The 72089-nt window shown below is 36.1% G+C and overlaps 1 protein-coding gene and 1 long non-coding RNA gene across 3 annotated transcripts; one reads left to right on the top strand and one right to left on the bottom strand.

Moving 5' to 3' along the window:
• The first annotated feature begins 25109 nt into the window (after positions 1–25109).
• On the top strand, positions 25110–47993 carry LOC148873899 (ultraviolet-B receptor UVR8-like). Of its 2 annotated transcripts, XM_088962131.1 has the most exons (12): positions 25110–25730; positions 27411–27597; positions 28092–28238; positions 31463–31544; positions 33027–33182; positions 37385–37558; positions 38976–39047; positions 40377–40448; positions 40632–40750; positions 45255–45340; positions 45437–45510; positions 47713–47993. In XM_088962131.1, exons 1-12 carry the CDS (start codon positions 25640–25642, stop codon positions 47797–47799), a joined length of 1347 nt encoding a protein of 448 aa, XP_088818257.1. In that variant the 5' UTR covers positions 25110–25639; the 3' UTR covers positions 47800–47993. The 2 variants fall into 2 exon arrangements, with proteins under 2 accessions (XP_088818257.1, XP_088818258.1); XM_088962132.1 differs by lacking the exons at positions 45255–45340; positions 45437–45510.
• Positions 47994–48544: 551 nt separating this feature from the next.
• On the bottom strand, positions 48545–54011 carry LOC148873900 (uncharacterized). Its single transcript, XR_016104507.1, has 2 exons — positions 53791–54011; positions 48545–48887 (listed from the first exon to the last, which is right to left on the bottom strand). It is a non-coding gene; the product is annotated as an uncharacterized LOC148873900 (long non-coding RNA).
• Positions 54012–72089: the final 18078 nt, after the last annotated feature.

Below are 72089 nucleotides of genomic sequence, written 5' to 3' on the forward strand. Positions count from 1 at the left end.
GGCTTATAGACAATATACGCCACTCAACTCCTCCCGGACCCAAATCCTGATGTACATAGGTGAGGAGAAGTTCGTGAAGTGGCCAAAAAAGATGAAGAGGAACCCCAAGAGGGGGAACCCCAAAAAGTACTGCAAGTTTCATCGTGGCATCAGCCACTACATCGAGGATTGCTATGAGTTGAAGAACAAAATAGAGTCCCTCATCTGCCACGGGCATTTGTAGCAGTTCGTCGAAGGTGAGGCCAGTGCTTCTTCCTCCCAGCAACAGCAACACTAGCACCAGCTGGTGGTCGGAGTCATCAACGTCATCGTCGGGGGCTCAGCCTCAGGTGGAGCCTCGGCCCGCAAGGCCTACACCAAGCAGTTGAATGTCCAAGGGCCAGCCCCAAAGAGGCCAAAGCAGCATGAGGACCTCTCCTTTACGGACGAGGACCTCAATGGGATCAGAGTCCCCCATGATGACATGCTGGTGATTTCGGCCGTAGTAGCAAACTTCTTAGTCAAGAGGATTCTCGTCAATAGTGACTCCTCGGCAAACATCCTCTTCTATGAAGCTTTACAAAAGATGAAGATAGTGCCAGAGTGCCTCCAGCCCACCGATGTCCCACTGGTCGGCTTCTCCAGTAATGTCGTTAGGCCGAAAGGAAAGATCACCCTACCAATCACGGTAGGAACCGAGCCTCGACAGGTGATGAGGATGATGGAGTTCCTTGTCGTAAGGATTGGCTCCCCTTACAATGCAATCATGGGGAGGCTGACCCTTCACGCACGGAGAGTTTCCATGTCCTCATACCCCTTTGCCCTCAAATTCCCAAGTGGTGTGTTTTTGTGTAATACCCTTAAACTGGACACATAATGAGACTCGTGTTAGTTTAAAATGTTCACAGCCATTGGATAAGTCTGAGGAGATTTATCTTGCTAAGGCTGACACTGATGTGCCACCAAGTGTTGGGGTGGCCTGTCTCAGCTGTCAGGGTAAGACCCAAGGTACATGCAATGTAGGTTTACTTGAAACCCTGAACCGGACCAGATTTCTAGTATTGCCTTGGACCTTGGTGATTAGTGGGCAAAATTGGAAAGTTACACCTAACCCCTAGACTCGATTATGATACTGCACTAGGTGTCAGATTGAGCTGTCTTTGATATGCCAATCAGTGAGATCCTTAGCGGGGGTCAAAACCTGGGTATGTTGGGACAGTCTGAGAATTCATTTGAGTGGGTGATCATAGTGACAGGATCAGTCCATTTGCCGAACAAAGGTATTGATCGGGGATGCACTCTCTCTGATGGAAACCAAGACTGTCGGGAGCTGATTTCAATCGTTGATTTTTTTTTTGCAAAATATATTTATATATGGATATACATATATATATATATATATATATATATATATATATATATATATTAAGGTTTTGAATTGTTTGCAAAAGGTTTTAATTCCCGGGATCCATGTGAGTAGAGAGTGTAGCACTGTTCCTTGTAGCCGAGGTTGAGGTCCTCTCTTGTCGGGGGGTGTATGATCGTTATGGGTTGAGAGGTTAAGTGTAAGACCATTGAGGGTAATACCTAATGGGCTAATCTTGCATCTGCCCACAGTCCCTAGGTTTTTATAAGGTGGCTTGGCCCAGGGACCACTTAGTGTAAGTGTTGGGCTCATAGGAGTCCATGTGCTGGGTTTCAGGGGGTTCATTGTCTTTTTAGTGAATTTGGCCAGGCCTTGTAATAATGGTTGGGCTGAACCCATGTGACTGATGTGTAGATCAATGTTTGGGTCCCACGCCATACAAAGAAGCCCAACTGGGCAACAATTTAGAAGCAGTTTGAGCACTTAGACTTCATGGGCCTAAAAGCCCATTTCAAACTGTCCTAGTTTGACTAGTTAGATAAGTGGCAGATCTGGGATTAAATCAATAGATAGGATAGGGTCTTACCCTATCCACTCAGAGAGTCCAGATCTGAATTCAGATCTAGAAATCTCCTAATGAGATTAGGAGAGAGTTGATCTAATCTGCAAATAAGATAAGGGCTTATCCTTATCTCTTAAAGAGAACTCCTAATCCAAATATAGATTTGGATTAGGAAACTCCTAATGAGATTAAGAGATCTATTTAAGCCTATAAAAGGAGGAGGGGGCAAACCATTCAGTTCATCCTCACATCCCAAGCATCCAGAGATTAGATCTTAGATCACCTAGAGGGAAGACAACTATAGTGTGACTGCACCATCTTCTCCCTGCGATTTCCTCCAGTTGCCGCCATACTGCCTGTTCGATCTCCATTGTAGGAGCGATCAAGAGGTGTCTTGATATCAGTCTTTGGAGAAAGGCTAATCAAAAGTCGTGCTCATTGCCTCCATCGAATTCTTGCTGAAGAATTTGGTTCGTTGGATGGACCCTACTGATTCTGCTCCACCATTCGCTGTGTCATCTTTAGTGGGAGCAGTCTTTAGAGTCTCTCTTTGGGCGTGAACACCTTCATTAGGAGATATTGCATCTTCGTATCAGGTATATCCCTCTCCTACAGTTTTGGTTCAGATCTGGTTCGGTTCTTGGTTAAAGATTGATCCTTGAAAAATGCAGTTTTTCTAAAATAAGGAATGCGATTCCCACATGGGAGAGAGAGAAATTTTAGAAATTTCGCTCTACCTTCTTGTAGGGTTCGGCCATCCATATGATGGATCTCTCATCCCTTAACGCAAAACCTCATCATGGTTCCCCTCGACAAGGATGAGCCCGAGGACCCCTAGAGAGCCTATCTAAAATGGTAAGTTTCCTCAAAACTAATGCCAACGTCTTCGCTTGGTTCACCGCTAACATGTCCGGAATTGACCATTCGATCATTACTCACAGGCTGAGCGTGGACCCGAGCTCTAGGCCGATTCAGTAGAAGAAGAGGAACTTTGCACTAGAGCGATGAAAGGCCATAGGAGAGGAAGTTGACAAGCTACTTGATGTCGGATTCATTCGAGATGTATATTATCCTAACTAGATGTCGAATGTGGTTTTGGTTAAGAAAGCTAATGGGAAATGGCGAATCTGAAGAGAATACCTCATTCATCACTGAGCAGGTACATATTGCTATAAGGTGATGCCCTCCGGGCTTAAAAACGAAGGAGCTACCTACTAGTGTCTCGTTATTATAGTGTTCAAGGACCAGATGGGGAGGAACGTTGAACCCTATGTAGATGATATGATGGTGAAGAGCCTGAAAGCTGAAGCACACACCTCGGACCTAGCTGAGACCTTCGACACTTTGTAGAAGTTTAATATGAAGTTAAATCCCAACAAGTGTGCTTTTGGTATCACCTTGGGCAAGTTCCTAGGCTTCGTCGTCACTCAACAAGGCATTGAGGCCAACCCTGAGAAGATGCAGGCCATACTAGACATGGCACCTCCTCGGTCGGTGAAGGAAACCCAGAAGCTCACTGGCCGAGTGGTGGCACTCAACCGCTTCACATCAGAGACAGCTAACTGATGTCTTCCCTTCTTCTGAGCCATCAAGAAAATGAAAGATTTCTAGTGGACGGAGGAATGTTAGCAAGCTTTTAGCGAACTCGAGGAGTACCTCGCCTCACCTCCCCTCCTGGTCGGATGATAATTCTGAATTTTGATGCCTTAAGGGCATCAACTTAGGGGCATTTTTGGCCTTAGAAAAGTCAAAGTGTGCCCTTTCCCCAGTTAATTTCAATAGTGTGATCTTTGAGGGTCCCTATGCAAATTTTGTGCAAAACTGAGAAGTTTTCATGGCTGAAATGCAGCTTTTGGGAAGCTGGTGTGAAGTCCAGCTGAGAGAGGGGGTATTTCTGTAAAAAACTGAAAGTAGGGGTGCCTCCTATCTACTAAGCCCAGTTTGGCACCCCTCCTACTGTATTAGCATGCTCCCCACGCCTTAGCAAACCTAAGGGCTCCTTTTAACCCATTTATTCACCCTTAGCAAACCCTAGCCACCCCTAGGTGTTTAATCTCCACCCTCCACCTCTTTTAATCTCAACCACTCATTCTAGGACACACTTTTTATAGTTTTTAAACCCTAGGGTGCCACCTAACTACTAACCCTCACCATTCAGCCCCTAGCCACTAGATCTCAGCCATCCATCCCATCTTATATCTTAGCCATCCACTCTAGGGAACCACCCACCTCTTTTAATCTCCACCTTTCAACCCTAGGTGCCTCAATCTCCTCAGTTCATTTTTGGAAACCCAAATCTCAGCCCTACATAATATTGGATGCCCTCTTCTTTTCTCCTCAGCCCTAGGATCACCCCAGAATCATCCTAACCCTCAATTAGAAACCCTAGGGCATGCATAACTTTGCTAAAAGCCAACTACAACCCCCTCTTTCTTTCTATTCCCAGTTGTGTCCACCCTTCTCTATAAAAAGGACCCCAGGGGCCTTGTAGAAGGGGTTTGTCAATTCACCCAATTACAAGGCTAAGGTTTCTTGAGGAGTTCAAGGGTTATAGAAGGAAATGATGCCCAGTTCTTGTCAGGAGGGGTTCTTGCAAACTGTTCCACCAATCTGCAACTACCGCCACAGGATCTGATCAACCACTCTTTTATTTCTTTAATTTCTTTTCTGTTATTTTTATTTCTGCATTCTTTTAGATTTAATTCTTGTTCATTTCTCTATTTTGCATATCTGAATTTGTTTGGTTCAAGGCTAAGGTGTTTCGAGGGATTTGAGGGTTGTAGAAAGGACAGATGCTTGGTTCTTGTTAGGTGGGGTTTCTACAAGCTATCTGGCCGATCTACAGCTACCACCACCGGATCCGGATTCTAGATCATTTTTTTATTTATTTCTTTTATTTTCTTTGTTGATTCCCATACTTTATTAAATTCTGATTTTTATTTATTGTCTTGTTTAAATTTGAAACATTTAATTTCAGCAATAATTGATTTTATTTTCGTATTTTCTGCCATTCCCGATTGCATTCACTTGTCCAGATCTAAGTATATATTAATTTTTCACTTGCTTCCCTATGGATACGACTCGTTCTCACCCATTTACTATGTTAGTAGTTGTTTGATAAACGATACAAATTATAAATATTTAAAGAGGTGTTCTACGGTGTTTAACGACGCACTCCCGGACACACCAAGTTTTTAACACCGTTGTCGAGGAAGCAATGGAGAAAATTTTTTATTTGCTTTATCCGGATCTTTTTCATTATTATTTTTATTTCATTTTTATTACTTGATCCATTATCTCAACTTAATTATTGTTTCTCTTTGATTTTGCAGGATGGAATAGCAAAAGGTGGGGTACCAAAGCGTTGTGGGACTGTGGGAGAGAAGAGAAGAGAAGATTAATGGGATTGCGCTTCAGGTGTAGTCGTCCCATTTTATTTTTAATTTTTATTTTTGAACTCTTTTTTTTTGGTAGAATAGTGATTTTTGATTTCTTAATTAATTTTTTTCTAGATATGATTTATTTTTTTAGTATTATTTCTCTTCCATTTTGTTTCTAGATCTATTTTTCTTTTTTTTTTTATTTTAATTTCTTGTTCGAATTTTTGTCTTATTAGGTTTGTATTTTTCTTTTATTTCAGATAAAAAATAGAAAAAAATATTTTTGTTTACTTTATTTTATTTTATTTATTACCACATAATTTTCTTTTATTTATTTTATTTTCGGTTTAATTTTTAGAATACCAATTTTATTGTTATAATTTATTTTCTGCTTGTTATAATTATTTGTTGTGTTATTTAATTTCCTTTTCATTAGTGCTTTAATTGAATGATTAATTGTTAAAGAGGAAATTGTTTAAATTGTCGAATTTGAGTTTAAATTTTGAATTTGAATTTAAATTTTAATTTTAATTCGAATCTGAATTTGAATTTGAATTTGAATTTAAAATTTTGAAATTTAAATTTAAAATTTAGAATTTCAAAAAAAATAATTAATATTTTTAAAGTTTTGCATTTGCATCCCAACATTTAGGGTTCCACATTCTAGAGCATGCATCATATAGGTTTATTTAATTGCTGATATTATTTTGTTAGTTGTGAATGTGCTAGTTTTCTTTTTATTTTAATTACTTCTTGTGCTTAGTTTATTTTAATCTTTTATGTTATATTGCTGAATTGCATTTTAGAAATAAGTGTTCATGCATTGTAATTAGTTGCATTTGGTTTGTTTATTTTGTTTCTTTTTTGTTAATCCATTTAAGGGCACCCAACTTAAATAAGATAAGGTGGGGATTTCATCACCCTTCATTGGCCAAAAAATGACCACCCTTCACGTGCAGTTCACCATAACCCTAATTTAAAATTTAGATGACAAGATCCTTTCGGAAAGCCTCACACTTGGTTCAAAGGTGTGCTGAATTTTAGGAAAACTTGTCATTACATTCCATAACTGGCGGTTGGTATCTAAGGAAAGAGGTTAAATGGTTATGCCTAAGTGGGTTTTGTGGTTACTTAATTAGGTCCTTGCGAGAGCAAGAGGAGCCTCCCACATCCCCACCTCTTACCTAGCAAACCAAAGGAAGTGGTGTAATTCCAAGTGAACCTAAGAGGATTCACATTGGTTGAACCACTACTTTAGGAAACCCTAGGTCAGTCCAAGGTCATGTGGTTGATTTGCTGGCAGTTTTTTTTTAATTTTAAAAAATTCAAATTTGAATTTAAATTTTGAACTAAAAAATAGAAAATTAAAAAAAAATAAAAACACAAAAAAAGAGAAAAAATCAAATTTGAGTTGAAATTGAAATTAAAATTCAAAATTTAAATTTCAAATTTCAAAAATAAGAAAAGGGTGGGGGGGGGGTCAAAACAAAATAAGAAAAAATGAATTCAATGGCCAAAGTTTGTGGAATGAGAAACTACTTCCAACCTGGGTCGTAGATAGATTGGAACCGTGTGTTTCAACAATTGGACAAGATTAATGGGATGGCCCACAGAATTGACCAAGTCCTTGCATATCGTCGACAAAGTGGCCCATACCCAACCTTGTCATCCTATCCATCATGTTGCATCAGTGCAAGCCTGGCCCATCATGTTAGCTAGTGCCCTGCGGCAGGCCCATGTCAACCAATCAGTCTAAACCAAGTACATGTAGCCAACAGATTTTTTCAACCCAATGCTATCCCATTCTTTAATCCATATAACCCTGGGTGGAAAAATCAGACCAACTTCACTTATATTGCCCAAGTCCAAGAAACCCCCTGTCAGATGTGCACTCTCAATGGTCTGAAGCTTAGACTCGCGAGGAGTACAATGATTATCTTGGGACTCAACCGACTCAACCATGTCAAACCTATACATAATCCCAGCAGTACCATCCATCTAACTTCATGGCTCTGAAGACTCAACTGGCTCAACCATGTCAAACTTATACCAGTCCCAGTAGTAGCATCCATCTAACTCCATGGGTCAGAAATTTCAAATACCACAAGGGCATAGCCAATTCCAGCAGATGTGTCCTAGGCACCAACCGGCCCAAGTTTATCAGGCTTACCCACAACCTCCTTAGACCCGTATAGTAGAAGACCAATTCATGCAGCTGATCCTAAATCAACAACAGTCCATTAATAGATTAGAGAGCCAAATAAGACAGCTAGTCGAAGGCAAGAAGAGGAGAAAAGTAGGACAACTACCAAGTCAACCGGTTGTGAATCCTAGAAATTAGCCACTAGTTTTTACTCCACAACAAGTTCAACCACCTCCTAAGAACCCTCAGCTTGAAAATATCAAGGCTATTACAACCTTAAAGAGTGGGAGGATTTTAGAGGACCCGTGTGAGAAAAAGAGAGTTAGTGACAAGGAGCAAGAAGACCCTAAGTTGAGTGGGGGGAAGAAGAAGGAAAGGAAACTTTAGAAGATGAGCCTATAGTGAACCAACCAATAGTTCCCTTTCTAACTACACTCATAGCTGGGCCATTGTGAAAGAAGAAAGATACTCGCAACAAGGAGAGCAAGGAAATCCATATTAACTTTCCTCTCCTCGACACGATCCAACATGTCCCAGCCTATGCCAAGTTCTTAAAAGAGTTGTGTACTCAAATGATGGAGCCACGATCGGCCCCATAAAGAATGATGCTCTCGGCAGATATTAGTGCAGCTTTCCTAAACCAACTTCACTGAACAATGAAAGACCCTGGTGCTCCTTGCATAAACTGTGTCATCTCTGGAATCACCTTCGATTGGGCCCTATTGGATCTTGGGGTCAATATAAATCTACTTTCGTCCATTTATGACAGGTTCAAGATTGACGAGTTAGAACCTACCCCGGTAATTCTGCAACTCACTGATTGGTCAGTCAAGACCCCTCGAAGTGTTATTGAGGACGTCATCGTTAGGCTAGAGGGTTGTCACTTCCCAGTGGATTTCATCATCTTAGACATGACCCTAATCGAGGAACTGAACCGCATCCCGATAATCCTAAGGTGTCCATTTCTAGCAACGACCAATACAAATATCAACTATAAATTGGGAGAAATGGACATTTCATTAGGGGAGTAGAAAATCTAGTTAAATGTTTTCAGTGCCTCTAAGTATCCAAATCTAGAGGAAGATGAGTGCAAGATAGATGTTGTTGATGATCTTTTAGATGCCCTGTCCCTTGGTTAGCCCAATCTGAGCCCTGTTTGTATGAAGATGAATGTGAGTCGGAGAGTCTAGGAAGAAGTGCGTGAATGTGTCCGGCTGAAGATGTTAAACTTAGTACTGGTTGGGAGGCAACCATCGTAGTTTTTAGCATTTCTGCTCTTAGGATTAGAGTTTTTCTTTTCCTAATTCAAGACCAGGTGGCAGACCTTGAACCCCTCAGAAAAAACCCTATTGATTGTTCCATTTAGCCCTAGTCCCATTTGCATCATTCTAGTCATGCCATTGGGGAAAATGGCATTTAAGTTGGGGGTGAGGAAAGAGAGAAAAAGAAAAACAAATGAGAAGAAAAATTCCATTAAAAGGGACTCCCAAACAAAAAAAAAGTTGAGGAAACTAATAAAAGAATATTGGATTTTGTAGAAATTGGTAACAAGTGATAGGAGTCAAAATTTATCTTATTTGAATATTGTCAAAACCGTTTAGAAATTGGAAAATACTCCCAAGTTTGTCCTTACCACGATGAGAAGAAAAAGATTGAGAAATTAGACAAAACAAAAAGCAGAATAAAAAGTCAATGGATAACCTAGACTTAGTAACCGGGTCTCTTCACCTAAGTCAAGTGTCGAGATTCATGTCAAACGGTAAAGCGAATGCCTAAGACAATCACCTAACACTTAGTAATTGGGTCTCTTCACCTAAGGCAAGTTTCAAGATTCGCGTCAAACGATGAAAGGTAACAATAGAAATAAGTGTGCAATCAAGTTCAGGGGTAGAAATTCACTGTTAAAAATGATAAGAAGAATACATGTCTGATTTTAAAAATCAATCTCAGCTTATCAAGATAGTTTGCAAATGGAAGGGTAAATAAGATTTTTAAGCCAAGTTTCTGTGATATTCAAAGTAATACAGTTTTACCCCTTAAGCCCAATACCGATCTATACAGAATTTGAAAATTCTGGAATCAGGATGCTTGGCTAATTCTATTAGGAATGACCTTGAGATGGGAAGGATCTCTATGCTCAGTGTAATTTTAAGACTGCATTGCTAAGGGACTAGCAATGGTTAAATTTGGGCTGTGATAACTCTGCATTTTGATGCCTTAAGGGCATCAATTCAGGGATGTTTTCGGCCTTAGAAAAGTCAAAGTGTGCCCTTTCCTTAGTTAAATTCAATAGTGTGACCTCTGAGGGTCCCTGTGCAAATTTTGTGCAAAACTGAGAAGTTTTCATGTCTGAAATGCAGCTTTTGGGAAGCTGGGGTGAAGTCCAACTGAGAGAGGGGGTGTTTTTGTAAAAAACTGAAAGCAGGAGGGCGCCTCCTATCTGCTAAACCCAGTTTGGTGCCCCTCCTACTGTATTAGAATGCTCTCTATGCCTTAGCAAACCCTAAGGCGCCTCAAGGTCGAGGATGGGGATTGAGGTCCCTGCCCCGCCCTAGCCCCGATTATGTATATATATATTATTTATATTATATATATTAACTATATATTATTATATTATTTATATTAAATATACCAAAACATATTTAAAAATTATTTATAATTTAAAATATTTATTTATTTTAAGTAAAGTTAATTTTTCACAAAAAAAATGTTATATAAAAAAATTATGGGGATTCGGGTCCCCGCGGGGAATCGGTCCCCGTCGGGGATTGGGGATGGAGGACAGATTTTATCCCCGGTGGGAATCGGGGACGGGGATGGGTTTTTTTTTATAATCGGGATTGGGGATGGGGAATATGATCTCCATCCCGTTGCCATTCCTACAGAAGACAGCTGCTACCGCTGAAGAAAGGCATTCCTGGATGAGTAGGCCCAGATGGACGCTCCTCGGGCATGGGTCTCTTCGCCACATCTTCGGCCAGGTGCTCGACACTAGCCACCTTCTACGATGGCTCCTCCCTCGGTGTGTCTTTGGTCGGCCTCTTCCAACCCATCTCGGTCCCCTTGGCTGGCCTCCTCGGCACCTCTGCTGATTTTTTGGGCCCCTCCGAAGGCCTCTTGGACCCCCTGGCAAGCTCCTAGGACGCCACCACCAGTTGTTTCCCCTTGGTAGAAATGTGCTGACTTCCCCCCTTCGTTGAGATAGGGGGCAACCTCTTCACTAGGTTGCTTCGGCGTCTGTGCCCCTGCTTTCTTCCTAGCCTGCTTCCATGGGCCTTCTTGAGCAGTCATCGTTTGGTATCCATCGGTATCTTTGCAAACAACAGAGGAAAATGGTCAGTACAACCAACTGAAGACATGGAAGGCGTGCAAAGTAACTACAAAACCTCTCCTACCGAGGGGGCAAGGCTAATCCCAACAAACACTAGGGGAACCTCCTCCTCCACCAATGGCTTCTCCTAGACTGTCCCCATCACAAGTAGATGAGCCACAACAACGACCTCCTCGTCTTGAAGTGGAGGGGGACATCTTTCATCAACTACACAGGCCTCCCCCCACTCAGACTTGAACCTCCAACTTTTGAGGCAGGAAACATAGAAGAATTTGTCCTTCCACCCATGGATAGACGAGGGGTTGTGCACTAGCTTCCCTCTCTAGGGGTGGAAGTAGTACATGTTGGCCTCGGAAGCGTACTTCCTCAGCCGAACATGTTACAGAACATTTTTTATGTCTGCTCCACATCTTGAAGCCGAGCCCACACCAACATTTTTATTATGGTCCTAAGGGCGTTGAGGATGAGCTGACTAATAGTGATACCATACCACTCCAGTAACTCAGAGCTAAAGAAGGGAGGGGAAACCTAAGGCCAGACTCTAAAAAATGCTGGTAAATACAGATTTCCCCCTCGTCAGGGGTCCCCGGTCAATCACTTATGTTGAGAACCCTAAGATTGTAGGACCGGGGTTTGTGGAACCTCCTCTTCAAGGATTTGACCTGGTCCACCTCCAAGGAGTTGTCAAACTCTAAGCGTGGGACACTAGCGTCAGCCACCCTTTGGGCAGCGGTCCTTCCTACTGGTCCAATGGCAACCTCTGCAGCATCTTCCCCCTCGGACAGAGGAGACCCTTCAGGATCCCTCGGCGACGCTAACACAGTGCTTTCATGGGGAGAGCCATTGCCTCGGTGGCAACCCTCGGTGCCCCCAAAGGCTACCCTTTCCCTTAGCACCGCTATCTCCTACCAAAGAGGGGCAATGGCCAAGGAACCTAATGAGGAGAGAGGGGAAGGGGTCTGAGGAGAGATCCCTCCTGAGGTATTCGGGAGTTCATGGCACTCAGGGCCGGAGTCTGAGAAAGACATTGTGAATTACCTAGAAGATGGTGAAAAGGTGAAGATGACCCTGTAGTCCTCGGCTTCTACCATACTCAAAAGGGAGCATCTCGCCTCGGCCTACAGTCCTTGGCCTCAACTTACTCTCCTTTGAATCCTCAAAGCCTTCGGCTTGCCTTTAGAACTTGGGGGCGAATTTACCTCGTTGCCCTCAGCTAATTCGGGCGGCAACAGTAGGGATCATAAACAAGGCTCAAAGTATTAGTAATCACCCCTTAGGCTGCATTTGGAAACAATGCAAATGGAGTGTAAATCCCGGTTCAGGGTAAATTTTCACTCTGTTCGCTTTTGCTTGTTTTTAACAACAACATTTATACATTGACAAATGACAAAAAACACATTTTGCAATGCATATTTATATTAATAATAAGATGTAAAAGTATATCAATAAAAATAAGTAAATTTGCATTCAAGTAGACTTTTAATAAAAAAAAAGGCATATGCTTTATTGGAATTCGTATTTTCATCCATTATAATTAAAAATTTGTTTGGTAAGAAGATAAATTTATCGGTGCAAAACTAACCCAACTTTACAATTTTATAAACCGTTTTACACTACATATTTGCATTCACACTTATTTGTACGATATTCATCATACATATCGATACTTTGAACCTAGCTTTATTCATTATTTCATGTCATATACAAACAGTCTAGTTAACCAATTGCTTTTTGAATCACACCAAATATGTACTTTAAACATTTAGTGAGTGGTGGGTAGCAATCATCAATGAATATCAACTTCAAGCCTAGCATGTGCTTACAGTCAAATGGAGGGACCCCCTAATGTCTTAAATGTGAGCGATAAGTCCTATTCAACACCAAGCATAATGATTAAGATTTTCAACTCAGGTTGATCATGACTCGACATTATTCATCTATTTATGTAGTTTGATGGATATCCACCAACAAGAATCCCACTCGTTTGTGTACTATATCTCCAAGGCAAGCTTTATGGTAGATTTCATGAGTGGAATTGGAGCCATTCATTCGAGGGAATTTGATGGGAGATATTTGACCTCACTCACCATCTCACTCAGTGTGAAGGCAATCCTGGTTAAAAAGGTTGCCAAGCTTTTTGTGATTTGAAGAAAAAGGTAAGGAAAAGTAGAAAATTTTATACAAGGTTTGTGAAGGTTTTTTTATTTTTCTCTTCTTTTTCCTTCCTTTTCTTACCTTTTCCTTCAAAGCAAACATAGCCTTAATTTCTTCTCCGCATTAAATATATAGAAATGTCTCATAAAAGAAAAACAGGACTAACCTACTGCTCAAAAGGGTTAGGGAAATGAGAAACCCATGAAGAAACTTCAACCCAACACAGTATTGTTCTACAAAAAATGAAATGCGCCTTTTTTTTTCTCTTAAATTTGTAATCAAGAAAAGTGGAATGTTGGAGATTAGATAAAACAATTAGAGAGGATAATGAAGAGAATAAAAGATCATGGATCCAAAAGTTGGTTTTTCTTTCTTTCCTTTTGCAAGTAACAGTATATCTTAGCTTTTTAAGTAGCAAATTCAAATTCCAAATCATATAATGGAAATGGGAATTTTATCCTGTTTAATTCCCACTATATACCGAGGATATATCAAGCTTTAGATTTGGGAAATTTTGGCCATATTAAAACCCCAGATCCCACATAAATTTAATGAAAATTTGGGCTCATTTTTCAATGAATTTTAATTATTATTTCGTCAATATTCAATATTATTTTACTGTATCCTTCTATTTATAGTATTACTTTTTAATTTTGATATTATATATATGTATATATCAAGAAATTTAGGTAAATCATACTTTAAACTTAGGTTCAAAGTATTTATACTCTTAATATGCAAAAATTGTATATCAATTATCAAGAGTATTGGCCTATATTGATACATTTATTTTACCTTTTGTTTATTTTTTTTTCAAAATCAATTAAAATGGATCGATTTAAGGCCCGATTACCTTCTGAACCGGTGACTGACCCAATATGACCCCTAGAGGAGCGTATCGGTAGGCCATCGGTACAATCTTTGAACCTTGAATAAGATGATGTGGGTCAGACTCAGAATGTCTATCGGATAAGGGATTCTCTGAAACCCTAAACCCTACCATGAATTGGCATTTGCAATATACATAAGCTTACCACTAACAAACAGTTCTCCTAAGGGATCCATCCAGTAACAAACACACGCTCTTGGTCATAATAATATTCATAGGCGACCATATACTCATATACATGCATTTAGATTTGGTGGGGGCTACCATAATAAACACTGCATAAATATATACGACTAATTTAGTGGGCCCATAAGAACTACCTACTACTGTTGTACGAAAGCTTTGAAACCTTGGCCCCTTTTATTTTGGGTGAGTATTGGATAGCGTTTAAATTAGCAGACACAACCTAAAATTAATGTTTGAGTTAGACTTGACGGATTAATTAATTATAAAGTTCGTGTTTTGCATCGGTCCCTGCTAGTAGGGATGGCAATTTTTTTCATTTCCCTAATCTTTAAAGAGATTTGTTTCGGATGAGGTGGGGATGAGGATGATTTTTCCTGTAGGGATGGGGATGGAATATTTTTCATCCATTTTGGTAGGGATTGGGATAGCCCTCCTTGCCCCACGAAACCCTCAATCTCTATCCCATGGGGATCCTCACTTATATATGTATGTATGTATGTATATATATTGATATTTTTGAAAATATGATTGAATATATTTGAACACATTTGAATCATTTTTAATAAGATTGTAAATTTTAATTATTTTATTTTTAATTTTTTAAATGAAATTAAAAACGAAAACATAATGATTATCATAAAAAATATAAGGAGGATCCTTGTGGGGTTGGGGATAACCTTGTCTCCATTGGCAGGGATGGAGATGGGGATGGGGATAGGGGTTTTCATGGGGATGAGATGGGGAGTGGCTTCCCACCCCCACCCCGCCCTATTGCCATTCCTACCAACTAGTAACTATATAACTATTAGTTCATCTTTCAATTCCCCACACAAACCACCTTGGATTCATATAACTCACCACTTGTAATTATGGCTCAATGTATGATACACCTAATGCATATGAACAGACATAACAGGCGTTTTAAATGAGTGAAAACCTTATTTTTTATTTTTTTTCTCTCATTTGCACAGGGGGCTATTTTAATATTATTTAACATTAAGGAAATAATTTCTGAAAAAGTCTTCAAATAAGCATATCGTAGAGCTGCTGCCGATATAATACAATATTGAAAGTTTGAAACTTGCTTGTAATTTGTCAATTTAGGTAGCAAGAGACCCTTTGCTCACTTATGGATAGGGGTGGATTTGAGCCAAGCCGAGCCGAATAATACAAGGTTCGAACTCAAGTCACCAAGGTAGTATAAGGCTTGAGTTCGAGCTCGAGCTCTATTCGAGCTAGAACTTTGACCTCGAGCTCGGCTCGAGTCAAAAACTTGTAAGCTCAACTTGAGAAAAAATGTTTTATAAAATAAAAAAATTATATATAAAAATATTTGTATTTGATATTTAAAAATTAAGAATTATAATAATTAGTTGTTATTATTATATATAAAATAAAAATATTATATATAATATTTTTATTATATATATTATTTATTATTATTATTATTATTATTATTATTATTATTATTATTATTATGTATGCATGTAGCTATTCGAGCTCGGCTCGCAAGCCTCACGAGCCGAGCTATATTAAGTTTGAGCTCGACTCGATTATTAAACGAGCCTGTAAATTGGGCTCACACTCAACTCGAAGCTCGATTAAAATCAAGTCAAGCCGAACTCAAGTAGTTTGTAAAAAACTCAACTCGTGGCCACCCCCACTTATGGAGACATTATCAACAGTCTAATCTCTCTGTAAAAGGTTATGGATTTGAATCATTGTTAAAATTATTAAGGAACTGTTCAACCTAAAAAGCTTAAACTGTTAATGAGGTCCCTGACCTGAATAGGTTTTCATTCTCTAACAAGAACTATCCAAGCAGGCGTCACTTATAGTACAAATGACATTAACTGAATTGGATGCAGATGAAATGTAAATTCAAGTTGGGTATCTCACTTGCATCCCTATTTGCTATTGGGTAAATAATTGTCATTTGTCATTATGGCTTTTCTAATAAAAACTGCACAGATTATTAGCCTCCTTTCTCTTTCCTTTCAACAATCCATGCAATAATTGAAGCCCATCAAACCAATACCTAATTAATTTAATAAAAAGCAGTGAGGACTAGCTTTTTATTTAGCTCTATTAATTTAATAAAAATCAATTTCTGAAAATTTATTAAAGGAATCAGTGATTTAGTGAATCAGACAATTTCTCCGGATGCTATAAAATTGGTGAATTATTTACATTTACCGAACACGTATTTAATTGTTTAGTCTATAAAATAATTTAAAAAAATCAAGACCCAGAAAGCTGATTGGGTCACCTATTCAACTGTCTGATCCAAACGAAAGCCTAAAAACATCGGTGTAGGCAAATTCTATGCGAGTCGTTTTTCATTTCTTGATTGGGTAATTTGGAGTCTTGGACGATGTTGGGGACCATGGTGTTGTATTTTTGTTTATGTTCTATATCAGCCTAACATAACCATTTTGGTAGTATCAGAAACAGATATTGTTTAGGGGCGTTATGATATTCGAAAATCCGATTTTGAATTTGATATTCGAAATAATTGAATCGAATTCAGATAATTCGAATATCTAATTAGTTGGATTCAGATATTCTATTCTTATTGAATAGTTAATCGGATTTAAATTTGGATATAATTTGATTCGATTTGATAAATATCCAAATTCGATTGCTTATTTAATTCTTATATATAATATATGAAATATTTTATATAATTTTTATATAATAATTATGTTATATAAATAATTTTTATATTTATATACTTTATACCAATAAAATATTTATTTTATATATTTATTAATTATTAAAAGAATTAATTAATCAAATTTGAATAGAATCGAATATCCGAATATTTAATCGGATTCGAATTCGAATATTAATTTTCAATATCCATCGGATATCGAATTGAATTCAGATATTGGATTTTCTAATCGGATTTAAATTTGAATATTACCTGAACCAATTCGAAATCGATTCGTTTACACCCCTAATCTTGTTTGGTAGAGCCAATTCAAGTAGACATTCAAAACCAGACCGGACCAGACGGTTGGACCGGAAAAATCAGGAACCGGTCACTTGACCGGTTCCGTTTTCCTCCGAAATCATTTTTCCCCCAAAATTGCTGATTTTGGTCAGCAAACCGCTGAACCGTCCGATTAACCGTTCAAACGGTTATGATCATTTTCCAAATTTTTTAAAATTTTAAAATTTTAAATTTTTTATTAAAACGGGCCGGCCATTCGGGTCAAATGGTCAGACCATTCAATTTTAAAAACCAGTTCAATCACTGATTCGATTTTAAAAACCATGGTGCAACATTTCTCTCGAGTTTCAGGAAAATGGGTGACTAGATCGAATCTCCTACCCATAAAGATGTTACCCACAAGATGCTAGAGCTGTAGTGGGCTATGGGCCTAGTGGCCTTACCGTCTTGTGGGTGGCATTAGTAGCATCTTGTAGGTAGCAGATCCGATCTTGATTCTTGAATCCTCATGTGGGTGTCAAATTGCTATTTAATCATGTTTGGCAAGTTAATTTTTAGAAAAATATTGCTGCATTGATCAGTCTTTGGATTCATGAGAGGAGGGGTTTCTTGAATCATCAACTCATTAAGAAGTTGAAAGAACTGGCGATTTATATGTAATATATATTGCTAATTAACAACAAAAGTATTTTAATAATAAAAAGGATTGGTGGTTTATTCATTAGTTACTAACTTACTAGTTTGTAATAATGGGGCTAGGGTTCCATCCCATGCTTACTATGTTAGGCAAAGTCTAGATAGAACTAGAAATAAAATCATACAAACCGGGTTAGGCGGCCTATTAAGAGTGGTGAAAATGACAGTTTTGACTATAATGTCTATTTGAATAAATTTAGTCAAAGGAAAATAAAAACAAAAAATATCATTTTTGTCCCTAATAACACAAAAACAACCACTCCTTTTGACTCTATTTGGAATAAATAATCATGAGCCTATGCCCTTAAACATTGTCCACTCAATTTAGATGATCATATTGTTACTATTTTTAGATGACAAGACAAATATTTCTTAGTAAAAATATGATTAAGTAAATAGTTAGGTTGCTAATTAATCCTTTTTTTTTTCTTCTTTCTTTATTTAAGCAAATTTCTCTAAATAAAGCTTCAGAGGTACCTAAGAAGTGGACAGTATGGTACTGTTGTGTTGGGCCGGGACGAAAGAGCACATTTAAGGCTCGTGGGCCAGAGAGAGAAAGCAGAGTACAATTCTCAATGTAATATCTATGGTACTATTGGGCCAGGATGAAGGATTACATTGAAAGGCTACTAGAATGAACAGCATTAAGGGCATGAATCTGACATGTTAGGCAAAGGGCGCTGGATACAGCATGTGCAGTCCTGCACTAGGACGGATGAGATGCTGCAAATTTCAACTGTTTGTCTTTAGCATATGGCAATCCATTGAACCACTCCAATTATCCCCACAAGGGGATCTCTTCTTTACTACTAAAAAAAGTTTTTGATCACTATATATGGTCATATAGATTTCGATTTTTTAACATATGGTCTAAGCCAATGCTTTTATAATCTATCCAAAATGGAGTTTTGGGTTAGTTTTATTCTTGTGGGTCAAAGCATATATATATATATATACACGTATGTATGCTTATCAAAAAAAAAAGTAAAGATATGTATTGCATTGAGAGTTGGGGGATTTTAATAATTTAAAATGCTAATGACCATCCTAACATGCCTATGTGTGAAATATCAAAGTAGAGAGAGAGAGAGAAAGAGAGAGTAATGCTTATTAAAATTGATGGTGCACAATTTGGCAGCTCTCGCTTGGCAGATGACTCAGATGTTGAGCTAGAGGTATTTCTTGTTAGGAATCAAGCTTAGTTTGGCCGAGCTAGAGGTAGTTCGAATGCTGAACTAAGTAGTGATGAGTTAAGTTGTTTTACAAGAGAACAATATTAGAGTGCCTAGACTATTTTACCCAAGGAGGGCACTCTAATGCTTAAGTCAACGATTTGGGATTTTTTAGAGTATTAGAATGCTTAGAAGCTTGGAGAGTGCGAGAGCTGAGTCACTTGTACCTTCTTTTAGGAGAATGATGGCTTTATATAGGTGTGATGGATTAGACACTTTCTGTAACTGGTCCGAGATTCTTAGAGGGCCGTTTCCGCTAAGTTGGGAGAGAATATCTCCATCGATTACGTAACTTGTGCAAAGAGCTAAAGTCCGTCCGATCAACTCTGATGCGAGTAAGTTGGCTTAAGGTCGAGCGTTATCACTTCGGTGAACTCGGTCTTGGTAACGGATCTATTAATAGGTTGGCGATTATGCTTCGTAGGTTGCCATTTGTACCCTACTTGGCTCGGTCAATCCCCGATGGAGGCCGCTCCTTATATGGAGGTCTTTCAGCTCGACCACACAAAGGTACTTTAGGTCGGCCTTAGGCGAGGTGCTATTAGCTAACCTACTGAGATGATCTACTTATTCAATGCCGAAGTATCACCTAGATGCCACGTGTTATAATGTTATTTGGAGGACCAAATTACCCCTCATCAAAAATCACAATACACAATTTGTTACCTCTCGTATACTTTGAACATTGAATTAGTGCTTGAATTATGATTGTAGAAAAGAATAGTCTGGTCCAATTGCTAAAGCTATTAATCAATTGATCTTTTACTTTTTGTTTGGATTCTGTTTTAATTATCATTAGGGAAGAAATAATTAAAGGGAATACTTGCAATGGAAAGCCCATTATATATAACATTATTCTGACAAGAAGATGTTAACCCAAATAAAATTTAATAAGAAAGTTGAATTTAGACAAAATCTTTGGTATTCTATCGTGGAGCAAAAAAGTGACACATAAATTAAATGAAAAGTAAGTAAACTATATGCTATTTTTAATATGATTAATTACTTTTTTTATTTATTTTGTTTTTATACTATATTAAGACTTATGAATTTATGATAAAAAACTAGCGACCCAATATTATAAGAGGACATATATGATGGGGTCCAATGTGAATTAAAACTCTATTATTAGATCTGTACTTCAATTTAATTTAATTATGAGATCAAATGCTACCCAAAAACAAAACACTTCTGTGGTTATTACCATGACCAACTACCAACCTGACAGTACCTTTGAGCAAGGGGAATGAATATAGACTCTGTGCAGAATCCATGGAAATAAGCACAAAAATGGCTGAAGGTAAGATAAAAATTGGATAAGAAAACTAGTTTTCCTACTACATAAACATGGTTAAAAGGAAATAAATTTGTCTTAATTTGAAAGGAAAAATACCTAATCCAGCAATGCAACACAAAAAACAAAAAAAAAAAAAAAATTGATTATTTAAAGCCATGTGGACATTTTGCTCTTTCTCTCATTTTTCTTGTTTGGTCGACCATTTTCAAAATGTTGCAAGTAACACCTGATGCCTTGAGTTCTGTGAGAATTATTTTTGGAGAAAACGTCATTTTGATGTTTGGGAACAATATTTTCTTCCCTAACCGGCATCAAATACCAATAATAAATATGTATAAAATCCAAAGTTACTTTATCGAATTCTAAGGTGTGACTGTTCTCCATGGTTTTCAAACCGTCATTGACTTAGACGGCGGACTGTCTGGCCCAAGAATTGTCCAGACAACTGGTTCTGTTTCACACTTAACCCGTTTTTTGGCCAAAACCTTTGACTTAGTTAGCGATCCATTGACCCAGGTGGTTAAACCGTCAACCTGTTTAACTCAGATAGCAATTTTGGCCATTTTTTAGTTCAATTATTTTTTTAATTTTTTAAATTGGAATGGGCCATTTGTTCAAATTGGATTGTCAAACCATTGACCCAGAAGCCGGTGGCCAAAGCGATTCCAGTTCTGGGTCGATTTTTAAAACATTGCCGTTCTCTGAGAAAATTGCTATGATACCAAAACATTGCCTAAAAGCACATCGTATTAACTATATTTGGAACATTAGACAGGAAATGGTGCATCAATGCAAAAAATAGGGATAAAATAACAGAAGAATAACGAATAGAAGCATACAACAAAAGAAAGAATGATTTGAAAGGAAAAACTCTTTAACAGCATATGGATCGAAGGAAATACATAAGTAATAGACAACACAACAAGAAATTTTAAGATTACATGAAAGATAAAGATATATAAGGACATATGGAGAATATAAAGTTAGCAACAAGTCAATAAAAAATCAATCAATATATCAGTCTCACATATTCAAACGAAAATCATTGTATAGATTTCTTTGGCAAATGTGGGTCACAAAATGAAGACCTAAATGAACAAACTTGACATTTAGGTTATGTTTGATTTGATAGAAGATAAAAGGGAGACAGAAAGTTGGGGCAATTCTTCACAACATTTTGTGAAATTCCAATAATTTCCTATCAAGTTTTTTTTTTTTTTTTTTTCTCTTAATTTCCTAACATAGAGAATACACCCATAATAATGTAGTCAATTTCAAATTGTTAAAAAAAAAAAATCATTCAGGACCCCAAAAGGGTAAGGTAGAAAAGGTTGTGGTGCAAGTGCAACTTGTGCAGCTCTTGGTAAAAACTCAAGCCTGATGCAGTGTAAAATCTTCAAATCAGGTATTCAATTTACAACCCTATAGTTCACTTCTTCCTTTATATTTTCATTCCAGACTTTGATTCTAAGTGTTGAGTCATGTCCATGTTAGATATCATCATACTTGTATATTACCTCTCTATTCCCAATCCTAATTGACATTAACAATGGAACATTCAAAAGTTTTAAGAATAGTGCTCGGATCTCTTACCCACAAGGATCTTACCCACATCTACCCACAAGACACTATTGCTGTACCTTTGGAACATTTTTCGCATTTATAAGTTTTTTATTATTTATGGGAAAATGTTCTAAATATATAGATGTAGTGTCCTGTGGGTAAATGTGGGTAGGAGATCCTGATTCCTAAGAAAAATACCCTAATAAGTGGAATTCACTTCTATAATGGTGACTAGCCTTTGTTATCCATTATTGGTGGAGCATTCCATCATTTTCAAAAGGACTAGAAAGTTTTTCCAAACAAAGGGTTCGACTATGATATGGAAAAGATATGATATGAAAAAAACAATTGACCAATAAATTGAAATCATAAACGTGGTTGCAAATAAGGTATTATTTATCAAAATTCATGGGTGGGTTTTGATTGGTCAAAACTCTTTCCATATCATATCTTTTCGGTATCATAGATTTTCCCCCAAAAAAAGAATTCCCATTCCCTCATTTTTATAGTAGAGGGAGCACTCCTTTCGGTGGAGTTGACATTGCATCACTTGTGTTGTCACGAGCAATGTTTTAAAACCCAGCCTAGAGATTGAACCATTTATTGCTCTATGTCAAAGTGTCAAGTCCAACAATCTCGTTAATTGATCAGCCTCTGATATTATCATTATAAAAAAATTAAAAAATCGAGAATCCATTTGAACGGGTTAGACAGGTCATTGGTTCAACCATCCATATTAATCAATCATTGATCAAATTAACGGTATTTTGTAATAATATAGCTGGTTAGAAATTGATCCAAACAGGGTTTTTATGTAAATCACTGAGTTACCAGTCTGACCAATTGGATCAATAATGTGTTGAAAACACTAGCCATGAGAATTTTAAGTTTCATTACTTCTATTAATGTATGCATAGCAAATTATTCTTTTGCTATGCCTATTTTTGGAGGGCTTTTCTCATTTTTGAGAAGGCTCGAAAAAATTGAAAACGGAGCCTTTTCATCCATGTTGTATGTGTTTCGTTTCGTGGGCAGACGTTTATAGATGGGGTGTGTGTCTTAGACAAATGTTTGATTGAAAAACATCACTTTAAACATTTGTTGTTTGATTGGGCATTCAAGTAACACCATATAAAGTTATCTTTTTCACCTCAGTTTATAATGCTCCATCTAAGCATTGCATTTCTATAAACGATGGGCCGTTGGGAGAAGGCAGAATTTGAAATTTCCCCAATGGCTCATACACACACGTCTAAACGTTTTTTTTTTTTTTAATATTTATTTGATAAACATTTAAATCAAACAGTGATTTCATGTATTGTAAAACCAACACCCAATAACGTTTTTCCAATAATACACCCACAGAACCAAACATACTCGTTATCATGAGAGGTTTAGGATTCACTACTTGCAGCCCCTAAGCTACATGATTCATCTAGCCAATTCATCCCCGAGTTCATTGTACATTCCTCTATTCCCGACGGGGCTGAATAATGAACTAGGTGAGCAGAATTACTTCATATGCTTTCCACTTGGCCATGTGCTACCCGTATAACATTAGTCAATTACCCGTATATACATATTTGTATATATGACTTTTGTGTAAATATTTTGCACACATATTTACATACATATATTAATATATGAATATATACTTGCATAAATATATTTATATGTGCATAACTTAGAGTAGGTTCATTGACCAACCCGAGTGCTTCAAATTACAAGGTGGGCTGGGCTTGGATTAGGAAAATCGGGCTTGGGCCTTAAGCCCAAATTTTAGGGCCTGGGTTGATCATAAACCCACCCCAACTCACCCGACTTGCACCCCTAGTGTTTGGTCAGCCTTGATCAGGTTTCGAGTCAAGTTCTGGTTGAGGCCAAGCCATGGCAAATCCGGCCAATTGACATTGTAGCATTGAAACATTTGTACATATAGAGTTGGTTGAGTGCATGTGTACTATTTACAGGTAGGGGTGTCAATGGGCCGGTTTTGGGTTGGACTTCGTCCAAATCAAAATCCATTTGAACAGATTGGATGGGCCAATAAGACATATTGAATTTGGACAGACTGGACGGACCAATACGATATATTAGATTAGACATGGTCCATCCATAATGAGTTTATATTGGATTGATCTAATATCTAGTCCATTGATAAAAGATAAGGACACAAGTGTCAATGGGTCAGGTTTGGATTGAAATCAATCTAAATTAACAGGAATTTTAACAGATTGGATAGTTTCTGGACCGGTCCAAAATGGTCCAAAAGATTCATTGGACTGGATTGGGCCAGATCCATTTGTAATAGACTCACATTTGACCGCACCCGATTGAATCAAATCCAGTCCACTTATGTGGCTTGAATTTGGTATCCCATTTTATTTAGTCTGAATGAAACGGGTTCATGTTCAGATTAAATCAAACCCATGCCAAAATGTTTAACCCATGACTAGAGCTAGGCTAGGTTTGGGTTGACAGTGTACTTGCCTTGAGACCCATGTGCAAGCCAGGCCACCAACTTGCCCAATTCCGGGTTTATATTCAAAAGCTAACTTATTGTTAGACTTTAATTCTGGGGCCAAGTACGGCTGGAACTTGTACTATAACTACAAGGGGAGCTGTATAAAACCATTGAACTTTTACCATGTTCAGCCCTTAACTGATTCTGAACTGGGCTAAAGTTGACCCAAGGTAGGTTAATGGGTGGATTCGAGTGAAGCCGAGTCGATTATTTGGCTATTCGAGCTCGGTTTGTTGAAATAGTGTTAAGCTTAAATTTGATTTGAGCTAGAAACTTGATCTTGAGTTCGAGTTTGACTTAGTTTAAAAGCTTGCAAGTTCAAATTCGACTCCAAGCCAAGCTTTTTCTAGAAAGTAAAAATTATACATATAAAAAAAAATATATTTTTTATTTTATATACAAAAATTAAGATTTATTAAAATTATTTATTATTATATATATAAAAGATTATTTTTATTTTACATATAAAAAATAATAATTATAAATTTCTTTTACTATTATACATAAAAAAGAATTATATATAATAAAAATTATTATATATATGTATATATAATAAAAAATTATTTATTTATCATACTAGCTTCGATTAATCTCCCAAGTTTTATAAACTGAATTTTATTAGGCTCGAACTCGACTCGATTTGCAAACTGAAAATCGAATTTTATTAGTCTGAGTTTTATCAGACTTGAACTCGGCTCGTCTCGTGGCCACCCGTCCGGTCCATATCTTGCTCAAAGTCAGAGAACACCATCCCAACGGACCCAACCCCGGTGCACACACTGCACGGTGCTGGGTTATTAGTCAACTACGCACTACACATTAGACTCGATCAGACAAACACCCACAACAATGACTGACCCATGGAGCCAAGCATGAATCAGGTGGGCATAAAGAGAAAGAGATGGCTGATGGGGGAGATACAAAGTATGTAAAAATGGTCTTCGATTTGGAAAAAGAGGAGATGGAAATGTGTGGTGGTGGTGGAGAGTTTGCAAGGGGCAGGGAGCCGTATCGTTGGCCCACGTTGACGTTGGGTTCTCGCACAATGAATATGCAACGCTTCTCCACCACGAACCAGAGGAGGCGGTTTCCGGAGTTGCTCAGTTCCCACTTCCCACCCCCAAATTTCCCGCAATTATTGTCTTCTTTGTCCACCTGCACTTGTCCTTTCTCTAGAAAATCATTTAAATATCTGATCTCTTCTTTATATCTTTTCTGCGGGAGATACAGCACCAATTCCGGGTTTCTGACGCTCCTACTGCTCTCTTTGGAGAGAGTTTTGGTTTTAGCTTTCTGGGTTCCTCTGCATTTATCTGCTCTGCAAACGGGACAGGAGAGAGAGGGAATTGAGATTTTTGCAGAAGTGAAAGAGTGAAAAAAAATGGCGGAGGAAGCAAACAGTGAAGCCACTGGGACGGCTCGTCAAGTCGTTCTCATCTCGGCTGGGGCTAGTCACTCTGTTGCTCTTCTTAGTAAGTTTGAACTGTTTTTTATAGCCCGGACTTGTTTGTTGTTTTAAGGTGGATTGGTTCTTTTGTGTCATGTTTGGATGCCACCTGAAATGAGATCATTTCATTTTAGAGTTTTCATGGCATTTCAATGGAACCCACAATGCCGTCACCTGAAGAGGGATTGTTTTTCAGTTACTACGAGAAAACGGAAATGATTTCAATGTTGAAACTGTGAAGTGAATGGGTGAAAATGATGAACTTGCATCTGAATGCAATGGTAAACCGCAATGGATGATTCGAATTTAGTGTTTATGGAAAATAGGAATCGGGTTAAGTGCTAGTCCATCTGCCATTTAGGGATGAAATCTGCTGACTTCTTGGAATTGCCAAAATGTTTGCTGGTTTAATTAGTTGATGTTAGTGGTTCATAATTGATGAAGTCAGTTATGAGCATTCATCAATTATGGACTTAGTTAAGTGGAAAAATACTTACATTATGAGCTGGGAATTCAAGGGTCCATGTATACCTGAAGCAAGATATCCATTTGCATCACTAATGAAATGACTTAGCTGACCCCTTAAACAAAAGTCTCTCTCTCTCTCTCTCTCTCTCTCTCTCTCTCTCTCTCTGTGTATCAAATTCTCTTCCAGAAATCAATATTAGCAATTTTCTAAAACATTATAAGTTTTAGCCACTCCAAAAATTTCACAGAACATGAAGACAAGAAAATAGTTAAGAGATGAGGCACTCTGAATTATGAAGGAACCATACATCAATAAAAAGAAAGTAGCTTCTTTGGTGAAGATGAATTTTCCACTGAACTGTTGATATGTGAATCTTTCTTTATTTATTATTTTTTTAATTTTTTTGTTCTATTCCGAAATTTTAAATTTGAGAGTTCTATTTTCTTGTGTACTGATTGTTAAAGTTGGAAGTTCTTCGTGGTGGTAAATGTAGTTTTCTAAAACATTATAAGTTTTAGCCACTCCAAAAATTTCACAGAATATGAAGACAAGAAAATAGTTAAGAGATGAGGCACTCTGAATTATGAAGGAACCATACATCAATAAAAAGAAAGCATCTTCTTTGGTGAAGATGAATTTTCCACTGAACTGTTGATATGTGAATCTTTCTTTTTTTATTTTTTATTTTTTTGTTCTATTCCGAAATTTTAAATTTGAGAGTTCTATTTTCTTGTGTACTGATTGTTAAAGTTGGAAGTTCTTCGTGGTGGTAAATGTAGTTGTCTAAAACATTATAAGTTTTAGCCACTCCAAAAATTTCACAGAACATGAAGACAAGAAAATAGTTAAGAGATGAGGCACTCTGAATTATGAAGGAACCATACATCAATAAAAAGAAAGTAGCTTCTTTGGTGAAGATGAATTTTCCACTGAACTGTTGATATGTGAATCTTTCTTTATTTTTTTTTTTAAGTTTTTTGTTCTATTCCGAAATTTTAAATTTGAGAGTTCTATTTTCTTGTGTACTGATTGTTGAAGTTGGAAGTTCTTCGTGGTGGTAAATGTAGTTTTTTTGTCTAGAGATATATTAACTTTATGGATCCTTCTATTATCATTTATGACATGCAAATTATAATCCCTGCAGTTTTAACTAGATATTTAACTTAAAGAATTTGTACTTAAATGGCTTATTGTTATTCTTTATATTTAAGAATGTGATTTCTAAATGTACTACAGCTGGCAATGTTGTTTGCTCCTGGGGACGAGGAGAGGATGGACAGTTGGGCCATGGAGATGCTGAAGATCGACTCTCTCCTACCCAAATGAGTGCACTTGATGGTCATGACATTGTTTCTGTTATTTGTGGAGCTGATCATACAATTGCATATTCTGAATCCCAATCTCAAGTGTATAGTTGGGGATGGTGTGTTGCTTGCTCCCTAAGCATAAAATTATGTTGTTAAGTGTTTCTTTTTTTTTTTTTTCCTTTTAAGAGGGTTATGCAATAATCTATTTTCCTTCATTGCAAATTATCCAATAATACTTATCGTAAGCATTGTTTTATTTCTGTTAATAGAACTTGTTATCGATAAGTTTTAACTAAGAAAATTCTGCATAAGGTTGCATTTGCAAAACTATTCTATTTTAGAATATAAATGAAATCTTATAAACAGAGTCAGGTGTATACATGATGTACCGTTCCTTGATGTTCTGACACAACTTGTGTTATCCTTGCTCCTGGCACCTGCCAACTATATGTCATTCATTCATTTATCTGGTTATTATACGTTAGTTAAAGTTAGTGTATGCAATCTGTTTTTGTTTTTTCTTTTGCTTTCTTTTTTTTTTCCTGAAGTTATTCTGAGTTGCATTTATTTTCATGCTAAGTTGATAGTGTTGGATGTTTTGTATCTACAGGGGTGATTTTGGACGATTGGGTCATGGTAACTCCAGTGACTTGTTCACTCCTCAATCAATCAAAGCATTACATGGTATTAGGATAAAACAAATTGCTTGCGGAGATAGCCATTGCTTGGCAGTGACTATGGATGGGGAAGTGCAAAGGTTGGTAGTCTGTGTGTGTGTGTGTGTGTGTGTGTATTTTTGCTTATCTATGCTAGATCCACCTGCTGATGTAAGTATTACAGGTTTGGGTTTGATGCATCTAGTAAGGTGGATCAGCCCAAATTGTTCTCCTTTTCTTCTTGGTTCCTATGGACCTATATCAAGTCAGTATCCTTCAATAGCGTTTTATTGTTTGTACTAATTAGTTCTTGTATCACCAAGTAATTAGTACGTTTTTCATGTAAAGATGTAATATAAATCAAGAAGGCAATTTGTCTTTTCCTTTTCTTTTTTTTCCAATTTTTTTGACATGGTCTATCTAATGTTTAGGGGTTGATGTGGAAGGTTTTGATTGATGTTTTTTTTTTCTTTTTTCTTTTTTTTTTTTTGAGAAATGATGTGGCCAGTCCAGAAAATCCATCAATAGGGGATCTTTTTGATTTACCATGTGTTCACTATCCCTAGTCCTTGAGCCCATAGCCCTATTCTCCAACATGTATTGGAGCTTTCCTGATGTTTTTTGCCATATTACATGGGATACCAAAATCAACACTGTACTGGTGTTAGACATGTGCAGAACATCAACATGAACTTGAGGGGAATTTCTCTTTGTCAAATATGTAGTAAAGGATCTCAAATTGGCTGCTTTCGCATTAGGGCAGAAGCAGAAAAGCAGAACATAAAAGCATCCAAAATCTGCGACTTTCCATGTGTGCTATTCTTATCTGAAGAGCAACTCACACGGAATATGGAGGTAGTGCTTTCTTAATTGATTTTTCTGTTGCTTCAATCGATAAGGGAATGACTAGGGGTTTAATAATTCCATTATCCACTGAACCGTGGACTCTGCCCTTCTTCCTACATCTTCCCCCAATCCATACTCCACCTTAGGGTAAAATTTAGTTATGAATCATGAATTTGTAATATTTGACAATTTAATATATCAATTATACATTATTTTATTTATGTAGTGTTGTGTGCATTGATTCTATATTTAACTTATCTTCTTTTTCAACAATTATTTCATTATGTACATACCATAAAAATTTATAGTAAAAAAAATAAAATCCAAAGTATATGTGCCAAGCTACTGAATCCTACTTTTTTAGGAATTCTTGGTCCTACATCTTGTAAGTATGCCAAATTCCAAAATGGTATCCATGTAACATAGTGAAGTGCTTAGTTGTTTAGGAGATAGAATTTTACAGAGAAAAAACCTAAATATTAGGTTAATTTCCTATTTTTATATACCAATTAGCATGCACATAAATTGTAAAAATAATAATGTTCTTCACTAATAAAATTGATTTTCCTCTCACAACACAGCAAATTGTCATATCTAAAAGACAATAGCATTTTAAACCAATTAATTTTAATATTTCAAACACAAAACTATAACATAATAAGTATTTAATAGAGCAATTGCATGTCAAATTATTAACAACTGAAGATTGGCTATAATTTTATATTAATAAAAAGTTTCTAAGAGAGAGAATTAAGAAAAGGGAAAAAGAAAAAGAAGCAGAGCCCTTTTTCTATGTAATGTGTGCCCATGAGAAAGAGAAACTGTAGAAAAAAAGAAGATTCTTTTTTTTTTTTCTATCTAGAACCCGCTGCCAAGCAGTAAATGTTTGATAGTAACTATGCAAATAGCTGCAACTAGCACAAGTGCAGTAACAAATTTTCTATTCATAACGTTCACTTGCCCAGGTTGCATCAGAATTATGTGATATGTTTGGTGATTTTTTTTTTCTAGAAAATGCCTTATTATCATTTCAGAAGCTTTGTCACATACTCTTTTAAATCGTTTGAAACTAGAAGAACAAGTTGCAACTCACTGATCCCAAGATAAATTTAAATAACAAATTTATTTGAAGGGCAGTGGGCATATCCCAATTTCGATAAACAGGCAGTTCCCTAATTAATTACAAAAAAAAAAGTTCTTATGGTAAATAACCCTTTGTATTGACTTTTTAATTATAAACTAGAGTACCTTTTGTTTTTTCACCTGGGGTATGCCTAAATCAGCACCTCTTTCAAATGAAAAATGGCCATTACTCACTGCTGGCCACAGTTTTCGAGGGTATTGGGAGGGGTGAACTGGATAAGGACCTGGTCTCTGGAATTTTTTTGCACGAATTGGCTGCTCTCAGAACTGAACTGTTTTCTTCTTTTATATATTTTTTTTGGGTTTTGAGCCATACAATTTCCCACTCAAATTCAATTAAAGGAATTGAAAAGGTAAACAACATTTTAACAGTAAGTTCAAAGAGAGAAAACAGCTGGCCTTAAAACATATATCTCATATAATTTTAATGAAGTATTGTTGATTCTGACTGGGGAAACTAGCTGTCCATGGAAAGTTCAGATGAAAGGAGTTTCCATCTTTTTGACTCTCAAACATTAAATAGGGCTTGCATCAAAATTTCCTTCATTGTGTAAAAAATTGCATGATTTTAATTTTATTTATAATTATAACTGTGAAAAATTATTTCATTGTAAATGGTCACAAAATTCCATGTAGAAGTTGATATATTCTGATATTGATGCAAAAAGATGTATAACTTGGAGTGATGCTGGACATTTTTCCTCAGGTTATAGGAGAATTTTCTTGCTTAAAGAAGTAATATTTTTATGGCTATTCTTAATACAGTTATTTTTCTTTTACAACAGTTTTTCCTTGTGACTGCTTTTCTTTATTCATCTGTATGATGAACATGGCAGGTTATGGAGAACTTTATTGAAATATAATTTTTCTTAAGAAAGCTATTTGTAATAGAAATTCTGATACAAAATTATAAGCAGGATCCTGTTGCATTATTGGATAGTTCAATCCCAGCTTATCCAATAAAAGATAAGGAAAGAATAAAGAACATCAGTATCAGTGTGCGACATCCTATTCTTTCCATCATTGTTTTAGGATTGTAATAGACTTGATTGCATGTGTCTTTTGGGCAAGTTAGTTGGATAGAAATATCTCCATCTCATCATACTGGTAATCAATGACATACGGTGGTTAGGTCCTAAAGTTGTATTACTTGGTCATCTCTCTGTTTGTCAAGGTTATCTTTTATCTTCATTAGAAATTTTATTTGGACTTAAAATATAATGACTTACTTCTTGCAAGTTAATTTTTTCTGGTTTTTTTTTTTTGAGTTTCTGTGCACTATCTTAGTTTTTGATATATCTTGTATATTGATTTTTTTTTTCTATTCTTGCTGAAGTTGGGGACGGAATCAAAATGGTCAACTTGGTCTTGGCCACATTGAAGATTCATTGGTGCCACAAAAAATCCAAGAATTCCAGGTATTGAAGGTTATGCTTTTAACTTAAGGCAATTTCTCTTCTTGGATGGCAAATTATTATTCTAGTGGTTGGGAAATGTTCTATTATTAATTTCAACATTTGTACAAAATCCTAGTTGAAACATGCTAAGCACCTTGTATTCTTAAATTCTACTAGATTGACTCTATGCATCCAAGGATGGGTGTTGTCAATTGTTTGTCTTGGATCTTTTGGTCAGGATTCTTGTAGGATATGAGTTCTTCTTGAAGTTAGGGGCTGTTTATTCTTCTCTCGGGTGATATCTCATCAACTTCCTCTAGTACTTTCTTTCTTTTATTGATTTTTTATTTTATTATCAGAAAAAGTGATTGTAGTTGTACTTCATTATATTTTAGTATTAGGAATCGAATGTTGTTGAATGTTCTTTGAAATTTTAATGGACCTGGCTTGAGGGCCTGGGCCTGATGTAGTGTTAATTCTTCAAATTGGGTAATTGACTTGCATCCCTTATATTGGGCCTCTCTCTATCTCTCTTTTGCAGCACAGTAGTTTTTACCCATTTGGTTTTGGGCCCATACCCATAGGGCTCCCTTATTAGCCAGATCCCCCAAATTAGAGTGGATTCCTTTGCAGGAAGCCCAGTATTAGAAGACTCTGTAACAGAATATTCAGGAAGATGCTTAGGGATACTTTTTTGTCCTCTCAGTTTTGTTCTTTTATTTCCTTGTCTTTTTTGGTTGCTTGACTAAGAAGCAATGATTCTTGTAAAGGGAGCCTTTTCTTTCTTATAAATAGCAACATTCTCTTTAATTTTGAAGTCGATATGAAATTTTGAATGTAGTTTGTTTTTAGAACTTCTTGAATTCATGCATGGAGGTAGAATTGCAATATATGACACCAATAGATTGGAGAGAATACATCTATTATCATGTCTTAGAAGAAATTAATAAGTACAAAAGGCTAAAATGCCCTTTGGTGCAATACATGACACAGCAACAGTCTCCCTACCCCCTACATGGAGTATATATGTCATCTGCTTCAGTGTTATTTTGTTGACACTTGCTTCTATAGATCTTTTATGAATATATTCAACTGATATTGTGACTAAAAATGGAGTGAATGCCTCCCCATTTAGCCCAATATTAGTTGCTCCCTGGTTGTTATGATATAATTTCCTAGGATATTCTACTTCACCCACAAATTTAAGTGGGACTTCAACCAAAGTAACTTGTAAGTTATATGATTTCTTGCTCTTATTAAACCTATGCACTCATTCTTTTCCAAGAAATTAGGTAACAACCAACAAAGTATAGTAGCCTGAAGTAGACCTTCAATTATCTTGTGGCAAACATGATGTTGTGTTAAGCTATAATTTGCTCGTGTGATAAATCGGCCTACCAATGCACCCCACATATGTGAGTTTGTTTCATCGGTAGTGTTAATATATTTTATGCTCCTTTGATAAAAAATTTATATTCTCTGTCTAAGTTGTTCTTTTTGCAGGGGTTATCTGTCAAAATGGTTGCAGCTGGTGCTGAACACACAGCTGCAATTACAAAAGATGGCAAGCTCTATGGTTGGGGGTGGGGACGATATGGGAACTTGGGTTTAGGTGACAGGAAAGATCGATTAGTACCTGCACAAGTTACTTCTGTGGATGTATGTCAAACAACTCTGTGAGATCAATTTGTTTTATCCAGTGTTATTCAAATTTTAAATCATCATCTTAGATTTTATAAACAAGTTTATTTCTTTGCTTACTCCTCTTAAGACTTTTATGTAAGTTCTGATGTGAGTGTATTTGTTTCTATTATGAGCAGTTAAACTGAACTATATCGTAACAAGGAAAAGTTGAGAAACAACTTAGTTTTGGGGGAGGAATGGGGTTAATCATCAGTTTCTTATCCAATTTTACTGCAAAAACACCTCAGTTTGTTTTTCAGGTGGTACATTTGGGAAGATGAACAATTTATGAATTTATTCTGTGAGAATGAAGAGATTGTTGAGTTGTGAAAGATAGATGACCAATTAACGTTTTTTTACCTTTTTAAAATGGTACGGTACCAATTATTTTAATATCAAAAGGAAGTATAACAATGAACAGTAGTTTCCCATGTGTAACGACCTGCTATAGAATGGGATCAATATTGGCATGAATAACTCAGGCATCATATTACTACTAACTAATACCCACATAAGCTTAATGGTACCTTGGGAAATAAATTGATGAATCGGGCAATGAGGAAGGGGAAAAAAAGAAAATAGTAATTTTAAAGTTGCATTATCTTATTGTGGATCTATAAAAATCATTATGGAGGGATTTATACAATTACTCCAGAATTTATGGGAGTAGAGGAAGATTTCTTGAAATTTGATTTCCATTTGGCTTCTTAATTCATGAAAAAGTTAAGTTTTTGGCTGCTTCTTGGGTCATGGATTAAAAGAAGTTTAGGGGTGTTGACTAGGAAGAAATCAGAAGAAATATATTGGTGATTCCCTTTACAAGACAATACAGTGGTCCAGTATGAACCTTTTAGCTGACAGAACCAATTGAACTGATCCTAGAAAAATAGGGAAACGTGCCAATACATGATCCTATAAGGTTGCATTTAATTTTATTGAAAATAAGGGGGACACAGAAAGTTGAGGGAAAGTTCTTAAGGAATTTCTCAAAAATTTGTAAAGGACTTTCCCTCAACTTTCTGTTTCTCTTATTTTCTATCAGATCAAGCTTAGCCTACAGATTGGTTAACTATACATATATTAAATGCAAATATATTAAGTTCAACAATGCACAATGACCTCTTTGCACTTATGGGACAATTAAAGTGCAAGTATATACCAGTATGGTTCTATGATGCTCGTCTTATGATAATATTATACAAATTACACAGTATTTTATCTTTTCACATTAGTGAGCAGCTGAGACTGAGATTTGACATAGTTCCATAGGCAAGCCAGATCCTCCAAGATTAGGGGCTTTATCTCCGGTAGGAAAGGAGGCATAGTTTAGGTTTATAGTGTCTAACTGGTTAGGTAGAATCTATTTCAACTATAAATTTATGACCTTTTTATTTGGCATTGGGCTCTCATCAGTTTTAACAGAAGGGAATTCATCAAAGCATAACCACATAAGGCATTAGATAGGACAAAGGGTATGGAAGAGTTCCATGGTGACTTTCATGGAGAATTTTATTTTGTTGCTGGCAGTGAATTCATGGAGAGTTTAATTTTGTTGCTAGCAGTTTAGCTAAAGTGTGTTAGCCAGGATGGAGTTTATGGGTCTTTAATCTTTATTACCATGGGAAGCTTGTATGGGTCTTTAATCTTTAATGTGCTTCTACAATTAAGGATGGACTCTTGATGCTTTGTTTATGTCCATCCTGTTCACCATCACTCTGGCTTTCAAAAATGTTATCATTACTGTGTAATGAGTGTTATCATGAATGAAAATCACATAATAAAAGGTAAAAAGAGTATTCTACTGTTTATGCAATAATTGCCTCAGATGTTGCAAGAAACTACATAAACTAAAAGTTGGATGTTTCAGCCAGAAGATTGATAAGAAATATTGACAATGATGATCTTTGGCTTATTGAAACAGGGATAAACCTTACACAATTATAATGCAACAAAATGATGGAGAAAGATAGAAAGAATGTGGGGTGTCTCAATATAACAAGCAACACCCGAAAGATTCTAATATATACACTAAGGTAAAATCTAAACAATTATAAATAGGCCCCTTAGTGAGAGAAATAACAGCAAAGTTCCTATCAAGTAAATATACAAATATACCATGCAAATTATCTTTCAGCTGTATCATCTTCACAGTAACAAACATATATGCCAATCTATCTAGATGTAACATTTATAGATATTAGATATACAAGTTTGTGTGTGTATTATGCCTGAGTTAGTCAAGCTAATGTTGGTCTGGTCCCATTGTATAGCAGATTGTTATAAACTTGTAAACGGGGTTTTATTGTGTATTGTTATACTTCCTTCTGATATTCACACAAGTATCACTTTACTGCCCCCTCTGAACAAAAAAATAAGAAAAAAGAAAGGAAAAGTGAAAAGAATCCCAAAATGAAGGAAGTTTACTTGGGTTGGGAATGTGTGAATACTGAATACCCATTAAATCCATACCAGTATGAAAGTTTAACATTTCTGGTGTATAGAAGGAGATCAGGGTAACATGGAATGCTCTGTTGAGTAATAAGTGGATAAGTATGATCTTAGACTACCGCTTCTCTTCATAGCAGTAGTGGACTTAATGAGGTGGTAGTTGAGGTTCCAGAATCTATGTACATTGCAAAGATGGTTGGTCATACTGTGAAGATCATTGAGAAGTTGGTATTGGTACACGTAGGTAGAAACGTTAATGCAACTTAGTATTTTGTAAGGTTGGGGGAATGTGATGTTAGGAATGCTTTGGAAGAAATGAGGGTACCTGAGCCAAGGGTGAGGGAATCCTGAGGTTGGAATATGGAGTCTGTTGAAGTGGCTGATAAAGCTGGTGCTATATCAATATTGTGCCAGATAAGCATATTGATAATTCCATGTTTGAAGAGGAATTAGGGAGGGGAGATTAAGGGAGAGGCAAGGGAATAAGAAGAGTTTGTACGGATGTATGGCAGGTTCTTCTTTGATTTTGTTTTTCAACTTCAGGGATGGTTGGAAAAAAGTGCTGTGTAGTTTTTTTCTTTTCTAAGTTGTTAATGTTGGAGTGCTGGTCTCTAGATACTAGGTTCACTTGTCTGATATCACTTGTTTTTGGAATCTGCATTACATCACCACCTTTCAGTTACATGGGGGAGGGGGCATTTTATAGGCATTGGCCATTCCCTATTGGTGCATACTTTCTATTATATCTTAGCCTGGGGCTGGTTCTGCCACTTCTTCTGGAGTTTTTCCCTCTTTTATATTGTGCATATCCTTTAATTAGTCTTTAACTGTTACTGATAAAAATAGGAAAAGAAAACAACCCCTGCACATACATGTAGGCACCTCTATTGGTTCTGCCACCCAAGTTGCAACTCTAATTGTATGTACTAAAAGATTACATCATAACCCCTATACATGTACACTAAGGCACTTTACAATAGGGATGTACAAGTAATCTATACGTTGATGGGCATCCCAGTGCACAAGGCTTCCACCAATGTGGGGTCTGGGGAGGGATAGATGTACACAGCCTTACTCCCGCACATACAGAGAGGCTGTTTCCGAAAAGGCTTTGACTATCAGAAAACAAGTTATAATCTATGCCCATGAAGCTATTGTGTATTGAGAGCCATGGAGACAACTATGCAAAATCTCGAGTCATAGAGATTTTCATTAGGTTGACTGTGAGGTAGGGGCTTTTATTGTTGCTGTTGCCTTTACACTATAACTGGTCAATAGATCAACATCAATAATTTGTTCAACCAAACACTGAATGTAACAACTTCAGATAAGGTTGCTGTGTCAACAAGTTTTTTCCACGTTGTGGTATGAAGTATGAACAGACAAACAAGTAGACTTCCAACGGAGAAGCTTCCTATGATTATCAATATTTCATGTCAAATATTATTAGAAATTAAGTATAAAATACTTCCATATTCATGTAGTTTCAATTATTTGGTTCTTTTCCATTTCCAACCTATCATGTGCAGCAAGGGAATATACACAGAGATCACTAGTAAACACTCAAACAAATAGGAATGGTGACTTATCTCATGTTTTTCATATTTAGATGATCAATTTGGAATCTTTTTCTAATATCATGCTTGATTACTTCCATGTTCCTGTAGCATACTTCTTTTTTTTTTAAGTTGCTTGTTTGAAACCTCCTTCAAAAAATTTTAATCTTTTAGGGTGAGAACATGGTTCTAGTTGCATGTGGATGGCGACACACAATATCTGTTTCCTCATCTGGGACCATATACACATATGGGTGGAGCAAATATGGTCAGCTAGGACATGGGGACTTTGAGGATCACCTCATCCCTCACCAGTTGGAATCTCTACGTGATGATTTTATTTCTCAGGTCAGTTTTGTTTTCACCAATTGTACTAGTTATGATTTCTTACTTTCTTTTACCTTTACTTTTCAATGGAAAGATGTTTTGCACTTTTGAATTGATGAGGAATTTGGTCAAGTACACTTCAATTATCCCAAATCCTATTGAGCCATAATATAACTCAAATTTAGGATCTGCTATACAAGTCATTTGAGACTTCAAATTTTCATATCATTGACTGGATTTTCTAATGAGATTTTGTATTTTCCTTGACTGGACTGTTTCTGTTAAAAGTAGTAGCTAATAGAGGCTTTTATTGATGGGATTGAAGATCAGATTGGTGAATTAAGAGCAATGGTTAATGGACCCACTTTGGTCCTTTGTGGTAAACAAGATTTTCTTCTAATTTTATTTAAAAAAATGATATTTTGATTATTTAAATATTGAAATAATCATAAAATTTTCTGATGGGTAAATGTAACTTTTTCTTTCCAAAAAATTACTTTTATTAATTAAATTGAGAATAGAACATATACAATTATGCTAAACAACCCATGTTTAGGGTGGCATACACCTAGCCCTCAAGCAATTAATCACATTACAACTGATCCTAATACAATCTTCCCCCGCTCAAACCATGTTTTTCTAAAGCATCGGCCATGCCATTGGCCGACTCTTTGGACCCAACAAACTATACAATTTAAATCCTTTGCCTACTATCTTCTGCCCTGTACTTCTAGAGTCCTTGATTGTTCTTGAGCCAACCTACCACCACCTTTGAAACAGTTCCTGAATATAAAGCTAATAGAGTGCTATTGTGGTCCCTAAACATTCCATCTATCCTTGACAATCATGGATTTCCTAAAGCACAACCTTTAAAGTTTAACTTTGTGTGGTTGGGCCTAGGAGGGAACCACTGTGGCTGCAACAATGCCCTAGAGGTTGATGAAGAAGCTACCTAGTACGACCTTCTAGACAGTTGATCCATGGAGAAAGCAGAAAACATTTCCAAAGTCTTTGCCCAATGCACTTTTTCATGAAGGTTCTCATGTTTTGACCTTCCCAAATTGTCCATGTTACAATTGCACTTGTGCAGAGGCTTTGCATTTTAAGAGATTTTACATCACATGTTACAATCACACTTTTTCTTGAAGGTTCTCATGCTTCAGAAAAAGGAAAACCATTATTTGGTAAAAAGAATAAGGTGCTCTAAATTTATTTATATTTTATTTTTCTGTTTGAATAACCTAAGCAAGTTTTATTAATATTAATCATGGAAATTTCTATGTATAATGGTGTGTTAATTTATATAATTCTTTTTCACTGATTAACCTTTTAATATCTCCCAAAGAAAGATGAATGTAACCTTGTATTTCCATGAATTATATTTGTTGCTGCTTCTTTGGTCAGACTTTAGTCAACTTTTTTTACCACTTCTTTTCAGATATCAGGTGGTTGGAGACACACTATGGCACTCACATCTGATGGAAGACTCTTTGGCTGGGGATGGAATAAGGTTCACACTTATTTATTTGCTCTACTTCATTATTCCTCTTTTCTACAGTGACAAATTTTTGCATAGTATTTCTATTAATAAATATGTAGGGCAGAGAGTGAATTTGAAAAGTAATATAGCATCGGAATAGCAATAATCTGGTCTTAAAAATGATTTATGAGATTAATATACTGTTTGTATGTTGAGATAGATTGAAATGGTACTTTAATTTCAAAAATCTATTTGAAAGGGCGTTGTTTAGAATATTTCATTGATCTATGGTGAGGACAACATTGAATTGAGTGTGCAACAAGACTATAGAGAAAAATTATCAAAAAAAGAAAAAAAAAACAAGACTATAAAGGTCTTTCAGAATCATGAAACTATCCCCCTTTTCCTTGATGTGATATTTCTTTTAAACATTTTTTGGCTTTATTATGAGGTCACAAGTCCTAAACATGTATATGTTCAAGTATGACAATCCCCAGTTGCACAACTACACCAACCTTAGGAGTAGTGATAATACTCCCTTAGGTCTTTGACAAGGATAGTTCTGTAATTTCCATCAGTACAAGGAACATGAATAGTGCGGATGAGATTGAAATTGCAGTTTTCCATGAAATGCCTTTTTTTTCTTAATTCAGATACGATGTATTTCAGGTTCATGTCAACTTAAATTGTTGAAAAGAAACTTTCATTCTGAGATTTTTATCTATCTGTTGTCATACACCTGTGGCTTGACATTCAATTCTTAAGAAATTTCATATGTCAATAGAGATGCTAATGGAGATAATTAGATTTTTTTTCTTAGTGATTCTTAAAAGAATACTATATTGGAGGCTAAAGGACGGTGCTTTCTTGTAATGATTCATAATTATAATTCCTTTTGCAATACAAAAGTTAAAAAAAATTTCTGCTACAGTTAAAAAAGTAGAACTGTAACTGATTGTTTGTGGGTGCAGATTAGATTAATGATTTTCTGCTACCTATAACTTTTGTAACTGATTGTAACTTTTGCTATTTTATTAATTAAAAAATTTCTTGCTGATCAAAAAAAAAAAAATACAAAACTTAAAAAATAAGTTTGTTTAAGTGGGGCTGTCTGTTAATAGATTTTCTGCAAATTGTAAATCTTCTCATGTGCACATCCTGCTTTTATTATAAATTCAGTACTGTTACCTTATTCTCAAAATAATGTTGCTTAGGATTTGATGAAAGCTTTTCTTTATGGGAAAGTTGACATAATTCTATTACAATCTTTTTACCTATTTCTTTTGCTGACTATGCCTTCCCCCCCTTATAGACTCTGGTTATTTGCTTTCAACATTTTAATTGTCTTTTTTCAAACAGTTTGGGCAGGTTGGTGTTGGTGATAATGTTGACCACTGCTCTCCAGTGCAAGTTAAATTCCCAGATGATCAGGTACTTTTTCATTTTTCTGGCTCCATAAAAGCCTAAACTGGTTAAATTAGGCTATTGTGCTAGAATACAGAGCTCCACGAGATTCTCCATTGACCTCTCATTTTAGAGGGCTGCATTCTATGTAAAGTATGGCCTTATGCTCCTTATTCAGTTTTTTAAAGTTCTCGTTGGGATTTCTTTCAGAAAGTAGTGCAGATCTCTTGTGGATGGAGGCACACACTAGCTGTTACAGAGAGACAGAACCTTTTCTCTTGGGGAAGGGGTACAAATGGACAACTTGGACATGGAGATCCTCTTGACCGGTAATTGCATTTCTCAAAATGTTTAAGATATTGAGTCATCAGTTGATTGTCTGTTTCTGCAAACACATATCTGTGGTCTCTTCTGTGAGATTACTGCATGACCATATATGTTTCTGGCATTTCAAGCCAAACCTATGTTGCTGTTTATGAATGCAAAATTGCTGGTCAGTGCAAGCATTAATTTATTTTCTATTCCTTTTATAGCATTCTGTTGCAAAATAATTTGCTTATAAACATGGTCCTTACATACAAAATTAACAGGATTGCCTTTATGCATATCTAAGTTACTATTATTCTTCTGTTTCCTATTTATTAACAAAACTACAAGTTGAGAGTCATAGCTCTTTTCTAACTCTGCATATTTACTGAGGCGTTGCAATTATGGTTTACAACAATATATGAAATAGCCTATAAAATGCCTTCATTATTGGTGAAATTGCTTTAAAAGAGTCTACTTTTATAAAAACTGTCTGTGGTAATTCACCATTAGGGATCTTCTTTTCTTCCACAATGATGAGCAGTTTCAAGTGCTTGATCTTAGCCACTTGAACGTGAAATTTTGTAGTGATAGAGAGTGTTTTCCTATGGGCCTTTCTTAAGTGAAAGAAAATTATTCCTTTTTTCAAATTTCTTATTAATTCAAACAGTTTTCCACATATATAATTATAATATTGTTCTAATCAGGACTTCAGTTGCCCAAAAAGCATGCTATTTTTAATCTCAATGAATGTTTTGTAAAGATTTTGTTCAATCATGAACAAGCTGGCTGAAAAGCCCACTCATTATCCTGCAAGATGTTAAGAATCGAATGCATGCCATTACTGCATGAAGCCTAGTTATGTGTTGGGTGACTTGGGTCAATGTTGACTAGATTTCAAATCTCCTGTCTACGTCATGCCTTTTTTTGTACAATAACTTATGTAATGAATAAGCTCAGTTTAAAAATTCTAAATAAAGAACTACTGGACTTGTGGTATCTAAAAGTCATTGGATCTTAGAATGGAAGGAGGGACTGCAAGTTGCCATATATCCAATAATACCATTTAGTAGTTTTGTTGCTAGATTGCTCGAGCATAACTTCTAATGGACATGTTCTTTGTTGAGTTAGTGATATTGGTAAATCATATCATTGTCATCAATATTTGCACCTGAATTGTATTCTTTGTTATGTAATGTGGCATTTAGATGGTTCTTTTTCACATCTTTCTTGTGGGTCAGTTGTGATGGTATGTGATGTATCCATTGCCTATGTTTTAATCAATGTTTTAAAACACGGAGGCGTGACGCGAGGCATTCCACTACCTAGAGGCGTGGGGCGTAGTTCAGAATGCAAGAGGCATAAGCCTCCTGAACACAAGGAGGCATAAACCTCCTTAAGAGGAGGGGGGTTAGGAGGAGGATGGAGAGGAAGGGAGAATCTCATTTTTTCTTTATTTTTAATAAAAATATTTTATATTAAGAAGAATAAAGATGCATTAACATTAGTTGAAAGGGGGGGTATTGTTGAAGTGGAGTAAGACCCCCCTAACTCAAAAAAGAAAACAAAAAACAAATTGGGCTGCATCGGAAAGGGGGAGGGGGTCTGAGGGGCGAAGCCCCCCAGCCGAAGGGGCAGGGGTAAACCACTTTCTTTCCCCTTATCTTTTCTTCCCTTCCCTTTCCTTTCCTTTTCTCTTTTTCTCTTCTCTTTCTTTTCCTTTCCTTTCCGTTTTTTCTTTTTTCTTTTTTTTTTGTCTTTTTATATCAGATGTGCATGAGGCGCATGAGGCGTATGCCTCTAGCACGCCTCATGAAAAAAGTGCAAGAGGCATACACCTCAGAGGTGTCAGCGCCTCTGGCATACACCTCAGGGCGTTTTGGGAGCGCCGCGCCTCCAGGCATATGCCTCCCACGCCTTTTAAAACACTGGTTTTAATATCTGTAATTTTTGTAGTTGAGAATGTTCTCTTGAACTTACTGCTCATGTATGCTTTTTGTTTAAGCAAGTAAGCAAGTGTAGGGACCCCTCAGCTAAATTTCATTTTATTTCTATTTTTCTTGTATTTTGGACAAAAGGGTATCTATCTTTTCCATTAATCTCATGTTGGGGTTTGGCTGCAGGTTTTTGTCTTTCTAGTCATGTAATATTTGTCTTATAATTTGTGATGTTTAGAGGCATAAGTGTGACTCCTAGAAATCCTAGAGTGATTCTAGGTTATTCTCTAATTTCTCCTCTTGCTTTCTTTGCTGGTTATTGGTTAGCTGTTAGTTTCTATTTGCTAAGCCCTAAAATTTGGATTGATTAGCATATAACATTTACTCAATTTGCCCTCTTTTCCACATGGTGGCATCTGTGAAGTACTCTGATTAGGTGATCTTTTTTCTAGGGCTTTGCCTCGTTTTCTTATAGAGTAGTACAATTCCATTCTTACCAGAAAAGGTAGTGTCTTCACTCTAATGCCGCCCCCCCTCCCCCCCCTTTGCTGTTCTTGCAGAAATTGATCTGTACAAATGCAAGAAAAGCTGAAGGGAAACCTGTCCTACTGTAGCAACCCCTTACTCTAATTGTGCCAGAAAGTGATTTGCTAAAATTTATATTGTTTTCACCCTTCTATTTCTTTAGCTATAGCAAAAGGTCAGGGGTTCCTTGATAGACATCTTTTTACATTCAAGATCCTTCTCCCTCTTTCAAGTCACTGTTGCACCTGTACATCTATTTCAATCTGATAGTATTATTCTTTTAGTTCTAGTAATGATCAATTACTTCTTAAAAAGGATACTACTTAGAAATGCTCAAACATTCTAATTTTCAAACCAGATAGTCAGATGCATCTTGAGATTACGTAAACTATCAGAGGTTATGATGAATATTTATCATGTGATCTGTAGATTCATCTGATTCATTCTGTTAAGTTGCAGTTATTTCTAATTCCTGTAGTTCATATTTTTCTACCTTTGGCGATACCTAACTGCTACAAGCAATTATATTTATTTCAATTATTTTGGAAGTCCGTTCCATATACTTAAGTAAAAGGAGAACCATGATCCAATGGATCAAGACACTGCTCAGAGTCATGTAAACCACAATAGTGGAGGGTATAGCCTAGATGCTACAAGGAGGTTGCATTATACTTTTTGCATAGGCTGCATCTGGAAAGAGTGCAAAAGGTGAATGCACTGATGTGAATGCAAATTTGTTCAAATAGAAGGATGCAATCCCAGATCAGTTCAGCACTGAGAAATTATAATGCCTTCTTTGGTTGTGATAGATGCAAGCATGAGTCTTGAGGCTGGGACCAACCTATTTTACATTGACCAACTTTGTGTAATCTTTGCTTCCATTTTTTTGGAAGCAAACTTATCTCCCATTTTGAGTGAAAAAATGGTGACAAAACAAATTCTTTCATTCAGTACAAAAATGTATTCTCAACGAACACCTGCCAAACTAAACCACAGTGCAGATTCGCTTCAGTTGTGCATTTGCATGCTTAACAAACGCAGACTTAACTGCCCAATAATCCTCTCTTCAACATCCCTTTAAGAAAAGTACAGGTAAAAGTAACCAGTGAAGATTGCTGGGAAGAGATTATACTCCCATAACAGAGTCCATACCTCTTTGGATCAAGAAAAGTATCTTAAACAGGTATGATATACTGTTGAGCTATGGCTACTGCCTACCTAAACCTGTGCAAGAATTTGGTCCTATGTTGCCTCAGCAAGGACTAGTGAGGTTCAATTGAGATACAACCATCATCTACATTTGGCAACTGACAGTACAGCGTCTACACAGAGACAACTATACCATTTATATGAAGCTTATCACATGGCTGTGAATTTGTACTGCATGTTTTTCTGTTTTATAAGTGTCATATAATGAGTTAGAGAACCTCTTCATAACCTTCTCATATCATGTATTTCAAAAGCATTTTTTGTCATATCTTGGTTCTTCTGGCATCTAAAATCAGTAGCTTTAGTATGCAATGGCTTCAGCTCCTTCAGTGGATCACTGGGTGAATTCGGATTCTTAGGTTGACATATGTTTGTTGCAGATATCAAATCAATATTTTCAATCTGTACCAAAACATTCCTTATCTGTTTAGTAGGAAATTTCATTCATACTTAATACAGTAAACAGAAGTTACAAGCGCTTCTAGGTTACATCTATCTTGATCTGTTTGACTATTATGGTCCAGGTATTCTTATTGGTTCTTCCTCATGTATGTAATATCCTCTTGTGGAATTTCAAATACCATGCAGCATATAAATGTATATCAAAATTGCTTTCTATAGAACCATCTGAATTCTGAAATGATAAATAGGAAATTTACAAAGCCACATTTTTAGGATGTTATTTAGATAGAACATATAGGAACCACTGTTAGGTGGTTGAGTTATAAGTTCAAAATGCCCTTGTTATTTGATAACTAAAACACAAATACCATTGGCTGACTAATCACCCATTGGAAGGTTTCATTTTTTTCACATAGACAGCTTCACCTGATATCCTTATTTTTGAGGACTGTAGAAATACCCCGAAGATCATAGAGGCCTTGAGTGTTGATGGATTTAGTTGCCAACAGTTACCATCATCAAAGGTTGAGCCATTATCAGGTATTTTATACATTCCATTCCCTGTCCAACAGATGTAGCAGTTCTCTTACCTTGTTCTTAGGCCATCTTGGAGTTACTCTACATTCTGTATGACAGGGAAGATGTGGGTTTCACCATCAGAAAGATATGCACTTGTTCCAGATGAAACAGCAGATCGTTGTAGTATAGTGGTGAGTATTCCTACCTGTCACATTTAGATCTAGGTTGAGGGGTGATCATGGGCCAAGCTGCGCTTAGAACTATGATAAGGGATATAGCCCATGCCCGGGCCCATGCCCTGGGCCTAAAATATAAGCTTGGGCTTTGGGCCTATGCCATTAAATAATAAAAATTTAAATATTTATAGCATTTTATATTATATAAGTACGATATTACACATGTATAAAAATATTGCATGGGCCCAAGCCAGACTTTGGGCCTATGACATAAAACAATATGGTTGCCCATCTAGCATGGTTATCTTTTTTTTTTTTTTTTTTCGCATGGTTATCTGTTGTTAAGTAGATGAATACAAAGCCTTCATTTTCATGATTAGTCAATGTGGGACCTTGAATGTTAGAATTAATTTCAACCAAAATGCTGACAGCCTAACATTCATAACATTCAAATTAATAATAATTTAATATTTTACAAAATTAATAACGAAATTATGTAATAATAGTATAAATTATAATTTTATGGATTATTAAATTCAATAAATAATTAATATTTTAAAATTTTAAATAATTATATTATTTAAATAACTAAATAATACTGTAAAGTAATTTCACTTATATCAATTAATAATTCTTGAAAATAACTTAAAAATTAATATTTATTAATAATAAATTTAAAACCTTAATCTATAAATATTATATATTTATGTATACTAAAATTAATATTATTTTTGTATTTTCAGCAGTTATTTATTGTTTTTTGTGATAAAATATATTTTCAATAATTATTGGAGATTAAACTACTGCTATTTAACTTTTTAAATTTAATTTATAGTACTTATTGTATTTTTGTTATAAATTTATTTTTAGTTATTATGTATTTTTGTTATAGTTTATTGATCAATATTTATTAGAGATGAAACTATATTTTGAGATTACACTATTTATTGACTAATTTAATATCTTTTCAGTATTTATTGTATTTTTGTGATTATTGTAACTATTGTATTTTCATTGTAAATTTATTTTCGATAATTGTGTATTTTTGCTATTAATTTTCAATAATTATTGAAGATTAAACTATTGTTATTTATAGAGATTTTACTATTAATTTAGCCAAAATTAGGAGTGTTCACGGGTTGGTCCGGTTCAGTTGTAGGCTACTTGGCCAACCAAATCGACCTAATTAGGGTGGGGAGTTAGTCACTTGAAAACCAACCAACTCAGGTTTTATTGGTTTGGGTTGATTTTTAGTTTGATCGGTCGGTTCAAAAGATTTAACTTAAAAATTAAATTTAAATTTTAAAAATTATAGTGGTATTATTAAAAAAATTAAATTTATGATATAAAATATTTTAGACTAAGGAATATGGGAAATTTTCCACTTTCCCTATTAAAAAATATATTTAAACATAATATATATATATATATATATATATATATATATATATATATATATATGGCCAAGTTAGTTTGGTTTTGGTCGGTTTACAAATGTCCAAACTGAAACTAATCCAACCTGGTCGGGTTGGGAAATTGTTGAACCAAAGCTGATCAGAAAGACTAGAAATTGACCAACTCGGGTCAAATTGGGTTGGGTTGGTTGGTTTCATCGGTTTGATGAACAACCCTAGCTGAAAATTAAGTAATGTAAAAAAATCATTAAAAGTAATACATAAAATATAAATAATTATTAATTATTTTAAAAAGTTAAAATGTAAAAAATTGTATACTCTTATGTGTTTTTTATTGTTTACCATGCGTTTAACAAAGCCCATGCATCGCACAAGTCCCTGCTAATTGAATAATATAAGAATGGAGGCTTTGCATTCATCTATTTAACAATAGACAATCATGGAAAATAAGCTATGAACTCATATGTGAGTTGACTAGATCTGCCCGTCCCTACCTCCCTAGACAACAAATTGGCGGGAGCCTCATGCATCGGGCTTCCCTTTTATTCCAGGCTGGGCTTGAAATCATCACTTCTAGGTTAATCCTTGCAATGGTGAAATTTTACTTTAGATCATACTTCTCCATGGTGAGATGTTTCTTTTTTTTTTCCTTTAAAAACAATTGGAAGTTACAGAATTTGTTTCAGTCATCTATTTTAGTATCAATTCAATACCTCATCAATTTTTTTTGGGGTATTATAATGTTCATTGACAAGTAGATCCTTTAGGCGGGTGTGAGTTACATTGAATTCTCTCTCTGCAGGGCCATGGCCAATCAAATGTTCCAGTCGAGGGAAATGGTAATGATGCAAGTGTCCCAGAGAATGATGTCAAACGGATGCGAATCTAAATTTCTGATCTTCCCCAAGCTGCCCGAGTTACATTTAGTCTGGTTTCAATTTCAAGCATTTCGTTACATGTTGGACCAATTGATGAGATTATCATGTTGGATGTTCTTGTTATATTCATCATTATAAATTTGTGTCTGTTCAAATGCTTTATCTACTAGTGGTCTTCAGTATCTCTGAAGAGGCTTTATTTCCAGACCTTGTCTCATTTAACATTTGACTGCCGTAACAACATTCTTGTGCCTGTTAGAATGTTGGTTGTGGCTAAGCAGTGGTCATCACGTCCATAAATTTAAAATAATACATGCTTTATCAGAACTGCATTACATTATAAGATTGTTGGTCAATTCCCCACCATAACTATCCTACTCTCCTATGACATCCTCCACCACCACCAGCCTAGTGAAATGCGAATCCTTTTCCTCTTATGGGTTATCTGGCTTGGTAGAAACTATCTACATTTTAATACTGAACTTTTCATTGTACTACACTTACGACTCTTTATGTTTCTTTTAGTAAATTTCTTCACCTCCAATCCCCAAAGAGGAGTTTTCAGGGTCAGAGTTGTGACCTGTGTGATTCAGATGGTGACAAACCCCATTAGACATGATAATGATTAGCCTGCCCAGAGCAACCAAGGGGTAGCAGCATTTGCACAAGTTTTTCAGAAATGCTGCAGAATCGACAATTGCTTTCTTTGTATTTCATTTGTCTGTGACCACTAATAAGTAATATCAAGGAAGAAACTGTTTGTTATTTTTTTCAAAGTGAAGAAGCAGCTTCATTGATAATAACTGATGGGTACATGCTTTTGAGAGGCTGAGTTATATGAGATAATGAGTTGACCTTTACATGCAAAATAAGCAAAAGGTGCGACAGTTTGTTTTGTTGTCTATTTACCAGTGGAGCTTTTCGATCCATATTGCTGGCTTACTGTTGGAGGTAAAAAGCTGAACTAGCTTTAGGCAGTCTGAGTAGATTATTATAGTCCTAGCAGAAAGTTGTGAAGCTGCTTCAACTCCAATTGCTAGGGCTCTCAGTTCATCTTGTGTGGAAACATTCCTGGGGTGTTGGATGACGAAAGAGCATCCTGCAGACGTGGACAGGAAACAAGAAATCATACATCACCTACTTTTCACATGCATATATTGCTCAGGCAATATGGTGTGAAGCACGGATTGGAGTTACTCCTTCAGTGATGGAGCAAAAGCCATTCAATTTAATCATCGAGAACTGGCTAAGTCTGCTCCAATCTCAGCTTAGCAAGCAGGAAGTTTCCTGCTACTTTAGTAAATTCTGTGTAACAGCGTATTTAATTTGAAAATCAGACTCTCCAACCCTCATAAATCATTAATAAATCTCAAGAATATATGCTGGAAGCATATAAAACAGTATCACCGCAACCACATGCACATCATTGATGGCTCATTTAATCCTGATACAGGCTCTAAAAGCTACAGAGTAGTTCCTCCCGTTGAAGCCATTTGGCACATTTATCTTTGTTAGAATGCCTTCCCATAAAGCTTTCCATATAAATACTTGGCATCTGTATGGGATTTTTAGATTCCAAAAAAGCTTCCACCAGAAGTGTTGGCCTGAGGACGAGGCTGTAATAGCTTGAAGTTGTCTATATGATGACTGAAAACAAGCCTAAGTTTGCTTTCTTCCATATGATTTGATCTCTTTCAAGATCTGATTGTGGGTGGGTTTATTTGTCTTATGTGGCTTATGATGTTTTCATTAAAGAGCTGTTGTAGCTTTTGGATATCCCATTCGCCTCTATTGTCCATGAGTTCTGCCACCTTGGGCTTGTGATTGATGGAAGAATTGCTTAAGTTTTGTGGTGGAATTCCGCCAGCTAGAATGGGAATCCAGTGGTTTTCTAGGGCTGAGATGGAAGTTCCATCTTTTATTGGTCATAGAATATTTGGTTTGAAATGTGGAAGCAGATTAAAAGCTTGCTTCCACCATTTGGAACTGTTGCTGCTTTTCTTTGCATTTAGAAGACTAGTCTTTGAGAAATACTTCTCTTTGATTATTTTGCACCATAGACTGTTCTCCTGTGACATCAGTCTCCAAATTTGTTTGCTAAACATTGCCTTATTCATCATTCTACTTTGCCTGAACCCTAGTACCCCTTTGAGTTTTGGAAGGCAAAATTTGTTCTTAGGTATGGTGTGCCTCATGTTATGAGATTTGGCTTACTCCAATGGACCGTGGAGCTTGTTTGTAAATTTGTGAGGTACTCCCATAGTTTCTTCCTTTGTTGTCTGTGTGGATGCCCATAGAGTAAGAGTAGGTGCCAAGTTTGACTGGGGGGAAGTTGGTTACTTGTAGTTTAATGAGGTGGTTTTGCGTTTGTAGGACTGACATGTAGGCAGAAACCGTTTGCTATGCCTCTATGTGAGTGGGATTGCTTTAGCAAGTGGGTTATGAAATTATGATTGTTGAATTCAACTACTAGATAGTCATTCATAAGCTTCTTTACTTTTCAGAATTAGATTGATCAAAATTGTAATGAGAGAGAGAGAGAGAGAGAGAGAGAGAGTTTTGGTTGCTAATTTAAGGGAGTAAAAGTCCACCTCTCACATCTAAACTACCTTGGGCCTTGATGTCTTACCAAGAAAGAGTTACGAGTACTGCCTATTTAAACCAAGAATGGAGAATGTGAGATTACACTGATACTACTATTATCTAGATTATAAGTTGATTCTTTGTGAACATCCTCTTTTTAAATACATGTTCTCATTTAGATAATCTCTGAGTTGCCTAGTTAGCCTAATCGAGGGGAGTGAATTGGGTTCTAAAGGATTTCTCCCCAATCAAAGTCTTATAAAACTTTGAGTGCAATACTGATGAAATGGAAGGCAGTGTATGCAATGCAATTAACAAGTAAATAAATAAAGTAAATCAATTGCATTGTAAAGCAGATAAGGATTTATAGAGGTTCAATCAAACTTTGGCTTACGTTCTCTCCTTAAGCAACCTTTTGAGAATTTTCATTAAATCAACTGAAATTTTGGATGTTAGAAAAATCTTAAAATAGGTGGACCTTCGGGTGTTAATAAGACCTGATGTAATTGGATTTACGGGTGTCAACAAGATTTGAACCCATTGCACTTAAAAATGCCAATAAGACTTGAATGGTTGAGCTTTTGGGTGTTAACCAAATTTGAACAATTGGGTTTCTGGGTGCCAACTAAACCTTTGAAGCTATTCAAGTTTGAACACCCTATTACAACAAGATAATAAACAATTAAAAATACAAATAATACAAAATTCCTCTTAGCTTGATAAAACTGATATATGCAAACTATTAAAATGCAAGAGTATGCTCAGATGCTATAGGCTCAATCACTTGAAGAGATTTAAGAAATTTCAATGAGAAACAAATAAACCTAAAGGTTGCACAAACTTTTCTCATTTGTATGAACTGATTAAGTTTAAAAATCTCTTCTTTTCTAAAAGCTTTTGCTTAAAATTTCTCTTTTCACTTGGTAACTTTTACAATTTAAGCTATTATGATTTTCAATTTAAAACCACTAATTTATAATGCTTGAGACAAATAACCATTATAAGTCTGTTAGGAATGTATCAAACCAAAGTTAGAAATGTTCAGAACAAGTTCCCATCAAAATTGAATGCTTACTAGAAGAGGAAAGAGCCATTAAGCCTTCGAACAATTAGATTTATTCATTAAGTAGTAGTTCTCTTATGTAGTAGTTGACGACTTCCTCTTGATAGTTGATTACTAGTAGATACCTAGCCTCAGCTATGAGACATAGTCAACTATAGCTTATTGGTAGTTGACTATCGAGTAGATGTTAGAGTGAAACTATCTTTGGTTGTTATAGGTAGTTGACTATACATATATGGGTAGTTGATTATTGGGTGAAACTAGTCTCTACTGTCACGAGTAGTTGACTATTGCTTTAAGGGCAATCGACTACTGATATCTATTAATCTTAGAAACTCTGAGTTTATGACTCCCAAGGTTTGGAAATCAACTACATAGGTTTCCAAGCTTAGGTGATTGTTTTTTTTTTAAGTACCACAAAAGAGTTCGAAAACCCCTAAGAACCAAATTTGATTTTAGCCATTGGTCTCTAGGGTTCGGTTAACTAAGTTAGGTCAATTCTTAATGATTTGATTTGATTTTACAAATGATTACATAAACTCTTAAGAAATAAGATACAATAAAATACTGAAGATTGATGCTTATTTTTTCTAGCTCTTTGTAGCATTTATTTTCCCTAGAGAGTTACTAGTTAATAGACAGTTGCCCAAATGCATTTCATCATAGTTTGATTCTTCATAATGAATTGTTAATCATTTTACCACAATAGGAATTACTTGACACAACTACACAACTAACATCATTTTATTAGTACTATCAATGAGTTTGTAATCACCAAAACACATATGGTCAACATGGACTTCCTCAAAGAGACCTACAATCTCTAACAATACTGTGAATCCTCTTTTCCATTTTCTACAAGTTTTACTCAATTTCTCACTTAAGCTCTTGAGAAAACCTTGGAGTTTTGTGCCAAAAATGAGAATGGTTAGCTCTATTATAGTGGGAGTGAATACCCAATAGAAATTGAACTAGTTGATAGAAAATTTACACATTATTCATATCAACATGTACAGCATTCTAATTACAATCAAACTTGAAAAAGGGACGATTTTCATGACTTTATAAGGTTTTGTTTAAAGAAACTGTTAGGATTATGTCTTATTTTTTAATCATCAAATTAGGTTGTAATCTAATGCTTGGTGTAGTCCCTCATTTATGTTTGGGTTTTATGTATAAAAAGGTTATTTTGTATGTAGGTTTTTAAGAAGAATGTTTACTCTTTTTCTTGTTAGAGAGAAAAAAAAAGAGAGGTTGAGAAAAGAATTAGAATGCTCTTGATGTAAGAATGGGGTTTTTTTTTTCTCTTATTTTGTTCTTTGGATTAAAAGTGGAAATGGAGGACAAGTATACAAGGGTTAAGGGTTGATTTGACTTGCAAGGGACAAGGTATTGTGTATTGTTTCTCATTTTTTTTTCTTTTATAGTAAAGAATGGTTTTCATCTTTCCAATAAATATAGGTAGTATGACCGAATCAAATGCAAATCCGTTATGTTCTTACTAGTGTTTATTTTTCTTTTGTCTTTGATTTGATTTTTTTATTTTTGTTGCTATTGGATTTTCTTGGTTGCTATTTTATTTCAAATGCTTTGCAGTTGTATCTTGTGGGTGATTGTTATGAGCCTATCAAATTGATATTGAAACCGCTAGGTTGGTGTTTATTGTCAAAGAACTACTCAACCCAAAAGCTTAAGCTGTTAGGTGAGGTCTTTGAAGATGTTTTTATTCTCTAAATTGCCCCTTTATGTGAAAGCCTATTTGGCGTGAAACATAGACAAACACAAACCCACCCATACCTTGTGTTAAAATGTAATTAATTATAATAGGAGCAGCCATGATCGAATTGTAGACCTCTTGGTTAAACAAAGTTCTAATACAATCAAAGGTGTTATTCAACCTTCAAGCTTAAGATGTTAGGTGAGGTCCTTGAATATGTTATTATTCTCTAACACACTCCCTTAGGTCAATGCCCATCAGACTTGGAGTGTGGTCAAGCACAGGCCCACCATACCATATGCTAGCTGAAGTTTAATTAATTACAATGGGGCAATGAAGATCAAACACTAGACTGCTTGGTCAAACATGCATAGATACCATGTCAAGGAAAATCTTAAGCTATTAGATGAGGTCCCTGAATTGGTTTTTATTGTCTTATACACCCCTTACACAAAAGCCTATAGGGGCTTTGGGTTTTGGTAATGATACCACTATAGATCGGCCATATGATATTTGGATTTGAGAACAAATCATAGCTAATAAAATCTGGGAAATACAGACCCATTTGCTTAGGTCTCTCTAAGATTATACGGCTAAATTAACCGAAAACAATTAAAAAATAGGATTAGAATTGTATACCTCCTAAGCCATTGCTACTTGTAGAACCACCACACATTTTGCTTTTCTTCCTTGGATCTACAATAGATCTGAAACCCATCTCCTTGCTTGTCCTTCATGATCTGCAATTTCAAGAGATCACATCAGCGCCCCACATGCACATCTCAGCATGCACTGGGAACATCTCCTGTACTTGTCATTGGGAGATGTTCTCAATACACAGTTCGGATGTACTGTGGGGCGTCCATAACCCTGTGGGGTGCCAACATGAACTCCAATCTGAAATCAACTTCCACCAAGAGATTTCCTTGGCCGTTCAAAGGCTGTCTCTTTCTCCTCAAGTCTCTCATTAGTTTTCTTCTCTTACAATCATGTTGATAGGAATACTACATAGAGTACTAGAGTTTAGAGAGTGAATAGGGCAGACTAGGAGAAAGAGGTCCTTCCCAAGACTTTTGGTATTGGTAGTTTCCACCTATCAAGGAAACTACTAATGATATGGAGTTAATATGGGGAGAGAAATCTTGTCCCAATCGTCCAATATGAGCCCTTGGGCGGTTTTGATCAGGACTCCAACATGGATCATGATTCACTATGATGGGCCAATCCATGTCCTACTTGAATGAATTTTCTAACAATCTCCACTTGGCCCAGATAGTGGACATAGAGAGAATAAATCAAATGATGTAAAAGCATTGGGCTTGATTAAGGCTAAACTTATAATGTGTATAATACACCTAATGACACCACTTAGTAAATTGCTAATATGGTAAAGCACTAGGAGAAGTTGCAGCAGTGAGTCCTTGTTTCATTGTTTCATTGTTGGTGTCTTTTTGGTAGATGTAGTATGTTAAAGAGCCCTATAAATGTGTTTTAACATAGCTCATATAAATGGAAAATGAAGGGTATATTGTTTTTTGGGAAATATGAAGAGGAGGCAGTTGGATAGGTATTACTTATCTGGGTAAGTGATACTCATCTCCTAGATAGGTAAATAATTTTTCCATTTGGTTGAAAGTTTGACAAAGGCCTTGCTTATTTTTCAAGAGGTCACTTTCCTGGTTATGTACATTAACCCATGTTTTTTTAGTAAAGTTTATTCAGGTAAATGAAGCTCCCTATAGCTTTCCCATGTTCATTTGCCTCATCCACTTTCCCGAGTAAGTTTCTGTTTTATTTATGTTTTTTAGTTTTTCCATTTTTACCCATTGGGCTCAATGAGTTTGCAAGGAGAGGAGAAATTCTTGAGCCCTAAGCACGGGTATTTGTATTTTAGCATTTACTCTCCACTTGGGAAACTTAACTTCCCAAGTTGAGTAGGGTATCACTTACCTGAGTAAATGATACATGGGAAAACAATCTTTACCATGGGTCCCCCATGAATTTGAAAAATAAACACGGGTATTTTGGTTAATGGGAACCACAATCTCATTGACCAACTCCCCTGTCACCCTTCAAAATCCAAACAACAAACAAAGCCTAAATGTGATAGGATAAATTTGTCCATTCTAATAATGACTTTTTGTGGGTAAAAAATGTCATTGTATAACTTATCTAGGAATCAAAAGAAGACGGATGAGTGAATTTACTTGGGTGAATTCACTTACCCATAAATAGCTTCCTAAAAAACAAATGGAGTATAAAAGAGGTTGGTGGGGGGTGAAACCATAGTTTGAAAAGCATTGAGGCACATGCCTCAAGGTGAGGTGGAGCCAAAATGCTTGACATCAAGCGCCTTGCCCCTTTTCCAAGAGGTAGGGATGGCAACAAGGGCGAGTTTGGGGAGGATTTTGTAAATTATCGATCCTACCTGCCTCCCTAAACCTCCCAACTTGTACCCGCCCCAAAACCATAATTGGTTGGATTCTGAGAATCCAAACCCTCCCCACACATGAAAATGCAAAACCTTCTCCAACCCTACCCTCCCCACATTCAAGGGTAGGGCGGGTTGAGTTTAGATATTACTTCTAATTTATTATTATTTTTTATTATATATAAGAGCTAAATAAGTAAAATAACACAAACAAACAACAAATTTCTAATTATTTGATTAAAACATGTAAAAACACAAACTATCAATTATCTTTTACATAAAGTTCAAAATATTAGTAAATTTAACACCCAATACGGGTTAGGGAGGGTTAGGTTTAACCTAATACCATACCTTACCCATACCCGTACGGCATGTAGAATCCCAAAACCTGACTCCACGCTAGAACCCATCCTTCAAGAAAAAGAACCCCACCTTGCATGAGGTGGTTACCCATCGGGTAGGATAGAAATTGCCATCCCTACCAAGAGGCTATTGCCTCTATTTTTGAGAAGCTTATGTCTCACTACCTTGCGCCTTGAATTGGTGAGGTGTAAGCCTCATGCAAAAAAATTAAAACTGGAAAAAAAGGAAAAATATTATAAATTAGTTATTGTATTTCTTAAAATTCAATAAAATTGATTATTTACTTGTTTATAAATAAAATAAAGTAAGTTATACTAAAAAAATTTCCTAATACTTATTTTAAAGCAAAAATATGTCAAATTTTTTACTTAATTACTAATGTACATGTTAGAATAGGGCTTCTTTTCCCAAATCTAATCACAATAAACAAAAATATCCTTGTACAAACAAATTTTGGTTTAGATTAGGGGCTTCACCCCAAGACCCCCAACCAAGTTAGACAGAACCCCCTCTTTTACTAGCTTTAATTCTTCATTATTTATAAATTAGATTATATTGACATATCTAAAATATGTATAAATTAAACAAAGTTATTTTTTCTTTAGTAAAAAGGGGTTATAAATGAAAAACAAATTTAAGAGAAGGAACATATTAAAAAAGAACATAATTTAATAAAAAAATATATATAAATTAACTATGTAAGAAAAGAAAAAATATATATAAGGACAATTTTGACTTGTTGCATATATAATAAACTATGAAATATGAAAATTAAATAAATTTGATAATTTTATTTAGGTAAATTGTTACCATAAACCATATGATTAATTTTAAGAGAAAAATGAATACTAATATAAAAATTCCTATACAATAAGTAAATTATACCCTTATTGCACAAAATATTGCAAATAATTTTAGTATGTATATATATATTAATTAAATAATTTAGATAAACAAAGTTATAAGCATAAAATAAAATAGAAAATAAAAATTTGAAAAACATAATGTTCATATTAATATATATAATAAAAAGAAAATATGTAAATCTGCTATAAAATGAACTAAATACGTGTTATATACATACATATACATACATATACATACATACCTACATTGTATTTATATCAATATTTTAAGACTTGCACTGAAATAAAACCCAGATTGTTCTCTATGTTACTGGTTAACCGGGCTGTTTGCCCTTCCAGCCCATCAAACGATCATTTAATTGGGACCCAGAAAAGCCACCGGTTCCCGATTTTCACAATCCGACCATTCGGTCTGGGCTGTCTTAAAACATTGATATATATATATATATATATATATATATATATATATATATATATATATATATATATAGATAGTCTTATACCTCAAACTGCCTTGCCCTTTTGACACCCAACCACCTGGTTCCACCTTTAGCCTTTTAAAACATTGACTATTGAGACTGAACTATAGGTATAATGTTTTTGAATCGTCATTTACCCAGATAGTTGGACCGTTTGGTCTGGAATTTGTCAAAGCAACCAGTTCCGTTTTACTCCTAACCCATTCTTGGGTTAAAAAATGTTGACTTTGTCAGAACTGACCTGGGTGTTTGAACCTTTGGCTCGTGACCCGGGAAGTGGTTCATAGTTTAAAAAAGTTGCAGAGAGGAGTGAAACACAAGACCTCAGATTTGAAATCCAGTTTGAAACACAAACTCAGATCTGAGATCCAGGACAAAGAGAAGAAGAAGAAGAAGAAGAAGAAGAAGAAGAAGAAGAAGAAGAAAACTACAGTACAGACGTTGCAGAGAAGAGAAATCAATATGAGAAATCAATCTCAGATATGAGATCTGAGATCCGAGAACTCAGATCTCAGATCTTAGATATGTGTTTGTTGTCGCTGCCTCGCCCTCGTCATTGCCATTATCATCGTCAGTGAGTGCATCCTCCTCCTCCTCCTTTTTCTTCCCTCCTTCCCTCCATTTCTTTTCTCCTCTTTTTTTTTTTTTTTTCCTTTCTCCTTTCTTTCTTTCTTTCTTTCTTTCTTTCTTTCTTTCTTTCTTTTCTTCTTTATTTTTTTTTTCTTTCTCAGCCGACAATGGTCTCTTCTCCATTCTCCTTTCTCATATAAACATATAAATATTTGCCCTAATGCGAAGTTGCAAACCGTTCAAACCATTTGACCCGAACGGTTGAACCATTGACCCAGAAACTAGTAACTAGAATGGTTCCATTTGTGGGTTGGTTTTTAAAACCTTGGTTAGGTATTCCCAACAGAAGTAATGATTCAAACGCCATGTTTGTGTTCTAAGGTGAATGATTTGGATAGAGAGGGAAACATGCGGATTAAGAGAATGGCTATTTGTCTACATTGCTGCAACTAAAGCTGCAAACGGATTGGATCGGATTTGGTAAGGGCATATCCGGTCCGATCCATTAAGAAAATCTGATTGATCCAAATCCGATAAACATCCACCAAATTTTTAAAAGCATGATTCAAATTTATTATTGGATATCCCATTTGAACCTGAATCGATTAGAATTACATTTATATTATGTAATATAAATAATATATTATATTATTTATATAATATAATAATATATTAAAATATATAAATAATATATATAATAACTAAGTTATATATAATATATAATATTTCATAATTAACAGACTGGATCAGGTCACAATAGATTGAATTAGCCAATATCCGAATTCGATCCATGATCGGCTTTTCTGATCCGATCCAATCCGATGTATTGAGATAAAGAGGGATATCCAAATCTGCATCTTAACGGATCGGTATCGGATTCGAATTGGACCGAATCTCATCCGACTTATTTGCAACCCTAGCTGCGACACGGTCCACGCCAGAAAGGCAGAAACGATGACGTTAATATTGTAACAGCTATGGTCTATCATTTCTTATGAGTAATGTTTCTAGAAGGTAGGGAATAACTCGTTGAAAAAACTGCCAAGCATGCATGGAAACTAGAACATGGAAGAAAAGAAACTAGCCTCCTTTCTTCATTTCGCTTTCCTCGTTGGTTCCTTGTTTATAGTCAAGCAGAAAACAAAGAACCAACGCTATTTTAGGTTTTGATAGAGAATGAAAGAGAACGAAAGTTGAGAGGAAGTTATTAAAAAAAAAAAACATGTAAAATTCTTTAAGTGCTTTCTCTCAATTTTCTCTCTCTCTCTCTCTTATTTATTGAATAGTTGAAAATTACCCTTGTTTCAGGTATCATGTCCCACTATGAATTGGTAGAGTATTAAAGGGAAGACAAGTCTCAATCGTAGCCAGATCATTCTGGGCCCACAACTAGCCACATACCACAGGGATATACTGGTTAAAAAATAAAAAATAAAAAAGAGTTTCCATGACCAGACAATCCAGAGACCTCCCAATGAAACGCAAACATACCAGTTGATGTGATATTTTGTTTTTTCTACCAAACACCGATATAATCACATTTTATTGGGATGTCTCCACAATTGTGGGTGGTCACAGTAAAATGCGATCTCAAAAAATCCACATAAAAATATGATTGATGACTATGTTTGGTTTCATATAAAATAAGAGAGAAATAGAAAGTTCAGGTTTGGTTTGGCTTGTGGGATAGGATGAGAAAAAGAGAATATTTTAAAAATATTTCTTTTTCACTTATTTATTTTGAGGGAAATAGAGGAATGGGATGAAAAAACGTAGGATGTAAGACCCCAAAATTGTGTAATTGGGATCACACCAAAACAATGCGACCCCGGTGGGAAAACTCAAGAGTAACAACGAACCAACGACGATGAACCAGTGACGGTCCTTTCCCCTTGGTCTCTCCACTTTCTCTCTTTCTCTCTCTTCCTCTCTTTCTTCTTCCGCTCTTCTTCTTTGTTTTCGTTTTTCTCCCCTATTACCATCGATCCAGGCACTGTTCACTGCCTTCCCTGTTTGACCAGAGGAGGTGGCGGTGGCAAGAGAACTAGTGCGAGGGGCAGCGGCGATCTGCTACCATTGAACTGTTAGACAGTTTTGTATACCCTTAGCTTTAATCAAGATAATGTACTTTATGAGTTTATTGTAAATGAATAAAAGTGCATATTTGATTCATGTTCCCTTGGTACGTTTCTGTGTAATACCCTTAAACTGGACACTTAATGAGACTCGTGTTAGTTTAGAATGTTCACAGCCAGTGGGTCGGTCTAGGGAGACCTATCCTGACAAGGCTGACACTGTGGTGCCACCAAGTCGGTTGGAGTGGCCTGTCTCAGCTGCCAGGGTGAGACCCTAGGCACATACAGTATATGATTAATTGAATCCTTGAACTGGACCAGATTTCCAGTATTGCCCTAGACCTTGGAGATTGATGGGCGAAACTAGAAAGTTACACCCGACCCCTAGACTCGATTATGATACTGCACTAGGTGTCGGATTGAGCTGTCTTTGATATATCAATCGGTGAGATCCTTAGCAGGGGTCAAAACCTGGGTATGTTGGGACAGTCTGAGAATTCATCTGAGTGGGTGATCATAGTGATAGGATCAACCCCTTTGTCGGACAAAGGTAATGATCGGGGATGCACTCTCACTGATGGAAACCAAGACTGTCGGTAGCCGATTTCAATCGTTGAGATTTAGTTTGCAAAATATATTTTATATGAGATATAAATGTATATATATTATGGTTTCTAAATGGTTTGCAAAAGGTTTTAATTCCCGGGATCCATATAAGCAGAGAGTGCAACATTGTTCCTTGCAGCCGAGGGAGAGGTCCTCTCTTGTCGGGTAGTGTATGATCATTATGGGCTGAGAGGTTAAGTGTAAGACCATTGAGGATAATACCTAATGGGCTAATCTTGCATCTGCCCACAGTCCCTGGGTATTACAAGGTGGCTTGGCCCAGGGACCACTTAGGGTAAGTATTGGGCCCACAGAGACCATGAGATGGTTTTCAGGGGGTGCACTGTCCATAATAGTGTATTCGGCCAGGTCTTATTACAAATGTTGGGCCTTTGTAATAAGGAAGCCCAACTGGGCAGCAGTTTGGAAGGGTAAGTGAATACATAACCTTAAATGGGCCTTAAGCCTATTTCGAACAGTGCTAATTTGATTAGTCACTTAAAGGGGCGAATTCTGAGATGGATCAGCTAATAGGATTGGGCCCAGACCCTATCCACTTAGAGAGTCCAAGATCTAAATAAGATTTAGATTTGGAAACCTTCTAATTAGATTAGGAGATGACTGATCTGATCTGCAGATAAGATAAGGGTTATCCCTTATCGCTTAATGGGACTTCTTATCCAGATATGATTTGGATTAGCAACTCCTAATAGGATTAGGAGTTGATCCCTTTAAGTCTATAAAAGGAGGAGGGGGTGGCAGCCTTTAGAAATGCAAGCAATACACATTCTTGTCTTCAGAGTTGAAATCACAAGAAGAGAGAATCTGCACCTTGCAAATACTCTCTTGCCACCTGCTTCCTATAGCCGCCGCCTCCAGTAGTTCGATCTTTAATTCTTGGGAGAAATCAAGATTTGATCTTGATACCAATCTTTTGGAGAAAAGATTGGTTGGAATTGTATTCACAAACCATCCAGTTGATTCTTGCGAAGGGTCAAGTTCTTTTGGAAGAACACTGTTGATTATGCTACACCCTGCACTGCGCTATCTTCAGTGGGAGTAGATTTTGGATCCTTCCTTGGGCGTGAACACCTCCATTGGGAGATACTGCTTCTCCATATCAGGTATTATCCCTCCCTACTTCTTTTGGTTCATATCTGGTTCAGTTTATGGTTCGAGAATGATCCTTGAAAATATGATTTTCTAAATAGGGAATGCGGTTCCCAGTTGAAGGGAAAGAAATTTTTTTTTTGAAATTCGCCCCTTATTCCGCAATCTTTGGGCGTCCATGTGATGGATATCCTATCCCTTCATGAACAGAGGAGGCGGCGGTCTTTTACAATCGAACCAGACATTGTTCTCTGTCTCTCCCTCCATCTTCCTCTTCTCTCTTCTCCCTCCCCTTCTTCTTCTTCCTATTCTTCTTGTCTTCCTCCTTTTTTAATTTCTTTCTTTCTTTGATCGCCGCTGCAACTCTCGGCAAGGGCGATCTGCTTTCATTCCCTCATTTTCCCCTCTCTCAAAATTGGTGTGCTTTTTGTTTCATTGTTATGCCACTGCAACTCCTTTTTTTGTTGAAGATAATAGGGGAGTTGCAGTCATAGAGATTTCTTCTTCATCTTACTTGAATCCGGCGAAGAACCAGGTCATGATAATACTTTTCCTATTATTTTCTCATATATAAAATCAAATGGAAAATTAAATTTTTACACCTTCCCATCCCATCTCATCTTTTCCCATCCCACCCAAATCTTCCCCCAAACCAAACAGAGCGTAAGGAAAAATTCTTAACTTACAAGTTACAACTAATTGATGCTTGGAAGAGCCTTGCAGTACTGAAGCTGCAACCACTTTTAGTTTATTGATTTGTAGTCCAGATCTGTTGAAGGTTCAGCTTCTTGACTTGACTCTATGCTTTTCTGGAAGACTGATTTAGTCCTTTGATTTCTCTACATACCAATGCTCTATGGCCCTTAACTTCAAGGATCCCATATTAGCTGGGTGTTCTCCATTGTTTAAAATCTGTTTCAGAAATTGGTATGAAGGGTTGAGTTTTTGTATGATAAGGCTTTGACACCCCCTACACCCCCACAGTCATACGATTGTTTTTTATTAAAATTGAATAAAATTTAAGCAAATTTTCAGATTCCCCCTCTCCAAATTTTGTGTCTATAGAATAAGGAATAATCACAGGTAGAGAAATCATAAACCTATAAAATTGTTTGACAAAGAATGTTTATTTGATAAATGTTTGACAAACATTTTTCTAAGCCCGACTTTTTGCTACACATGAGAAGTTTCTAGATCATCCTAAACCTGATTTCAGAATATCTTGGGGAATGTTAGTACACAAAGAGTCTATGCATTTCTAAAAAAAGAAAAAGAAAAAGAAAAAGAAGTAGAAAAAAGCCTGCAATTCTTGTATTATTACCTTTGCAAATAAGGTGGGACCCATGAAAAGTAATAAGTAAAGAAAACCATAAGTTCCTACTTGTTTAATAGATTTTCTCGTATTTTATGTTTACCATTTTGTATTTATATGTTATGTTTACTAAATACTTTTTTTTCTCTTCTCTTTTTTATTACACCGAAAGGGATGGCTATTTTAAACTTTTTGCTCTATGGGTTTAGGATTATAAAATTTTTGGAGAAATACATTACAGCCCACTGCAGAATTCTGAAATTATGGTCCTTCATAGTCTATTAGTAGCTCCCCTATAAACTGTATCCCGCCTGTGAATTTGACTTCAATCTACAGTCCGGATTCATCTCGTTTGTACGATACTAAGAATTCTGAGATGAACTGAACAGTCATTCTTTCTAAAATTTTCCACTTGTTTCATGTTCAGATCCCCTACCCACAAAGGGTTCCCACATCTGTGGGTATGGATGGCAGGATGGGAACACTTTGTGGGGAGAAATTTGGAGCAGTCCAAATCTATTGTGTGTACATTCTGTGCACCTGCTATGAGCACATTATAGCTGTATATTTAGAACATCTCCATATAACACTACAGGGACACATGAGGATCTGTTGTGTGTACATACTATGAACAGGACACTATAGCCACACATCAGGAACATCTGATCATGAATCACAACATACAAGTACAGGAGATGTCCTAACGTGTGGCTGTAGTGTCCGTTCCTAGCATACCTACTGGTGTTTTCTGCACAGAAAATCTGTACTATTGAATGGATCCCAATTAAGAACAAAATCGACACAATGAAATGATTTTTGACCATATGATCCCTATGTTATGTGACTTAATTTAACCATATGATCACAATCTAATCCATACCACCAACTTGATCGTTCTAATTTAATTTTAGGTTTTTATATCGTTTAGGATCTGTAAGGGATATTCACTAAATCAGCAAAACTATATTGATTTTTAAAAACAAAAAACTATATTGATTTTTAAAAACAAAACCAATCATGTTGCATTGCACGCGGGGGGGGGGGTGATGGGAGGAATTTCAGAAATCAACATTGATATGTTAGCTGGTTAGTTTATTTAGAGCTTGTTTGGCAATGTTCTGCGAGACTAAAAAAAATAAAAAAAGAGAAACAAGTCATTCCCAAGTGAGAATAGCGTCCAAAAAACATGTTCTTTGGGAGTGACAAATTAACACTCCCAGAGAATATGTTCTCAAGGAACACGCGGTTCTCACATCGTCTCAGTTTATTTATGAATGTGTATTCATCCTTCCCACATGAGAGAAGGAGCAACATCGCCATTTCACATTGACGACACAAACTCTCCACCCCTCCAAGTCTCAGTCCTTGAACAATCTTCTTCATTTGTTCCTAGTACTCCCGCTATGCGTCATGGACCAACGACGAACAACTAATTTATCATCTCTGATGACCATTTTCCAGTCAGAATCTCATACACAGGTAATGTTTTCTTCGTTGTTGGTGTTTCTAACTTTGTACGCTTTGTTTTTTCATCTTAAAACTTTTTCCATGCTCTATTTTTTGTCTTCCTAAACGCATCTTCTCCTTTGTTGCTATCTTCACAAGCTTAAATATTTTCCATGCTCTGTTATCTTCATGAAATTAAGGAATAGTTCTGTTACCCAAACACTATTTTTGTTTTTTCAGAATAAAAATCTGTTTTCAAAAAAAAAAAAAATTGCCAAATGCCTCTATTGCTCCCAAGGAACAAAAAATAAAATTCTTGTTCTAGTAGAGAGGAATTTCTAAAAGAACAGGAACATATGAGAACATTAGCAAACAAGACCTTAGCAACAGTTCAGAAATTGCCGCTATATATCCCCCTTATTGGCATTAATCATATCCACCGCTAAAGATAATTAGCAGTTAGACTAAATGATAAGCCATTCTGATCTATTGTTTTATGAAAGGGGAAATCTATGATGCAGAAAAGATATGATATGCAAAGAGTTTTGACTACTCAAAACCCACCAATGAATTTTGATAAATAACACTTTATTTGCTCCCACGTTTGCGATTTCAGTTTATTGGTCAGTTATTTTTCCCATATCATAGTCGAACCCTTTATGAAAAACCAAAAAGAAAACAATTTGGTAGGTTGTGGCCTGCGTCTAATCTTCTCTCCAAAATTCAACAATTGCCCATGTTTAACCTTTTCCGTCTCTCCTCCTCTTCCTCATCTTCTTTGCAAATAGGCTTAGTTTGGAAAGAGTACTGATGTAACCATTTTCGGTCATGTGTCAATCTTTTTTCGTGATGTATCAATTTTTTGGCTAAGTACCTTGTCATCTCGTCTGCTCCCAAGTGGTCTGTGACTCAGAGGTTGAAGTGGAGCTCCTGGTGGCGAAATGCCTGGTGGTGAACTACCTTGATGGGATGCTAGGAGGTGAGCTACCTTGATGAGCTGCTTGAAGGTGAGCTACATTGATGGGCTGCCTGGAGGTGAGCCACCTTGATAACGAGCTCCCTAGTGTAGTGCAGCCCAACTGCTACCGGCGAGAGGTGATCTGGCTACCAGTAACGACGGGAGCTAAATTGGCTACTCCTTGCTGGCGATGATCTGCTCATCTTTGTAAGCGGCGGGAGCTGGGGGACCTACGAGAACTAAATCAGAGAACACTGGGGTGTTTACCCGGTGAGGTCACTCCGATGGCTAAGTTAGCGCAATATGGTAGTAGAGAGAGCTTGAATATGATAAGAGAATGAGAGAGTTAGAGAGCAGAGGTTACCCATCCATTTTCGCATCATACCTCTGCCCCTGGGGGGGGGTGATGTCTTTATATACTAGAGTCCTCATGGGTTAGGTGGAGCAGTTCCTGGATCCCAGCTGTGATGGGACTGGCTTTCGTGTTATGTGGGTGAAAAGCCATCAAACGGTAAAATTGTCCCTTCTGTCAGAACTGGGAAGTGGGTGAGCTAATATAGTCGTTACAAGTCTCAATCCTGTAAAATGCGTGGTACAGTGGTGAGCTCCTCAAGGTTGTCAGGTTGACGCTTGTGTTAGGCCGCCAAGTCGATGCCTGGGCTAGGTCACCAGCTCGTGTCAGGGCCAAGCTACCAGCTCATACTAGGGCCAGGTTGCCAGCTCGTGCCAGGGCCAGGCCACACCAGTGGGACACCACCATTTTAGCAAAGGCAAGTTGTTGTCAAAGTGGTCCTGGGTGTCACCTAGTTGTTCTGAGTTGCCAGACTACATGATGGCGAGCTGCCTAGTGGCGAGCTACCCATGTGTTGCATGGTGGCGAGCTGCCTGTGAAGTGTTTCATGGTGGCGAGATGCCTGTGAAGTGTTTCATGGTGGCGAGCTGCCTATGAGTGCTGCACGATGGCGAGCTGCCTGTGAGTGTTGCATGATGGCAAGCTTCCTAGTGGTGAGCTGCTTGTGAGTGTTGCATGATGGCGAGCTGCCTGTGGCGAGCTCGAGCTGTCTAGCTATCAAGGGGCTGCACTTAGTTGGCATGAGGTGCCAGGTGTCACAATGTCACTAGAGGGCCAAATCTGCCCTCATCATTTTCCCCCCACTCCCGAGCTGAAAGTAACTCGGCGAAGGGAGTAGATTTCTCCTTTTGGCCCGTAAGTCGATGAGCTCGTAAGCACTGATTCAGTTTCTTAGGCCATGGGAGCTACTTGGAAGCGAGCTGCCCATAAGGTGGTGAGGTCTCTACCAGTTCGATATTTTAGCCCTTAGGCTTCTAGGAGCAAGTTATAGTCCACTCCTGGCCTTCGCCCACGTCGACAAGGCGGCTGGGTCTTAAGCAGTAATAATGCCCATGCTGTAGAGGTGACTGAGTCTTTCAGTAGTAGTAGTAGTGCCCATGCCGTAGAGGCGACTAGGTATTTTAGCAGTAGTAGTACCCTTGTAGTAGAGGTGACTGGGTCTTTCAGCAGTAGTGTGGCCCTTAGGCTTTGGGAGGGACCCATAATCCGCTCCTGAACTTTTGCTCATACTGTAGAGGCGACTGGGTCTTTCAGCAGTAGTGTGGCCCTTAGGCTTTGGGAGGGACCCCGTAGTCCACTCCTGACCATAAGGATAGGATTTGAAGCAAACTCCACCAAAAAGATACTATCTTTGTTTACAGCTGGTTACACTCTAGAAGGTTTTATCTTACCAATCTATTCCTTGTTGAATTGGTCGTAAGGCATCCCTGATCATGTGAGTCCAAACTCCAAACCTATGGATAGGTAGAATCTCTTATTGTGTTAGGTGTAGGTAAGAGTAAAACTTGGGTCCCATTGGGTTGAGCATTTGCTAGCATTTGCTAAGTTTTGAATGGGACCTTTAACCCTAACTCAAGCTCAATGTTACTGAAGTTCTTCAATTTGCTGACTTGCATGGTTGCATCCCTATTCCCTATTAGTAATGGCTTGTTTGTTTCCTCTTAAGTCTTACTTCTTAAAAGGAACCTTACAACTTTATCAGTAAAATGGTTGTTCGTTTCCTCTTATCTCTTCTCTTAAAGAGGAATCTTACATTTTTTTTTGTTTTCTAATGATACCCCCAAAACACAAAACACTTCTCCTTCCTTATAACTCAAGGACCTCATATGAAATAATAACAATTATTATTATAATTAAACTTTAATTAAAATTAATTAATACTTATTATTATAATTAATCATTAATCATTATTAATTAATTAGTTATTAATGATTATAACCATATCCATTAAATACTAATTAATTATTAGTCATTATAAAATTTTTTAATATTATTTCTTTATAGAATTACAAAAAGTTAATAATTAATTAATAATAATAATAATAATTATTAATTATTATCTAATTATAATTATTTATTAATTATTAATTATTATTATTCTAATAACTATTATTTATTATTAATTTATAATAAATATTATAATTAATTATTAATATTTAGTTTAGAATTATTAACTCACATAAAGATTTTTAATATTAGTTCTTAATGAATTACTAAAATGAATAATTAATTACTATTAATTATGAATTATAAATTACTATTAATTAATTACAAGTAATTATTATTTAATAAGAATTATTGTTATTGTAGTAACTATTATTAATTATTAATTTATAATGATTATTATAATTAATATTTAATATTTAAACAATAACTAATAATTATTATTAATTATTAAATAATAATAGTAATTAATTATTAATTATTAATTAACAATAAATAATTATTAATAATTATTAATCATTATAATAATTTTTAATATTATTTTTTACTGAATTACATAAACAAACAAAAATTCTCATATATGGAGTTAAAATTGATATTTGACAATTTTCAAAATTCAGAATTTAGAATTCAAAACAACATTCTTTGCATTTAGACTTTGGAGGAAAGATAAGTTCACCAATACCAATATACCTCTTAATATAATTATTGTACTTTCAGATGTCAGACGTCAGAGCAAACGAACAAGTCCTAAATAGGGGTGTTAATTGGACTAGATTTGGTCCAATGCGGTCTAGTCCATTACAAATGGACCAAGTCAGATCCAATCCAATGAATATTTTGGACCATTTTGGACCAGTCTAATTCAGTGTCTAGATTGTCCAGTTTGTTCAAATTTGTTTTAATTTAGATTAGTTCTAACCCAAACCTAGTCTATTGCACCTATATTCTTATCTTCTATCAATGGATTAGATATTGGCTCAATCCAACCCAATTCAATATAAATTCATTATGGATAGACCGGGTCTAATCCACTCCAATAAATACTTTAGACAATTAAGTCTGGACTAATCAAATTCAATGTCTTGTTGGTCCATCCAATCTATCCAAATTGATTTTGGTTTGGATGGGGTCCAATCAAAACCTACTCTATTGACACCTCTACTAGTAAGTCCTACATGCATGCTGTCACTAGTTGTAGTACTAACCCACTAATTATGAGTATGTTTTGTATCATGATGTGTTAAGCGTTACTTGAAATTTACAAACATTAGTGTCATTGGATACCATTATATATATATATTAAAGGAAGGTCTTCAGGCTACAGCCCCTACCATTCAGACACATGGCATTTTTTGAGAAGTTGTTAAAGCCCATAACCCATTACCACCATTCACACGTAGTCTTCTCATTTTCTAGAAAGCTAGACACATGACAATTTCTAAGAAATTCTTGGTAAAGCCCACAACCTACTACCAGGCTACAACGTCCCAACATTTAGACATATGGCCTTCTTATTTTCCTGGAAAGCTAGACACATGACATTTTCTGAGAAGTTGTTGCTAAAACCCACAACTCACTATCACCATTCAAACACCTAGCATCCTATTAATTCAAGAAATATGATTCAAAAAGTGGGTAGTTTCACTCCTAAACATTCTCAATAAACACTTATTTATTAGCTAAACACATGTGTTTATCCATAGTCTATTAAATACAAATGGTAGGACCCATTAAAAGTTTACCATAAACCCACGTTTGTTTTTAAATGATTTTTTCAAAAAGAAAATACTTTATTAATTACAAACTTGATTTAACTTTTAGGAAGCAACTTAATTTAACTTTGAAAAATAAATAACTCAAAATAATAAAGTGGGTTATTGTTTATGAATAAGATCTCATTTAATATCTTAAATCAAATTAAAAAAACATAAACTAATAATGGTTAAAAAAAAAATAGGTCAGAATAACTAAATAGTAAACTTCAAACTAAATTATACACACATTCAATTACCCTGTACTTAGTACGGGTCATTCTCTAGTTGGATAACCAAAGTACAATTGGCCTTAACACTCCTATACACAATAATAACATTATGCAAAAGACAGTATAAATATTAGGGGTGCAAATGCATTGGATCATGATCCGATCCTGATTCAAATTTGATCCTACTTTTCCGGATCTAATTCAGATCACCACCCTATTCCATCCAATGACCCAAAAGAATATATGTATATAACAATGCTTGCATTTTTTTGTTTTTCTTTATATAGAATGCTATTTTTTCCCTTTAATAATTTGTTAAATTTTACATAAATTAAATCCGATTGGATTATATTCGGATATCCAATAGCCCTAAGGGATTTGGATTGGAATTGACAATCAGATCAGATCGGATATATGATTTATCCCGATTTGAATCAGATTCGATCGGGTTTCATCCCTACAAAATATTGGAAATTAGTGCTTATGTGAAATTTCAAGTACATGTATTGAGACCAAGCACCTCGCCCTCGCCCCTGTAGGGGCCAAAGTTGCATTAGAATACTAAAAAGGATATCCAAACAAAACCTGTACTGACTATTCAAACATTGATAAGTAAAACATAAACTTTGAACTCAAAGCATGTTGGATTTTAATCTCATAAGAGATTAAATCCAATGAGTTTGATTGGTCAATTACATGAGAAATTGCACCTACACACTTGATTGAAAAAATAACTTTTCTCTTACAAAACCCAGTTTTGAACTTGTCCCAAATTGGAAAATTATAAGCTTTGTTTTCAGTATTTTAATAGGAGCTGATTTACACATTTTAGAAATAGTAGAGGAGAGTATGGGGGTTTGATACCGCGCAACGCACGTGCACGCATGTGCGCACGTGTGTGCAATGCAATAAGGCGCACTTTGCTCGCACTTCACATGGCTCGCGAAGGGCAACTTTGGTTTTGGTGCGATGCTGACCATTGATCCCCGTTGATGAGATCAATGGTCACTATTCGATCGGGTGTGATCAAGTGGCACAATTCAAAGTTAACGGTCAGTAACTATTAACTACTTTTTAAACAGTTACAATGTTTGAAATTGTGACTATTCAAGGTGCATTCTCTAAACCAGCACCTACCTTTTCTTCATACCTCTTCATAAACTATTTAAGGAACATGAATCAGACTTTAAAAACACACATTTTTGAAATTCACTCTCTTTTTCTCTCTCAGTTCAATCTGCTACAGTCTCACAAAAGGTTTCTCCGGAGATTCTTCAACTTTGCTCGTTGTAGATTCTCGCCCAAGGCTCTATTGTATCCTGGGAACAGATTTGCGTGTAACCCAACAGCAAACTCAGTGAAACTGAGTGGGGGCAAATAACATTCTAAAGATAGTGTCTTCAGACGTGCCTCAAAGTTTATCCTCCGAAGTTATAGTGACCCCATTTTCCAACAATTTTAGAACGTTATTCTACAATGGAGGCGGAAGCAAGAATGACTTTGATCAAGATGATGAACCAAGATTTTGTTCGACTAGACCAGTTCGATGGAGCAAACTTCAGCCGATGGCAAGACAAGATGATCTTCTTTCTGACCACACTAAAACTATACTGTCTGTTGGACTTGAAACTGCAATTACTTCCTGAACCCACTAACAAAGACTAAAAAAAACTATAGAAGGAAATAACAAAACAAGAAGATGACTCACTTTTGTGTCAATGACACATACTGAATGCCTTATCAAACCAGCTCTACAAGGAACTTACATCTCCAAAAGAAATCTAGAAGGCCCTAGAATTCAAATACAAGGTGCAAGAAGCAGGTACAAATAAGTATCTTATTGTAGAATACTTTGACTTCACCACGAACGACCATAAACCCATACTGGAGCAAGTTCATGAACTATAGGTGATAGTCAACAAAATTCGATCCCTTGACATTATTCTCCCTGAATCTTTCCAAGTGGGAGCAATCATTGCCAAACTTCTACCCTCTTGGAATGATTACAAGAAGAAGCTTCTACACAAGGCTGAAGAACTTACCTTGGAGAAAATTCAACAACACCTTTGTATTGAAGAAGAGTCTCAGATTAGAGACAGTAGGGATAAGACCTTGGCCGGTATGCTGAACTCTAAGGTCAATTTTGTGGAAAACGAATCAAAGAAGGCTAACCCTGCATTACAAGTAAAGAGGAATGATGGAAATTTCAAGAAGAGCAACAATAAGAAAGGATCCTACTATGTTTGTGGAAAGAAAGAGCATTATGCCCAAGTTTGCCGACATCGGAAAGGTAGAACCAAGTCTGTAAACATGGTAGAAGACAATCTAGTGGCCATGATTACTGAAGTCAACATGGCAGAATCGTCTTCTGAATGGTGGTTTGATTTAGGCACCACAGTCCATGTTTGCAAGGACAAGTCCTTGTTCAAGACATGTGTC

Source organism: Nelumbo lutea, chromosome 1, assembly GCF_056320005.1.
Source record: "Nelumbo lutea isolate HS-2025 chromosome 1, American lotus-T2T, whole genome shotgun sequence".
NCBI lineage: Eukaryota > Viridiplantae > Streptophyta > Magnoliopsida > Proteales > Nelumbonaceae > Nelumbo > Nelumbo lutea.

What these genes read in the sequence shown, in the direction of transcription:
- LOC148873899 (XM_088962131.1), top strand. Translation starts at nt 25,640, where the DNA reads ATGGCGGAGGAAGCAAACAGTGAAGCCACTGGGACGGCTCGTCAAGTC. An exon ending in AAAAAATCCAAGAATTCCAG is followed by an intron (nt 31,545 to 33,026) that starts GTATTGAAGGTT and finishes TTCTTTTTGCAG; the next exon opens with GGGTTATCTGTCAAAATGGT. An exon ending in CAGATCGTTGTAGTATAGTG is followed by an intron (nt 45,511 to 47,712) that starts GTGAGTATTCCT and finishes CTCTCTCTGCAG; the next exon opens with GGCCATGGCCAATCAAATGT.